This window comes from Carlito syrichta, unplaced genomic scaffold, assembly GCF_000164805.1.
Source record: "Carlito syrichta isolate Samal-C Ts95f unplaced genomic scaffold, Tarsius_syrichta-2.0.1 Scaffold288845, whole genome shotgun sequence".
In the NCBI taxonomy this organism is placed as follows: domain Eukaryota; kingdom Metazoa; phylum Chordata; class Mammalia; order Primates; family Tarsiidae; genus Carlito; species Carlito syrichta.
This window is the reverse complement of record NW_007232941.1, coordinates 117658-182521: the sequence shown is the minus strand read 5'-3', so window position 1 is coordinate 182521 and position 64864 is coordinate 117658. Positions and strand designations below refer to the sequence as shown.

Below are 64864 nucleotides of genomic sequence, written 5' to 3'. Positions count from 1 at the left end.
GACTTGCCGGTCTCTCGGTCTTTCATCAGGAGCACCTCGGCGATGTGGCCGTACTTGCCAAACGCGGCCTCGAGGGCCTTCTCGTCGGTTTCGAGGTTGAGCCCCCCGATGAAGAGCTTCCCCGGACGATCCGCTTCCACCATGTCTGCGGGTAGCTGGGTCGGTTAAGGCAGGGCGGAGGCGAAGCGGCGGCGCACGTCGTGGCCGTCGAGCCCGCTCGCTGCCGAGGGCGGCTTCTACCGGTTGGGCGGCGCGCCGTGGCCCAACCCCGCGGGCACGCCCTTCTGCGCAGGCGGAACGCTCCGGTTTGCGCCTCCTGGGACCGGTTCCCGGCGGCTGGGCGGGCTCCTACCGCTCTGATTGGTTGGCTGTACTGGGAGGGGCCGTCCAGTCTTCCGGAGGGTTGCTCGCGGTGTGAGTCCTTCCCAGCCTTTGAACCTCCGGTGGCCTGGAGCAGTGGCTCACGGGTATAATCCCAGCACTTCCGGCGGCCGAGGTGCGAGGATTGCCTCAGCTCGCGCACTCGACACGCGCCTGGGCAATTTGGCGAGACCTCGTCTCTACAATAAGTCAAAAAATTAAAAAATTAGCCGGGCGTGGTGGCTGGCGCCTGCCTGTAGTTCCAGCTACTTGGAAGACAGGTGGAAGGATGGCCTGAGCCCAGCAAGTCGAGGCTGCGGTGGCCGTGGGTGTGCCAGTGCACTGCAACCTGGGCGACAGAGTGGGGCTCCGACTCAAAAAAAACCACAAAATACCTCCCATAAACCTGACCTTAGCTTAACATCTTCAATTCACTCCTAAAAAAGCTCTGCCACTAAACGAAAAGCCGTTAGGTGAAAAAAAATTTTTTCGTTACTCATAATGAGAAGAATCATAATGCATTCCAGTCCAAATTGCCCAGACCTTTTTCAAACAGAAAAAATTAGTGTTTGAAAATGAAATAAGTAATAACAGTTTAAACAATTAAAATCCAGCCAGTTTAATACAAGATCTTTATGCACTTGCCAAAGGGGAAAGTCCTGCCAGTGGAGGCAGGGTGGTAGAGTTGGAAGGGGAGAGATTCGTTCTTTGGATGCATCTTTTTTTTTCTTCTGCATCTTTTTCTTTGAATTTTCAATTTTCAAAAGTTCATAGTTATAGTGTATTCAAACCACCCATTAAAATAAAGGTATAGGACAAAAAGTCACCTTTAGGTACAAGAGAACATTTGGACATTCCTCGAAGTAGCACCTGAGGGTGCCTAACAAACAACTCTTCACAGCTTCACCCCAGTGTGCTTTGTGGGAAAGAGGAAGCACACCTCAGCAAAGTATTCAGATTTTTGTATTTATTCAAGCAAATTACACAATTCAAATTTGTGCTTTACGATATTCACCGAATGAAAGTGTGAAAAATAAATTGATAAGTTTCTCTTTGCTTGCAATATCTAAAACCACTTTTTCTTTACTATATTGATTTAATGTGGCTTGGGGCTGTTTGCTCAAAAGTGATATAAATTTTTTAAAGGTCATTATGGTGAAAAGTGAAAGTGATATAAAATTTTTAAAGGTCATTATGGTGAAAAGTGAATGTAGTGAGAAGAGTATATGTGTGTATATATGTTTACATGTGTATTATATGTGGAAGAGTTAGTGAAAGTAAAAGCATTTCAATAATGTTTTGATATTAATTGTGACACTTAAGAATTTTTTTTTTTTTTTTTTTAGAGTCAAGGTCTCACTCTGTTGCCCAGTCTGGTGTGTAGTGGCATGTTCATGGCTCACCACAGCCCCAAACCCCTGGGCTCAGTAATCCTTCCACTTCAGCCTCCCTAGTAGCTGGTACTACAGGTGCTAGCCTTGCTACTTTTTTTTTTGTAGAGGTCTTCCTATGTTGCCCATGCTGTGTTCAAACTCCTGAGATCAAGCAATCCTCCTAAGTGTTGGGATTACAGGTGTAAGCCACTGTTGCTGGCCAGGTTTAGGATTTTTTAGCATGCGTGAATGGAAGTTAGAATTAAATACATCATATCAGTTCATGTGATGATTACAGAAACATTATCTTTATTAGTAAAACATTCTTGTATTCCTAATGTAAGCCCACCTTTTGGGATGTATTCATTTTCTAAAAAAGGATGAATTTTGTTCACGCATGCTTTATTTAGAAATTTTGCATTTTTGTGCATAAGGGGTATTGGCCTATATATTTCTTTCCCATACTGAGCTGAGAAGATTTTGTCTAAACAACCATCTGAGCTGGTGTTTTGAGTATATTTTAACTACCTAGTGATTACTTTTCTTTTAGTTTTGAATCTATCCAGATTTTTAAGCATTTCTCCTTAACTTGGTTTTTGTAACATACTTTTCTAAGTAGTTATCTATTTTGCTTAAATTTTCAAATGTATTTTATCTATGGCTGTGCCTTGATTTGTTTTCTCTCTTTTTATGACCAGTCTTGCTAGGACTTTGTTTTTTGTTTCTTTTACTACTGGTTTTGAAAAATAATCAGTTTTTAGCTTTGCTGACCCTTCATTTTGATTGCATTTGCTGCTATTGTCTTTATTTTCTTCTTTCCATATTCTTTGGATTTGCAGTTTGTACTATTCTAGTTTTTTTGGTTCTAATTTTTCTTAGCACATTGTTTTTCTTCTAATCATTTTATCTAAGATTAAAACTTACTCTCCTTGTAATGGTTAACAGTATGTCCTGGGCTGTGACAATACCAGTGTATACTCCACATGAAGCAGCTTGCACAAGGACTGGCTACATGATTATCAGGATAGTTACCCATTGAATATGCTCCTTATTGGTGGTGGTACATTGCTGTCTTCTCTTCCTCTCAGGGGTTTTACAGATACTAATAAAACACATTAAGTTAATTAACAATAAAATGGTAAAGGCAGAGGGGACAGTAAAGGGACCCATTCCATCAAGATGGAAGTTTTTAGATGGTTAAGAAATTGGATGAATAAAATGAACACTGAGGGTTGAAACAAAGGTCTTAATATAGCACTACTTTACGTTGGGTGAACCAATGGACCCCTTCCTTGGTCCCCCACCTCCATTCAAGGGACCCAAACATGTCTCATCTATTTACCCCAGTTTGGAGGAATTTTAAGCGCTAAGGTGGAGATTGCAATGAGATAAATCACTGAGGGATAGCAGAATAATCAAGATAAAGAATGACAAAAAGGTCAGAGGCCCTTGGCCATCCCTCTCTCCGGAGACTCAGAATCTTATCCACAGGAGTAAAATGATCAGGGGATGGAGAAGAGAAGTTTCTGAGACTCTTAGAAGTGGAGCTATGTGCACTGTGGTACCAAAACCTTTGGGTGAAGCCCTGATAGCTATACTTCAATTGAGAGAATATGGAATGTAAGGGTTAAGGTGAAAGATTGGAAAAAATTTGAATGTTTAAAAAGTCTATGAGAAGAGGTTGTGTCTCCTTTATCTTAATGTTTTATGTCTAACTAGGGAACAGTTCCCCTACCTAATATTATAAAACTAAAATGATCTGGTAAAGACCTAACATGGCTACAGTTAAATTGAAAGAATATAGAAAAGCAAGAAGGGTTGATAGGATTAATATAAACGTTTGGTAAAAATTGGAAAGTTTACACAGGCTTTTTGTGAAGTAATATTGTCTCTTTTACCTGAACGTGATATGGGGATGGATACGGTATCTGATTGGGGAATGTTGCCTAGTGTTGTAGCCTGACTGGGTTCTTATGTTGGCTGCCCAGAAATACTAATATGCTGACAGCAGTCGTTGCAATAGAGAAAGAGTTTAATATTGCAAAGCAGTTAATTGAGAACAGGAAATAATTCTCAAATCCACCTCTCCGAGAGCCTTAGCCTCGGGTTTTTAAAGAAATAATATGAGGGGCAGGAGGCTGAGGAATGGGAACTGCTGATTGGTTAGGGATGAAGTCATGGGGTGTCAAAACCGTCTTCATAGCAGAGTCATTTTCTGGGAGATTACAGAGTGAGTGGAATCAGCTCCTCAACATCTGTACCAGGTCTGGGGGGTAGAGGGATTCAGATTCATAAGAATACAAAGTCTGAAAAACATCTCACACACCATTTTTAGGTTTTATAATAGATGCAATCTATAAAGCTACCATTGGCTACTGACTCCTGGGCAGTAAGCTATTATAGAGGTGGTTTTAGGAGGGAAGTATGTAGGAGGTGAGGTCCCTGGAGATTACAGCTGCTTCTGCTCTTCCAACAATCAGGCATCAAGGAGAACTGTGCACTGTAGGTTCATGGTTTAAGGGAAAATATGTTTATCACCCTCATAGGCAGCTGCTCCCCTCCTGTTAGGACATGAAGATAATAAATTGCTCTCTATTGAAGTAGCTGTGTAAACAATTATGGAGGGAAGCAAACTTAGAAACAACAGATTTGTTAATTTCTAACCATAGTTGCAGCTTTGCAGAGCTCAAATCTCTTTTATAGATTTTTACCTCTTGACCCTATCTATGTTAATTTTATAAAGGTGGATTCACTAGTATTGTAAAACACAAGGCATACAAATTCCTTCAGGCAATATTAACTGGATATGCTAAATGGGAATGAATAACATTGCCCACACAGTGTAGAATAAAACCTGGAGGACTAGGATGGACAAATTCTCTATACAGTAGATCTGTGTGGATAGTAGACTGGAGCTTAGAGCAAAAGCCTGGAGGGCCCCCTGTGATCACTCCTGGGACTTGGACTAGAGAATTTCCATTTGAGGTAATCACCAACTTACTCTCAGACATTAATTGAAACTACCCCATGATTTAAGGGCATAAAATAATCTTATCATCTCACACCCATTATGATGGTAATTATCAAGAAACAACATACCAAGTGTTGGTGAGGATGTGGAGAAATTGGAACCTTTATGCACTGCTGGTGGGATTGTAAAATTGGTGCAGCCACAGTATGGAAGTTCTTCAAAAAATTAGGAATAGGATCCAACAATCCCATTTCCGCTATATAACCAAAAGAATTGGAGGCAAGACCTCAGCTATTTGTATACCCACATTCATAACAGCATTATTTATAATAGCCAAGAAGTAGAAGAAACTCAAGTGTCCATTGACAGATGAATGAATTTAAAAAGTAGCACAGTTGGCCCTCTGCATCTATGGGTTCCACATTCATGCATTCAACCACCTGAGGATCAAAAATATTCTTTAAAAAATTGCATGTACAGACTCGAGCCATAAGAAAAAAGTGCATGTGTACTGAATAAGTACAGACGTATTTTTTCTTGCCATTATTTCCTAAACAATACCTTACACAAATTATTTACATAGTATTTACATTGTATTTGGTATTATGAGTAATCTAGAGATATTTTAAAGTATAAACTGGATACTTAAAAATAGTTAAGATGGGGGACTTCATTATATTTTAACATAGTTGAAAAAAATTTAATACAGGGTTTTCCTCACAACCATCAATTCTCCAACTCTCTGGGTACCAACTGGGTTCTTACAATTCAATTATGACACTAACTACTTAATATTAGTGCAGACCTCACAGGTTAAGGACTTATTTCTACAAAGTTGCCACCTACTTCAGATATCAATTCCAAGAAGTAGGTTTCTAGATTGCCTGCACTTCTTGTCCAGTTTGGCTACAAATTGGGGGTTCCTACAACACCCTCATCAGGTTTGATAATTTACTATGATGGCTCACAGAAATCTAGAAAACAATTATGCTTCCAGTTTATAATAAAAGGATATGATAACAGGTACAGATGAACCCCAGATGAAAATATACATAGGTCGAGGTTTGGAAGGGTATAGCTTGTAGGAGCTTCTGTTGTATGGAGTTGGGGTGTGCCATCTTCCTAGCAAGTGAAGGTGTTCATCAATCCAGAAGCTCTCCAAATCCCATCCCTTAGGGATTTTTATGGAGGCTTCATGATATAGGCACAACTGATTAAATCAATCTTTAGCCCCTTTCCCTTCCCTGGAAGATGGGGAATGGGGCTGAAAGTTCTAAGCTTTTAATGATTGCTTGGGCTTTCTACTGACAAGCTTCTATCCCAAAGCTATACAGGAGCTCAACAAGGGCCATTTCATTAGAACAAAGGACACATATATCACCTTGGAAATTCTGAAAGTTTTAGGAGTTGTGTCGGCAACTGGGGCAAACACCAAATATATAATTTTTGTTATGTCAAAACAGCAATACACTACTGGGGAAATGCAGAGAGTTACTGGGAGGATTAATGAGCAAGTAACTGTTTTCCCCTAGGACTGACTATGAAATATTGTGAGGAGCCACCAGACTCTATTCTATGGATAGTGTGCCCTGTGAACAGTGTTAAAATGACTAGCACAGAATTGGTTTATGGATAGCAGTTTCTAGGTGAATGGGCAGCATCTTATTTGGAAGCCCATCTCTGTGTTTGAAGAAGGTAAAAACCGGTTTAATGGGCTAAGTTACATGCAGTGGTAGAATAATTGAACAATGATAAAATATCCTGTTTGAGCTGTTACTGCCATATGGTCAGCCAGAGACACAATGAAAAATTGGCACATTAAAAGGATCCCCATATGAAAATCACTGTGAAAATTTGGGGGGGGGCATATTAAAGTAAAACATATTGGTACCAAACAGAAGAATCCACCTGTAGGTTCAGAAGGTGACTGGAATAGACTAGTGGATATCCAGTGGATGAGTGGACATCAGGAAGCTGCTGCAGTATAGAGATGGGTTGAATCTAGATATATTCTTCTTGCACCTCTGAGGCACAAATACCACTAACTGTCTGACAATAAAAGAGAGGCTGCAGGTGTTTATATGTCAGATTCCCTGGGAGAAGGCTCTGAACATAGTTGATAAGTGGGGCTGATGCTGGCTACCAATAGGTCATGACAGGAATGGACATTGACTGGACTGGGCTTTGTTTACCCAATGATAGATGCCAATGCTCAGACTGCTGTAAAAAAATCAGAACAGAAGATATTGTACCAATTTGAATCACCAAGTTACATTTCTTCAGACCAAGAATACTTTTTACAGCTTATAATTTCAACCACAAGCAGATAAATATGCTTCTTAGACTAACAGTTTGATAGAGAATTGAACAGGCAACTGAAACATTGGTTGTCTAAAACAAGAGGATATAAAGACATGAAGGGGCTGGCTTATATGCCTTCATGAATGTTTGCTTACACTCAACTCAAGGGGAATTGAAGTAATGTCCGCACTAGATAGATTCCAGTTTTTCTGATAGCAAGGAAGGGGGTGGGAAAAGATGCTGGTATGACTATGCAATTTTCTCCACAAAGATGACTGATGACTATACTTTCTTCCCCACATCACCTCAACTTTGTTTTTCCCACTTGATAGTTACAGGACCAGGGCTATACCTACAAGTGCTGGAAGCAGGGGTGATGTGTAATCAAGAAACTGTAGGTATATTTTAAACCTTAGGTCAAACCTTAAGGGTTTTGATGGACCAGGTTGTACCTTCACCCCATCTGGCAAAACTGAGATTAACAGTACAGTTATGGTTATGGTGTCAGATGGTAAAAATATCCCACTACTTCTTTAACTATGAAACTCTGCTCTGTATGAGTGGGAGTGAACTGATGGGGAGGTACTTGCTAGATAAGCATTGTAGTATGCAATTGAGATCAGCATGGTGGTTAAAACAATTATTCCTTCCAAAGGCAGAAACATTTGTGTACAAATGGTGATAAGAAGGAATAGGGGATGAGGGTAAAGGAATGAATAAATAGATTCTATAATGAGGGAAACCCAACAGTACATGAATACTTTTAAAGAGAGTCATACCATCATACTAAGCGAACTATTACAGAAACAAAGAATTGAATATGCATGTTCTCATTCATAAGTGGACTCTGATCACTGGTCATAAGAGCACAAGATTGGAATCAGCAGACACTGGACACTGCTAAGGGAGGGAGAGAGGAGGGGGACATGATACAGAGCTTCAAAAACACTTGGAGATTCTTGAGTGATAGGACTGTCTTTTATTGCCCATAAAAGCCCCTTTTGACTATATCTGAGTTTATGCTAAGGAGGTGCATCATGGTGGGGCCCTAGATAGCTTTAGGATGGGGCCTAGTCACCAGAGAAACCAACTTTGTGATTGGAGGGTTAGAACTTTAGCTCTGCGTCCCACCCTGACTTCCAGAGAGAGGCACTAGATTGAGTTTAATCACCAATAGCCAATGATTTAGTCAGTCAGGCCTATATAATGAAACCACACAAGAAACCTAAGCAATGGGCTTCAGGAGATTTTCAGGTTGGTTAGTACAGGGATGTTCTGGGAGGGTGGTATGCCCAGAGAGAGCATGGAAACTGTACAATCTTTCCTCCCTCCTTGTCCTACAAACCTTCTTCATCTGACTGTTCATTTGTAGCATTTATAATAAACTGTAATCATAAGTATAACACTTTCTTGAGTTCTGGGAATGGTTCTAGTGAATTATTAAACCCGAGGAGAGCATGGAACTCACCAGATTTGTAGTTGGCCTCCTGGAGTAATCAAGAAGAGCTAATATATCATTTTCCAACAACAGTTCTGAATTATCTGACATTGACCATGTGTCCTACTGTTAAATTCAAACATTAAGTACCAGGAAAGTGTAGCCCCCATAGGTCAATTGTTCAGTTTTAATAAGACTGGCCTCACTTAAGATGCCAGCTACAAATGGGATCCTCTGGCTACCTAAACTCTTGTCCGAGTTAACTAGGTCAACTGCAATTAAGAGGTTATAACATATATGGTCTTCTAGTTTTAATCCTTATGGTCTGGACCACTCATTTTGAAAAATTCTTCAGTAATAATTACATTTATAATACCTAAAATTGCAAAAAGACATTAAATAGATGAATAGTATCTGTATTTGTACACAGTCCCCTATGGGACCATGACAAAGAATGAGAAAGAATGCCTACTTTAAAATTCCTTTTACAACTGGCAGCAAACTGCAGTAGATCCACATGATGAATGGAGGTGTGCATACTGATGAACAAGGAAGAGTACACCAAAGGAACAAGGACTCGGCAAAGAGGAGGTATTCCCTAAGGAGTCTCTCACTGACTTTATTGGACCCATATCCTCCAGGAGAGTGGGACAGGGAACCCTAGATGAGGATTTGGGGGTGGGGGCACAGAAGCTTCAAAATGAAGAAAAGAAATGTATCTATTATCAAACAGAAAGAGGAACACCCTCCGCCTTCAAAGAAACAAGAAACAAAGCATGGGGCTATGTCCTAACATGGAAGAGTTGGAGAATGAAAAGAATTGTCTTGCAGGTCCCTATCACAGGGTAGAAATCCCTCAGACAACTGAATGAGACTCCTTCCTACTAGTAAAGTCAGGGGAATTTCCCTGAAGCAGCACCAAGTACTTGTGGCCTGGGACCCTGACTCTGTTTCTAGTTTCTTCAGGGTTTGAGTGCTGGCCCAATGGTACAGGCACATGAAATGATCTCATGGCTCTATACTATGCCACAAGTTTCTTGACAGAGAGGAGGGAGCTTCCCAGTTAGTTACATCTTGGATACCCCCTAATTTTTTAAAAATAATTTTATTTAATCTAATTTTTTAAATTGTGGTAAAAATACACATAAACTTTACAGTCTTAGCCATTTTTAGGTATATAGCCCAGTAAAGTACATTGACATTGTTGTGCAGCCAATCTTCAGAACTCTTTATCTTGCAAAACTGAAGTTCTATACCCATTAAACAACTCCCCATTTCCTTCCTGCCTCCAACCCCTGGCAACCACCAATCTACTTTCTGTCTCTGTAAGTCTGACTGCCAGCGATTGCCGCACTTTGGCAGCCCGAGGGTCCTCCTCCGGTTCCTTGCACGCCCCAACTGAAGTGCCCCCGCACGAATCTCCTGACCCTGGCCTCCCTTCCGGGTCTTGTCCGAGGACCTGAGAGCCGATCTGTTACATCTGATTAAAGTAATAAATCTCAAAAGCCTAGAAACATGGGGCGCCCTGTGACAGCATTCTGGGACTCCGCCCGATTGCTGTCTCCAGAAGTCTCTCCGGAGAGCTGGGCGTGTCGCAGTGCGATCCCAGGTTGCGGGAGTCTGCGGGTTTCCAATGATAACAAGATCACCTATTTCAGGGTGCTAGGAGGTTGGAAAGAAATGCAGATGTTCACCCGGAAGAGTAAGCTATTTTTGCTTTCATTCACACATTCATTCATTCATTGAGTGAGAGCCCACAATGTACAAGAAGACCCTCTACTGGGGCTGTAAATATAATCGTGAATGAAAGAGCCATGGTCTCCACCCTCATAGAACTTGCACTGTGATTAGGGAGATAAATAGGAAATTAAATATAAAACAAATAATAATATAATATCTGTGATAGTGGGTTAAAAAAAAAAGAAACATGATGCTTTCTGAGGAAAGGGGAGGACTGATGATGGTATTTAAGATAGAGTGCTCAATCTCTTCCAGGAGATGGTATTTAAACTGTAAGGAATTGTCCACAGCCAGATCTGTGAGGAGTGGGAAGAGGAACTGAGTGGACAGACAGGATCGGTTATGCAAAGGTTACAGGCTGAAAAACTTGAAGTATTCAAGGAATTTAGAAGTGTGAGGGGAGAGTGACAGTTTGTAAAGACCAACCAAATTATGCAGCCTTTGAAGGAGGAGAATTTGGTCCAGCTCTAACATCATTCATTTACTCTTCAATTAATTCAACAAATATTTACTGACTATCTACTATATGGTAGGCACTATACTAGATGTTGAGTCTCACCTTTGGTCTCCACCTACTTGATGATAGCAGTGATCCTCATTGTAACAACCAAAATAACCCCATGGGTCACCAAAATATTGTTTTAGTGACCAAATCTCAAACCCTAGTTAAGATCCACTCTTCTAAGAGGAGAGCATTATTAAGAAAAAGATATAATATAAAATTAGGAAAAATAAATTACTGGGTGTTCTTTTGTTGTACTAGGCATTGTTCAGCCGCCTGGGGATTATCTAATTTTTCTAGGAATATGTATCTTTGTTTGACTCTTAATTTTCTATTGATAAGGAGACTTACAACTTGGTAAGGGATAGAGATTAATCTGTAGAAACCTCATAGCAATGCAAATAATTAATGTCAACTAGTAGTATAAATTATGTTTGAAAAGATAAACCCAAAGTCATCATTTATTGACTTGTAGAACATGAACCAGTTTTCTATCTACCTAGAAATGTTATTCAGAATGTTTAAATGCATTTTCTGAGGGATACATAAATGCTTGTTCCTCAAATGCTTTTTCAACTAGCATCTGGCTCCTTTATTAGTGAAATAATAAATCTTTGATAAATGTTCATTCAGTATTTTTATAAGAACCCAGTTTAAAAATCCTGGAGAAGTATATTTTAACTGCATCACTGGCTTCACACCAGATCAATTAAGAGTATCTGGAAGACATTTTAAACCAAAGCAAAGGGATAAAATATCTCTTTTTTCTTCGGTTGCTAAGATAAAAGCACAAGAGTTCAGAGCTGTCTGAGACAGGTTTCCCCACACTTACCCACTGCTGTAGACTCAAAAGGAAGTAAAAATTTAAAGAACTACAGGAAAAGAACAGAAAATGTCTCCATAAAAGATTTAAATAAAATGTTCTCAATAAATGATATATTAAGGAGAAAAATTAGTACAAGATTTGAACTGCATAATTTAAAAGCTTGATGTATCATATTATGGGAAAATAAGTATTTGAGCACACATAGAAAATTGATTATATATAAGCCTTGTAGGGAGTCTATTTTAGATAATTTCAAAAATACTTTCATACAATACACCTTATCTTATCACAAGTTAATAAGGTTAAAAATTCCTAACTTCAAAAAAAAAATCCCGTAACTTTAAAAATCCCTAAGTTTGTGAGGCTGATCATTAGCCCAAAGTTTATACAAAGGAAAAAAAAATTCCTGTTTGGACATTCAAAAAACACTCCTATGTGACATTTTGGTCACAGAAAAATTCCAGTGTAAATCAGACCATTTTTGGACATGAATACTAATGAGAATACTCTATATTCAAGCATGGGAATTCAGCTAAGATGTAAACAGAAGGAAATTATAGCCTCAACACTTAGAATAAAAGAGAAGACTAGAAATCATAAGGTAAAAAACTAACTTAAGAAGTTAGATTCTAACAGAACAAGTTTAAAGATAACAAATAATTTCACAAAATAAAAAAAATGTAAAAAATTGACAAAGTTTGTCTTGGTGGACCCTATTTGAATCTCTAACTATTCTATTTGACCCTTTTGCCACTCTATTTAAAACTGCAAGCTTTTCCTTCCCTAGAACTGGGTTTAGTAATGAAGAGAGTGACATGCCAGATACAAAAACTTTAAAGATATGCCAAAATTCAGTAACCAAGATAAGTAATCATCTAATGAAATATGTTTAAAATAAAAGTTAATGCAAAAATATCTATGATAACCAAAATGTCAAAATTTTACATAAAGACAGTATTTGACCCTGCACTTGTCTCATTCTAATTCTGGCTAATGAACAGCAGTGATACCAGGCATGTTTTCAAAATTTAAATGCTAATGTTTCCAACATATTGCTGTTAGTTCAAGAGAAACTTTCCTCATCATATTATGGAACTACCTGACAAAAAGAAGACTGAATTTTATTATATACCTTTTTGACATAGTTGGGGTGATTATTTAGTCTTTATGAATCATCCAACTGATGTGATAAATTAAGAGTATTCCTCTCATATTAGACCTCTCACACTTCTGTTATAAATCACATTGTTCATGTTTATGATAATTAAGTGTTGGAAATAATTTTCAAAAATATTTATATTGGGTCTTTGAATATTTAATCATACATTATATTCATCTGTACATTTCTAGGTAATGTCATCTTTGTTAGTTTCTATTAGTAAAGTTTTTACACCTGTATAAAATGAATTGAAAAAGTTGCCTTCCTCTATAATGCTCTGAAATGGTTTCAGAAACATAAGAATTTTCCTTTATCTGACAGTCTGGTAGAAATCACCTTGACAGGAAGTGTTACCTTTGTTGGAGCTTTCCTTGGGAAGCTTGGAAGTCCTGATGTCTGTGCATTATGAGATGGACACTGCGATCCAAGGCTGCCATGTGAAAGGGGTGCCACTGCTCTGCTTTCTTTCTTGTATTTGTAGACAGCCCAGGTTAACTTTCTTTAACTGTCCTCTCTAGGAATCAACCCCGGTAATGACCCGTCTCTTTGTATCACCTATGCTAAATGTCAGCAGTATCACTGTTCTGTGTAGCTATCAGCACTAGTAACACTACCTGTAAATTTTCAAAAGATTGCCATTTTCCCCCTATGACTGCCATCTATGGTCTACTCTTCTAGCCCTGCCACGTTGACCTAAGGTTTATTATTGTCGTGTGACATTGTGTCTAATTTTATGGCACACAGCTTCTAAAGCCTTTAGAATCTCTAAAGTGATAAGTATTAATGAGATTACTGAAGGCTGGAGGCTCCAGGATAGCCTCAGAATGGGGGCTGGTTGCCAGGGGAACCAATACTGTGATTAAAAATTTGGAGCTTTCAAGCATCCCCTCTCATCCACCTCCAGGGAGGCAAGGGGGCTGAAGGCTGAATTGATCTTTAATGGTCAATGATTTAACCAATCATACCTACCTAATGAAACCTCCAAGAAAACTCAGAAAGATAGAGTTCAGAAAACTTCTTGGCTGCTGAGAGCATGGTACACCTGAGATCCACAGGGACAGAGCTCTTACGAGTCTCATCATAGACATCTCTTTCATATGGCTGTTCATTTGTAACCGTGGTAATATGTTTTGTAATAAGTGGGTATATGTGTTTTCCTGGGGTGGGAATCCCAACTAGTTGGTCGGAAGTACAATTCACAACCCAGGACTTGCTGTTGGTACATGATGTGAGGGACAGTCTTGTAGGACTCAGCTCTTTACCTATGGGACCTGATGTTATCTCTAGGTAGTATCAGAATTGAATGATATTGGTGCTGGGAAATTGCTCGGTGTGATAAAAACCCACACAGTGTGGTGACCAGAAGTATGTGGATATTGACTGTGTAAGAGAAGAAGTGGTGTTTGTTTTTCCCATACAACCAGTAAGAGGCTTTCTTATCTCCCGTAGACAGGAAGAAAATAGTTAAGTTTGTAGTAGACTAAAGAAGACCACAGATTCTTGGACACTACTCCTATTGAAAACTCATTACCCTTGAATCTGGACTGACCTCGAGTGTCTTTGCCAATGAAGAATGAAGAAAGTGACTCTATACCAGTTCTGGGCTAGCTGTTAAGGGAACTTCCACTTAGCCTTTCCAATCTCTGAATTCCAACTCTGGAGGGACCATGTGGAGAGGCCCCAAGACTAGACAGGGGAAGAGCTTGGCTTAATCCAGTCCTTGCCAAGGCACCAAATATGTGAGCAAAAGTTATCTTGGGGCCTCCTGGCTGCCAACTGAATACCATCAAAGGACCCCAAGTGATACCATGTGGAGTATAGGAAATGCTCAGCTGAGCTCTTTCTGAATTCTAATCCACCAAGTCATGAGATTTAATAATATGGTTATTGTTTTAAGCCAACTAAGTTTTGGGGTGGTTTACTACACAGCAATAAATAACCATAACAGTCTCTCACATAAAATTGTATTATGTCATGTTTTGCCAAATGGAAGAACCTGTTTCTAGCTCTAACCCAAATAACCTTATATCCCCTTAAAAGAAATTAAGGCTTTTCTTCTTTGACAATAGGCTACAGAAAGTGTTCCCATAGAATGGATTCTCATTTCTATTTAAACTAGCATTTCTCAGCTATTAATGTACTTAAGAATTTACCTAGAAAATTATCAAAAATGTTTAAGGACCCTTACCTAGATACTCTGATTCAGTAAATCTGGTGTGGGGCTTAGAAATTTGGCATTTTAAAATAGACACCCAAGTGCTCTTGACACTCATGGTCCCAAGGACATACATGAAAACACATTCCAATAAAGGCTGCCAGAGATGGTGAGGGTGTGAACTAAGCCATGGCAGTAGAAATGGGGAAAAAAACAAGGCACTTTAACTTATCCTCCATGGCCCCATCCCTCCAGTCTTATATCCAAGCTTCTCTTACCTGAGTTCTTAAGCTCTGCATCCAATTGAAAACATCTTGCTACACTCTTCAGAGAGTTTTATGGTTTTTTTTTTTTCATTCTATTTTAGCCTCTCAACCTCTATGTGAAGAAGAACAGACATTTTACAGAGGGAACTAACCTGTATCTAACAAATGCAGGTGCAATATCTCTGGGCATAGAGTTTTTAAAGCTATGACCCCAAGTATTCATCACTCTGAGGTTTTTTTAAATTTAATTTTTAACTTTTAATTATTAATCCATTCATTTACTTATGGAATATCAAGTTCCTCAAATCAGAAACATCGCCACCAGGACATATCTTCATTCTGATCATTACAATCTGGCTTAATGATTAAGTGTGGATTGCTAACTCCAACAGCTTCCAGCAGCTTCTGGGATTTCTCATCAAATGCCTCTTTGCACAACCTGAGAAAACAAAAGAACATCTGTGTTCTTGCTCTCAATTTTCTATAGCCCTCCACTTTCTATGTAATGGATTTATTTCCTGAAGAAAACACAAGCCATTATGTTAAAGTAGAAAGAGAATATTGTGACATGGGTGGGGGGATGGAACTGACAGTGACAGTAAAGGAGATACAGCAATTGAAGAAAAAATGGAATATAAAAGAGAGAGAGATTAAAATTAAAAAGGATCCTCGAAGAGCCTTTTGCTATCTAAGCAAAATACTTCTACTAATGATAATGATTAAATGGCTAACATATTCAATGTTTGTTATTATGGCTAGGTACTGTTTTAAGTATGTGGCCCATATTGACTCAGATCTTCACCTATGGGTAGGTTTTACTATTTTACCCATTTTGCAGATATGGACACCAAAACAAAGACAAATTAGGGGAGTAGCCTAAACTTAAAAAGTTAGTAAATAGTAGGGCCAGAATTCAGACTCAGCTAGTCTGGTTCCAGAGTGCTCAACTCTTAATTACTATGCTGTATTTTATCTCTAAAAATTCAGTATTCTAGGAGGGAAAAAGAAGTGCCTGGAAAATACCCAAGTATGCACAACCAGGATGAGTCTGAGGCTTGCAATAAATAAGTGACCCATCAAATCCCTCATTACAGAAAACTTTCTCTCTGAAAAGTCAATGAAGATTTACCCTAGAACTTGTAGTTTACACTTTGGAGACCTCAAGACTTTACATAACTCCATAATTCCTTCACATCCAAAGGTATTCTGTGTTAGGCTCATTTTTATCAGTTGTTGGTTGCTTCTAAGAACTGAGGACAGATCTTGACAACAGAGAGAAGTCAAACCACAGTATTCCAACCTGTAGGGAATAATGTCAAAAGATAAAAATGAATTAGTCCCATGATAGAGAACAAGTCCACAAGAAATCTGTGAATTTGAAGTATAAGATAATTTCAGAAACCCCCCAAAATGAGCACAGCATAAATTCATCAAGTATTTATAATTTTCATTCTCACTGGATACATATAAGCTGAACATATCCTTTCCAAGGATATGAATTACATATGAATTACAAATCCATAACTATAGTCTATGGAATAAATAAAAGTATATGCAAGTATACTACAATTACTATGAAGCAGTTATATCTTTGAACATCACTAAAAATGTAGCAACAGAAGTAGATATTAGAAACTTGGCATTGAGTGTTTAAGAAGCAAGAAATAACTTGTAAGATTAGAATTATCTAGCACTATGCCATATATGCAAATAAAAATGCATGCACCAGTTTACTGCAGCACTATTTGCAATAGCAAAAACATAGAACCAACAATGCTGCCTATTGAAAATAGAATGGATAAAAGAAGTGGTATACATACATGATGGAATATTACGTAGCCATAACAAGGACCATATTATGAACTTCATAGTAACTTGGATGAATTTAGAGAATTCTCAGTGAACTAACACAGAAACAAAGAACTGAGTTCCACACATTCTCACTCATAAGGGGACCCTGAACAAATATCATAATACTATAAGAAAGGGATTGGCAGTAGCAGGACACTGCCAGGGAAGGGAGGGGCACACACTTAATCAAACCAGGTGAACTGGGAACCAAAGTCATACCCAAACTTTACCTATACAATGACCATTTATATCCCTAATCCTGAATTGTACCCTACATCCGTAAAATAAATAAATAATTTTTTTAAATGCATGAACCAAAAAACACTACATCTCTTACAAGAATACTCACAATTCTGTGGCATATTTCAGGCAAATTAGGCCAGTGCCTATAGCTTGGAAGGAGAATGGCTACTAGAGATAATTTAGCCAACCAACCCACCAGTCAATCAAGGGCTTCTGCACAGGTCAATGACAGTATAGTACACAAACTGAGGAAGTATGTTAAACTTCCTTTTACACTTGATTTGAACCAATTTGAATCTAATTGTCACCTCATGTCTACCTAGCTATTGAGTAACTGAGTGCCTATATAGGTGTTGCTCATACAAAACTTTTTGTTAAGTTTATGCCCACACTGAAATTCACATTAATATGAAAAGATGACTCACTAACTATGACATAAGGTACATAAGTATGACATAAAATACACCTTGGGTCAAAAAGCTTTATAAGAAATAAAAGATCATCAAGAGTTCCTAGAAAACATACTCATTTTATGTTTGCAGTCACTAATAAAGGTCTCAAAATGTAGGAAACAAAAAACTAACAGATTAAAACAACTTTAGAAATGTAATGGAGATTTTTCATCGTAACTGAATTATCTGGCACAAATATCACTAAAAATATAGATAATGTGGACAAAACTAACAATCTTAATTAACTGATCTAGAATACTGCAACAATTCTTCAAATTCTTGTCAAGCGCACCATGGAGCACATTTAAAAACTGACTTATACTGGACTACGACACAAATGTCAACAAACTTCAAAAAACTGCAATCACGTATGACATATTCTCAGATCACAATGTAGAAATTAAATATAAAAATATAACAAGAAACCCTTCTGATATTTGAAAAGAAGGCATATGTTTTAAAATAACTCATGGGCTGAAGAAAAAAATCACAAGAGAAACTTAAAAATATTTTAGACTAAAAAATAACAAAAGAACTGCAGCAAAAATTGTACAATGAAGTTAATGCAATGATTTGAAGAGAAATAAATACTTTAAATATCTCTGTTGGAGAAGAAGAAAGATAATTTGTATGACCTGAGCTGCTAACTCGAGAACTTAGGAAATGGTAAAATAAACTCAACAAAAGTGCAAGAAAAAGACATAAGATGAAAACAAATTAATGAAACAGAAGGTCTACATACAACAGGATTAATGTTGCATTCTTTGAAAAGAAAAATAATATGAAGGAAGGCTCAAATTCCTAATATCAGAAACAATAAAGAAGATATTACTGTAAATGATTCAGAAGTTAAGCAAATAAAATATTATTAGACACGACAATCAATTTTAAAATTTAGATGAAATCAAATCAATAATACTACTTACCAGGAAGTACTAAATAAAAACTGAATCAGAAGTAAAAACAAAAATTACACACTAAGGAAACTCCAGATTAGACAGTTTTATAAGAAATTTTTACAAAATTCAAGGAATAATTTCAGTCTTACAAAAATCCTCTCAGGGAACTGAAAAAGGATACTCCTGAACTCATTTCATGAAATTACTGCAATTTGGATACAAAAATGTGAAGGCAATTGCACAAGAAAGAAATTATAACCTAATCTCCATTATGAACAAATATGCCTAAATATAAATATACTAACAAAATAAATTATGCAGTGTGAATAATAGATATTATGACCAAGTTGATTTAAGCCCAAAAAGGCAAAGTTGACAGACTATATAAAAGCAATATGATTAATCATGTTTGGCAAATTTCTTTTTTTTAATATCAACTTTTTTTGTAATTAACATATAATTATCATAATAATTGTACATATTTATGGGGTACATAGTGATGTTACCATACATATAATGCATAATGATTAGATCAGGGTAATTAGCATATCCGTTATGTCAAACACTTACCATTTCTTTGTATTAGACGCATCCAATATCTTCCTTCTACTTATTTGAAACTATATAACATATTATTGTTAATTATAGCTATGTTGTAGTACTATAGAACACTAGAACATATTCCTCCTATCTAGTTGTAGTTTTGCTTCCTTTAACAAATTTCTCTATTTTCCTCTCTTACTCTTGCCTTTCTTAGACTAGTACCTTCTGTTCCAGTTTTTTCTTCTATGAGACCAATTTGTTTTTTAGCTTCCACATATCAGTGAGAACATGTGGTATTTAACTTTCTACAGTAGTCGCTCAACAAATACCTCTAAATTAATGTGTATTAAATGTTGGTTCTATTTCCTTTTTTTTCTTCTTTTTTTAATTTTAAAGATATGGGGTACAATTCAGGGTTAGATATACAAATGTTCATTATGTAGGTACCTTGTTGATGAGGTGTACCCCTCCCTCCCCTGGCAGTTTCCCTCAGCTGCCAATCCCATCCCCACCCCGCAGTTTCCAACTAATACATTTGGCAAATTTCTTAAGAAGAAGTACTTAGACATAGAATGAGACTTTATTAGATTGCATGTTCCTTAAGAACAGATAGTATTTTACAGACAGAAGATGATTAGTAAAATCTTCAATTTAATTAAAAATTAATTTAGGAACAAATGGAATATCTGAAGGATGACAGTACATGGGGGGCTCAAATCAGATATCCTTCACTTAATACATATCTGTCCAAGGTGCTAAGGAGGAAACTACTAAATGTGAAATATGGCTTCTGTACTAAGGAACATACAATACATTGATCTACATATTTGAAATTCAGATTGTTATTTCTGAGAGTAATTTACCTTTTGGCCCCATTTGTTTTTCATCCTCTTCCCATATACTCAATTTAATCCTAGCTATAGCAGCCACCAAACAGGTGTCATTTTCCTAATAGAACTAGGAACTCACCCAAGTCTCTGAATGTTACAGCTTGGATGTCTCAAAGCATCACACAGAATTTTCACTCCCTCATTCTGCAAATCATTGTTGCTGAGGTCCAGGCTCCAAAGGTTTGGATTGCTCAAAATAACAGAAGCCAGATCCAGACAGCATGCACTAGTGAGAACACAGCCCATCAATCTACAAGAAATACAGAAGTGACTCCTTTAATAGTGAGGCTTAATAAGTTTCTTCTTAGGAGAGACTGAGAGAGACATATCTCTTTCTCCCTCTCTCTTAGTGGGTGAGTCCCTTGTAGTATAGGCTTCCCCCACTAGGTAAATGTTTTAGGAACCCATCAACATCAGTGTACTAGCTAGCATTGTTCTGAGGCTGCATTTGACCATTTGACTTCAGTGATTTTTTTTTTTTTTAGGTTCTTTCAACACATTTGCCCATTTCATGACATAGGTATCTGAACCTCTTTTATGACTTGTTTCTACCTACAATGTAGGATGCACATGGAAAGAAACAAATAGGATTTCTTAATGAGAAGAAATCAGAGGGTAAAACTGTTTTCTCCCACAAACATGTTACAGGTTGTTATCTATAAAGCTTTTTTTTTTTTTTTTTTTAGGAAGCAGGATATATTGAGAGGATAGAAAAGCTCCCACATTGGGGGGTGGGAGGGGTCTGAAGGGGTTGCCCTACAAAGCTTTTAAAATCAAGATTATTCACATTTTCTTATCAATACTTAAAAAATGAATATAAGCTTTCCCAAGAAACCCATATACCTCTATGCTTTCAGTTTTTAATACATTTTTGAAATAAAAGTTTTCTAGGAATTCACTCAACCACTCAAAGTGTTATCTCCAAAGAAGAAAGAAGAAAGCACCATATAAAAATATTTCTTCCACGTCCTATGCTTGGCATTTAAGAGCATCCACAATCTTGCCTCAAGCTTTCTCTTTCCATACTTTGTCCCCACCCTATTCTCCAACCATACACATGCATTTCCTCCAAAGCATATCACATCATTTGTTATTCCCTTTCTATTCTCTCTCAGTTCCTTCTGCCTAGGATATCCCCACATAACAAAATCATACTCATTTTTCAATCCTAAAATAAATCTTTCTCCACTATGAAGTTCCACCTCTTGCTTCTTGGGATTTCTGCCATATTTTTATAATAATGTATGGAATAAATATAATTGGTTTTATATTTATTTTTCTGTCATCAGCACTTTGTGTTACTTGAGGGTGACAGCATCACTGTAGTGACCTCTAGTGTCCTTAGCATCTAGCTCATATTTGTTGTAAATCCTGGTTAAGAGAATAGGCATGGCCTACATGGAGGCTATGAAGATAACTGAGAAAGTACCAATTTTTCTATATTTTTGCAGCAAGGCTAAAGAGAGAAGATGAGCTGAGGAAAGACTTGAGCATTTCAGTCATTTAGGAATTTATATCTTTGTAGTTGAAATGAAGAAATTGGATTTAATGATAATATCCACTAGGTAAAACTTTGTCTTCCAGTTGAATGATGATCAAGAAAATTTCAGAGAATCACATAGCAACCCATATCATCTACATTTTCCTAAAGTAAGTAAAGGTGCTTATTGGACCCTATAGTTCAATCACCTTAGTGTTAACAGATGTCACAATAAATTATAAAGTTCATTTGGAAGTTTGGTTGTCATGAGTCAGTCTAGTCAAGACAAACACTTCTGGATATACCAAGGAGCTAGAGTTTATAATTAGAAAACTATGCTAGGGTTAGATCATTATGACTCATCCAAGTTACTATTCTATGGGAAGCTCTAGTGGGAAAGCGAGTCAAGATGAATAAGTGACACCTCTATCTTGCTTCACTCTAGCCACAATATTTACATAATAAACTCTTAAATATCACAGTCATAAAAAAATCAAAAATATGATTTTAAATAAGTATTTAAATGTGTTTCTGAAATACTGTTAAGTGAAGGGGAAATCTCAAAGTCATGTCTACACAACGATCAAATTACATATATATACACACACACACACCATGTACATATATGTATATCTGCTCACAAACTAAGATAGGACATAATATTAGTAAAACGGTGTTTAAAGTAGATTATATGATATTCTTTAAAATCCCCTTCCCAACTTCTTTGAATGTTGATCTAATTATAAATCTGAGTTTAAATATAAACCTAAAAGAAAAACTGGAAGAGCACAACTTCAGCCTCGTGGATATAAAGTAGAAGACACAAGTAGCTTCACTAGGACATAATCACGGAAAAAATAAAATGACTACTTTTCAGCCCGATGCCTGTTTCACCTTACATAAGGGAAGTTTATTATAATTACTATAGTAATTGTTTTTTGGGTTTTTTTTTTGTTGTTGTTTTTAATCTGGTAAATAGACTTCTCCAGCTTGTCTCGGGCAGAATGAGAGAGAAAAAATCAATTGTATATTATTTTCTCTGATAGACACTCTGTTCTCAGTCTTTCTTTCCTTATCTTCCCAGCCTACACAGACAGTGTAGTTGAAACCACCCAAAAGTAAAATTACAGAAAACCTACTCCAAGTCCTGAAGATTACAGCTTGGATGCCGAAGAACATCACACAGAAGCTTGGCTCCACCATCTTGTAGCCAGTTTGATCCTAGATCTAGATGTGTCAGGCTCTTGTTGTGTAGAAGAGAAATTGAGAGATACTCACCACTAAGTGAAGTGAAATGGCAACACCTCAGCCTACAGGAAGAACAATGTAAGGAAAGATGGAATTATTGTTCTATTGCTGAGAGATTTATATATTTGAAAGGTTTCACGCTAAGATCCCTTATTTACTTATCAACACTCCATCTCAGATGAACCTCCCTCACTGCCAGCCTGTCTCGCTTGGGAAACAGATTTACATCAAATTGAGCCATAAGCTGAATTCATGCTCTTGCTATAAATTTATCTTACTATAAATCAAATGTTAACTGCTTTACATTGCACATAAATATAGCATCCTGTTACAGAAGTAACTACATGGAATAGAGGGGCAGGCAAATAGAGTAGAGTCCAAATGATCATAATAAAGTAAGTACTCTTTGTACATAATAAAAATGGCATTTTCAATCAGTAAGGAACAAATATAGTATGCCATTTATGATTTTTGTACAACAGATCTGATATGTGGGAGAAAATAAGTTTAAGCCTTATAACAAAATTAATTTGGCATAATTTAACATGTAAATATTAAACTTAAACCACAAATAGTATGAGAAGATGGCATAAGTGTATTTTTTTTTTAAAAAGAAAGGTATTTCCAATTGTGACAAAACCTCTAGAAGTCATAAGGCAGAATTTGACTTCACAAAAATTTTAAACTTCTAGATTCTAAAAAGGACCATAAAGTTAGAAATAAAGCAACATTCTGAAAAAATTTATTTACAACATATGTAAAATAATGTATATATGATATTAATAGCCATAATATTTAACAGATATACAAAAATCATAAGAAATCTAAGTTCATGAAGAAGGAATGCCTAAATATAAAAGGCCAAAAACGTTTGAAAAGATACTAACCATCAAATTACTTTAAAAGTTATTTTTCAACTCCCAAACTAATACTGATCAAAAAAATTTGGATACCAAATGAGGGTATTAAAATGTAGGCCCCTAGACTACTACCAAGAATATAAAGAGCCTGTCTGAAAGGTAATTTAACTATACATAACAAAATAAAAACTTTGACTCATTAGTTCCATGTCTAGGAAATTATCTAACAAAAATGAACAGAACTATGACCCAGCTATCTATCTGTCTGTCTGTCTATCTGTCTGTCTATCTATCTATCTATTGATTGATTGAATGCTATATTTACATTGAGTCCAGACTATGGAATTGAATAGTTGGTAGAATTTAGTTCTGAATTTATCATTTCCTTTTGTGCCATTAAGCAAGTTGCACTATCTTTCTAAGCCTTGCTTTCCTCACTTGTACAGTGAGCCACCTGAAAATCAGGTGACCCATTTGACACCATCAGGTACTATTGTGCAGATTAAACAAATTTAGCATAAGATGCAGAACAGAGAACACACTAAATATCAATTATTAATATCATTATCATCTTCATCATTATCATTTAGGGTAACAGTAGAAAAAGGCAATGGACAGAATGTGTTCATAATATTTTCTTATTTTCAATATGTTTCAAAGAAATATATTTGGAAGGATTAAAACTAGCAGACACTTACACAAGACTCTGTAGAGTACACTGTGGATGCTGCAAGACATTGCTCAAAAGCTTTACTCCGCCATCTCCCAAGACGTTGTCAGCCAAACATAGATGTGTCAGCTTTTTATTGCTGATTAGAGCCAAAGACAGATCCTCACAACCAGCATCCGTGAGACCACAGCTTTCTAAACTGAAGGAGAAACACAGAGGGGAAGGGATCTGTCAATTCCCAAAGTTCATGCTTCTCTTCTCCTTCACAGGGAAACTAGCTGTTCCTTACAACCCCTACACCTCAACTATAGAATCAACCTCAACAAACCTACTTAAATTATGAATTCCATTGCAGCTGTGTACAGGGTATGAAATAAAACATGGAAGGGGAGAGGAGTAGCCAAGAAAAGAATGAAAATAAGAGGTCAATCAAAAGGAAGAGAAGTTTCTAAAAGTGAAGCAAAAGAGGAAGGGAAGTAGAGGACAAAAATGGGTGTCACGTGTAGAACCCTTCTAGGACTGACAAATGTGCTGTTAGTGTTAAGACCCAAGAAGTTTCCCCATCTAATCACAAGCTACACAGAACTGAGCAAAATGACTCTACAGAAAACAAAACAGCCGGGATTGCAGGCTCAGCCTGTAATCCCACGCTTTGGGAGGCCGAGGTGAGTGGATTGCCTGAGCCTGCGGGTTCAAGACCTGCCTGGGCAACTTGGCGAGACCTCACCTCTACAATAAATAAAAAATTAGCCGGGAGTGGTAGCGCGCACCTGTAGTTCCAGCTACTTGGAAGGTGGAGGCGAAAGGATCGCCGGAGCCCAGCAGGTTGAGGCTGCAGTGGCTGGGAGTGGCCACTGCACTCCAGTCTGGGTGACAGAGACTCCAACTCAAAGGAAAAAAAAAAAAAAGAAAGAAAGAACGAAAGAAAAAAAGAAAAGAAAGCAGAAATACTCACGACAGTCTTTCTAGGTAACACTTTGGATGTCCTAAGGCCTCACACAACAGCTCCACTCCATCATCCAGTAGATTATTGGTTGACAGATTCAGAGATATTAGGTTCTGGCTTCTGATGAGAGCCTTAGATATATTCAGACAACAAACTACAGTCAGGTTGCAGGATTCTAACCTGAAAAACAATACAGAAAAATGGAAATGAATACTCCTCAGAGAAGAATTACAACCAATACCCGCTTAGCTAGAGGGTAGGAGGTTTCCCAGTTTTGAGGGCCTTGCCTGTAAAATCCAGCTTTCCTATGTAGAATAAGAGTTATTTAACTAAACCATAAGACTCTGACAGAGGGTTAAGGAAAGGAAGAGAGGAAGCTTGTGTCTCCCACACTCACATCACAAATTCCCTACAAAAGTATATATATATAAATATTTTTAAAAATCGTTAAATAATAATACTTTTTAATCTGGGGGGAATTTCCTCTAGCTACAACTTAGAAGAATATTGACTGAAGGTTGACTTGTATACTTGTACACTCTGACTTCTGAAACAGAACAGAGATGGACAGGAAGTCGGGGAAAAAGCTGTTTCCTATGAACTCACTTATTCATGGGAGTCAACTTATGTTTACTGAGGAGCACATGTTTAGTCCTTAAGAGTAAAAACAGCCGGGCTCGGTGGCTCAGCCTGTAATCCTGCGCCTTGGGAGGCTGAGGTGAATAGGATTGCCTGAGCCAACTTGGCGAGACCTCATCTCTACAATAAATCAAAATCAGCCGGGCATGGTAGCGTGTGCCTGTAGTTCCAGCTACTTGGAAGGCTGAGGCAGAAGGATCGCTGGAGCCCAGCAGGTCAAGGCTGCGGTGGCCGGGAGCGGCCACTGCACTCCAGTCTGGGCGACAGAGTAAGACTCCAACTCAAAAAAAAAAAAAAAAAAAAAGAGTAAAAACAAAGAGAAAATCATAAATAAAATAAAATAGTTTTTAAAAATAAAGTACAAGAAGAATGGAAGCCAAAAAAAGTGCATGTAGAGTCCATCTAAATACTTGAGAGACTCATATTTAGACAACTTGTGCCTTCTACCTGGCTAGGAGTGAAAGTGGCTATTTGTAAAAAAAAATTAAGTAGCAGTAGCATTCCTAGCACTTGGAGTTGCTCTAAGTTCTCCTTTTAATCATGGACTAATCAACTTGAGTCCCTCAGTTTTTTGTTTTTTTTGTTATTTCATCAAAATCAGGGTATACAGAGGTTGAAACAGGAGAAGCTCCCTTCTCAGTCCAGAATAAGATCTCAATGGATTACCTAGAACACAGCCTAAGGCCTAAGACCTCAGCTTGAACTGAAAGGATGCTATGAGCTGAATTGTATCCCTCCAAATTCATATTTTGAAGTTCTAACTGCCAATGTGACTCTCTTTGGAGACAGGGCCTTTAAGGAAGTAATTAAGTAATGAGGGTTATAGGGGTAGGGCCCTAATGCAATACGACTGGTTTCCTTATAAGAAGAGACATAAAGAGTTGGCATCCACACACAGAAAAGGCCATATGAGGACACAGAGAGAAGGCAAAAGCAAACTAGTCCTGCTCTTGAACTTCTAGCCTCCAGAATTGTGAGTCATAAGTTTAAGCCACTCAGTCTGTTGTATTTTGTTATGGCAGCATAAGCAGAAGAAATCAAAAGAGTATTATTATCAGCAAGAAGTTAGGAAAACAAGGAAAATCCTAACACTGTGCTTGACAGAAAAAGGTCATAAAATTATGGGACCTGTGGATAAAATACTAAAGTTTACAGAAGGAGAACATTACACTGAAGTACAGAAAATTTGCACATGTGTGAAAAACAGGAAACTAGAAAACAGAAGAAAAATGTTTAGAAATATTTGCTTTACATTTAAAATGTGTAGAAAGATGCAGACTCTCTAAAACAAAAGTAGCACATCACAAGTAGAGATCAGATAGAGACAGAAAGGGAACAGGCTTAAGATAAAAGGGTACAATAAAATTCAAAACCAGAGAAAATAGAAATGTGCATTGGAAGCAATAAAGAGCATAAGCAAATCGATGACTATAAATGTGAGAAACTTCCCAAAAAGGAAGGAAAAAAGATTATGTGGCAAAAAATAAGTAAGAGTCATATAGGGAAAGTGCTAAGCCAATGACTATTAGATAATCTTCAAAAACAGAGGAATAGAACCAAAACAACTTTAAAAATCCAATTAAAAAGTAATTTTGGGGCTGAAAAGAAAAAAAGTTGCCAGCATATCAAAAGGTACTTTCATGCAAAAAAACAAAAACAAAAACAAAAAGTACTTACAAACTGGAGAGGTGGAAAGGGAGCTAAGGGGTTGAAGAGTCAGGCTATCCATATGCTCCTCTTTAAAATACTAAGGGCTAGAAAATAATATAGCAAAGTCAAAAAACTGAGAAAAAAGTAAAGACCTAAAACCCGGGTAAATTGTCATACATCTGTGAAAGCAATTGAAGGATGCATGGGATATAAAGAAAGCCACAGAATACATCACTCACATATATTTCATGAAAACACTGGTTTAAAATTACGCCAGTCAAAAATATAGTGTCAAAATTAAGACTTTATACACTGAGAAAGATGAACTTAAGGAAAAAAAAACCCTGACAGCATACATTGATGAAAATTAATTAACAGAATTAAGTTTGAATAATTGTTGCATTGATGTATGTTGCCATAATAAAAATTCAGAAAAGGTTTGAAAGAGTCCAAAGATTAGGAAAATACCTATTCTCTCTAATCCCAGATTACATTAACATACTGGAAATTGTATGGCAGAGGTAAGCTAAATATACTGACTTATATAAGGGTATTTTAATATCTCAATTCTTTTGAATTTCAGAATTCCAGTCATAAGTTGGGGATAATAATGAATAATCACCAATTAAATTAAACACAGGCAATATTACTTGCAAATTTCTGGGTACACAAAACAGAAATTAAAGAAAATGTATCTCATTTATGAAGGAAAATAGAAATAGTGCTGTAACTGTCAAAAATGGTTTTAATGTAGTATAAATATTTATGCTCTATAGTCCTTTTGTTCATAATCTATTTTGCTTTTATCCTTTCCATAAGTTTGAGTTTCTTGAGGTTTCTTCTTTTTTCTTATTGTTAACTAATAGAATTTCAGTTATGTGACCTCTTAACTCTTGATGAATGAAATCTCAGTCTTATAAAAATAAAATATTCACTCTTTCCCTTGCAGACACAAAGAAAAGCAGACATTATTACAAGTCAGAAAATATTTTATAAGAATGATTTTGTTTTATTTTTGTTTTATCATAATAAGGGAATCTTATAAGATACCTAGACTTTAAAAATTATTCCTATGTCTTGTAAAAATAAGCCCTAACTACTATTAAGCCTATAATTTTTATCAATTGCCTTATTTAGTAATGTGTCACTCTTTTAATGCTCAAATTGATATTATGAAATTTTATAACTATTGAAAATATTTTGTCAAATCAACTAAAGGTTATTGGCACTCTTCTTACACATATAAAGTAATAAAAAATACCTCTTGTTTATCTAGAGTTTGGAGGTTTTGTCTCATATTATATTAATATATACCATCAATCTTCAGTGATTCAATCCAAAGGGAAGCTAAAAGCTGAAGACTGTGGCTCCAAACTGACCCCTAAATATGCACCAGCAAAACAGAGGATACAGATTAGCTTATTGGTTACATGTAGGTCTTTCTTTTTTTGTTGTTGTTTTAAAAATTTTATTATTTTTTAATTTTTATTTTTTTTAAAAGCAGGATTTATTGAGAGGACAGAAAAGCTCCCAGTGCGGGGAGAGGGGGCTGAGGAGGACATGTAGGTCTTTCTAAGGAACCTGCCCAACTATTTCTAAAAACAGGCCCTTAGCTGGAAATTCCCAACACTCCTTAAAAATAAGCATTATAATTTTTTATTTTTTGTTTTCCTTATTGCTTGTCATGTGTAGCTCTGACCAGCTGTCAGTGGGTATACATCCATAAGGGGGTTCTTGATGCAGCTGACTCAGAGGAACAAACTCATGTTCCATCTACCTAGAACAAGCTCTCAGTTTGAGAGTTGATCAGGGTAGGATTTTATCTGATGAAAGACACTGGGGCTTTATGAGTTGAGCCCTAGTGAGGTAAACTCTCCTGTGCTACTAGTAGACCAGGATTAGAACACTGCAATTACCTGAGAGAGGGGCCATTCCTCAATTAGGGGGAGCTGCTGTTACCAAAGGTGAGCTCCCAGGAGCTTGAAGAAGCTATATGAATGCATTTTTCTCTTCTGAAAATGATTGCTATGTAATTCCCAGGTTGCCCAAGAACTTCATACTTTTTTTTTCCTGGGTAAGATTATTTTTTTCTGGCATGAACAAGAAACTGAGAGATAACAAGAAAGAGTTGTTGCTGAAGCTATATGGTTTCAGAAACTGTCTATTCCCTAAGAATCCAAATGAATGTACCACAGGTGACAGAAGAATAGTGTTTCCAAGAGAAAGAACCTCTGGGTTAATAGGACAGGCTTCATGGGACTATTACAAATCAACGTGAATTATCAGACAAATAATAATTTGTTTTGTAATTTGAGATTTAAAGATGGCTATATGTCTTTCTCCCTCATTTTACCACAGTGAGAAATAAAAATGCAAATATCACTTTTTAGATAATATAAGGCTCTCTATTTCTTTAACAAGAAGTCTAAATTAATGAATTCCCTATACTTTCACAATTATCCTGCAGGACACATTACTTATATTAATATTTAAAAGTATATATATATATGTATATAATTAAAATGAGTTAAACAAATGATCAGCATCTTTATAAATTGGAATCTTGTAAATCTTGAAATCAGCCAATATTGTAAATATTTTACACTACAGATTCTGGGTCAAGTTTAAGATATCATAGTGTTTTGCTATATTCTTAGTTATCAAAAGAGGTTATATTATTCTTAATGTAAACTTAAGCATTTTCTACAAACTTACTAATTGATTTTGAAACCTTGGAGTAATATTTTAAAAATTAGTTAGCAATTTATGTTGATGTAAAGATTTTCAGAGAAATCAAATTTCAAAAAGAGCAAAAATAAATTATATTCTTATCACACAATTTGTGACCCATGTGTTCTTCACACTATTAAAATTAAGATGGAAAAATCAATATTCTGTCTTATACTCCATATTATTTCTGTTACAAAAGGTTAGAGTTTAAGCCTTTAAATGATATTTCACTTAAAACTCATTTGGTATGATTGTGAAGTCGTGTTTACATATACATATCAAGGTTCATGAAAGTCAATTAATTTTTTTAAAAATTCTGTAATGGAGAAGAAAGGGCCAGTAGTTTAGTTTTAACTTGAGTCTCTGCTTGCTGGGTAATCTGCCCAGATAGCAGAGCTTCTGGCTTCAAAGAGTGTAGTCTCACCTCCCCAAAGTCTGTTCATATTTATGATAACTTTTTATATTTTTTATTTATGATGACTAATTATTCACTTCATAATTGCAAACACCTATAATGAATCAAAAGGGTTCCTCATTCCTGGAAAAGCAAAAACCTCAATTGGTCTGTATGCTATCTACCTATTATGCAATATTTTACTTTGGCAGATAATGCAACTATGGATATGGATATTTGTCATTCTCTGTCACATTCCTTTTATTCAACTATTTTAGATGCTCCCCTTCTGGAATGCTAGTCCTCTAATTAAAAAATTCTAAAGACACAGAGAGTATTTTGTCTTGGCACTATTTTGGCACTCTTCAGTTGGCTGTTCAGTGGCACTAAGAATTGCTCTCTTACTTTGCCAATGGCAGAACATGGGCAAACTGCAAAGAGATTCTGGGCACAGTTAGGAATTACTGATAATCCCCAAGGTTTCTGTTTTTGTTTATTCCTCCTACTTGCTCAGCATTTTTAAAGAACTAACCAAATATCAGGGCCATGATGTGGAAAAAGTTATCAAGAGAGTAAATCTTTCTCCCCTTCTTGAGGTAGGACCTTTTTAGTAAATATTATAGTAAAAGATTTCAAGGAAATTTAGTGATTGTGTATACCATTCCAGTATGCTCACGTATAGGGGCCGATGTGAGTCTTTTAGCAATTTAAAGTTTTAAAAAAGTTTTATTCCTAAATTTGCAAAGTTCATACAGTAATTGGAGATCATTTTGTAGGACAGACTAGCAAACACCCACTAATCAACATTTTCACTGCTCACATCATCTAAAATCAGGGGGAGTAAAACACCTAAACATAATTTTAACAAGTTCATCTGAGCATGATCTTTGCACAAACCAGGCTAAGAAGGGCATTCATAATGTCTACAGCTCTTACAATGTGAGATTGAAGGCAAACAGAAAACTGGAACTTTCCCCACATGAGATGTTAATAGGAGGCTTACAAAAACACCGATTACTCCCCAGTGACCACCCACACTGGGAGAACATCCAGTCTAATGTAGAGTTAGATTTTTACAAAGCTCTGATAATTTTGGCCAACTCATTTTATTCTCTAGTGCAAAGAACTCTACTACTTGACCCAGGTGGATGTTTTCTTACTTGAAAATCTGGTAACTTGGTCAATACAAAGGTTTATTAGTGGAAGACATTATTCAAGTCTTAACTAAAAGGGATCATGTCAAGTCCTGCTGATCTATCAAGTGCCAAGCATTTTTAAAAATCTTAGATCCACAGCTCCCAATATAAGAAAACATATTTTCCTCCATTTAACATTTTTGCTACTAATACATTTTATTTTTAGATGTAGAAACCAATGACATACTTCTCGCCTGGGTTCCAGACCAGAGGTACAGGTTACAGAAAATTCCTCATAATATCTTTTTTTTTTTTTTGAGTTTCACTCTGTCACCCAGGCTGGAGTGCAGTGGCATGCTCACAACCACCCCAGCATCGACCTGATGGGCTCAGGTGATCCTTTCGCCTCAGTCTTCCAAGTAGCCATGCCCAGCTAATTTTTTGATATATTGTAGAGATGAGGTCTCACCAAGATGCCCAGGCTGGTCTCGAACCCCTGGGTTCAGGCAATCCTCCCGCCCCAGCCTCCCAAAGTGCTGGGATTACAGGCTTGAGCCACTGTGCCCAGTAAAACTACTATATACCTGCTAAAATCTACTCCAGTCTGGGCTGTTGAACCCATCATTTTATTATACAGCATACTGATACAATGGAATACTAATCAGTAATAAAAAAGAAACTACTGAAATATGCAGCAACATGGATATATTTTAGAAAACATTTTTTTCTGAGGAAAAGAAGATGGACACACACAAAAATACATATTGTATGAAACAATCTAAATTTCATATGTTTAATATGTTCAAGAGTTATCCAACAACTTTCCAGACATGCTGTAAGTAAATTCCATCTTGTAAAAACTGGTAAGAGCTTTTAAAAATTCAAGAAGGTCTAATTTTAGATTTCAATTATTTTTCCTACATCTGGATTATAATTTGCTTCCCAGGAATATAGACCTACCTTGGTCCTTTATGCATCAAGTTTTAGTCCTGACTACCTTGAACTGAGACCTCAGGGATAACAAAAATTTTTAAGGTAAAGCTTACTGTAGTGATTTTGGTTTTATTTTTGTTTTGTTAAAAACTGGTTTGACTTCCTTTCATTGAAAAATAAGATCTTTCTTAAAACCTTTCACATAATGTGGAGACCAAGTATGATTGCTAATTCTCTCACAGCATTCATAGAGAAATAAAATCAGCCTATGGGCCACCACTAAGATCAACAATGTGTGACAGCAAGCAAAAACACCATAAGTTCACAGTTACCACACTGTTCTCCACCTGCTCAGCACTGCCACCGGTTTCTATTAGTATATTCTTTTCTACGAAAAGTTCAAAGATATAATAAATCTATTCCAGCACTTAAATATGAAAATGTTAAATGTTTATAAATTCTGGGTCTGCTCTCCTACTCCCCCCTCCACCAGATTTAGGAGATGGAGACACAGAACTATACAATGAGAAATCTTCAGAGGGATGATAACACTCAGTGCTACCAGAAGGAAATCAGTGATTTTATTGATCTCTTCTGCTCTATATCATAAAAGTAGATTTAAGCTGGCCCTTTGAACAGCAAGTCTAGATTGTAAGAGTCTATTTGGACAAAGTCTCAATTATAATAAAAAACTCGGTCAGGCTCAGTGGCTCAGCCTGTAATCCCAGAACTTTGGGAGCCCATGGTTCAAGATCAGAATTAAAAATAGCTGGGTATGGTAGCACACGCCTGTAGTTCCGGCTACTTGGAAAACTGAGGCGGACAGATCACCAGAGCCCAGCAGGTGGATGCTGGGGTGGCCGTGAGTGTGCCACTGCACTCCATCCTGGGTGAAAGAGTGAGACTCCAACTCAAAAAACAAAACAACCCTCCCCCCAAACAACAACAACAAAACCTCAAGACTTACCTCAGTTTCTGTAGTTTACACTCTGGGCGTTTCAAGGTTTCACATAATGACTCCACGCCATTATCCCCGATATCACTTCCTTTCAGGTCAAGATGTATCAGATTCTGGTTGTGAATCAAAGACTGAGAGATATCCTGACAACCATCAGGGAAAGTGACACATCTCAACCTTCAGAAGAAAAAGATGCAGGATGGATTACAAAATTATCTCTGTCCCTGGTTATAGCATCCCCTCTTTTTTCAAATCTAACTGTTGGATATTATATGAATACTCTTTTATCTCTTTTTTTTTTTTTTTGAGTTGGAGTCTCACTCTGTCACCCAGACTGGAGTGCAGTGGCCACTCCTGGCCACCGTAGCCTCGACCTGCTGGAAGGCGAGCCTTCCACCTCAGCCTTCCGAGTAGCCGGAATTACAGGCATGTGCTACCATGCCCAGCTGATTTTTTGATTTTTATTGTAGAGATGAGGTCTTGCCAAGTTGCCCAAGCGGGTCTCGAACCTGTAGGCTCAGGCAATCCACTCACCTCAGCCTCCCAAAGCACGGGATTACAGGCGGAACCAATGAGCCCGGCTATGAATACTCTTTTATCTTACTATCATCCCTTACTCTAGGTTTCTCATGTTCCAGGCTAGACTATAAATCCAAGTTTCAGAATTTTGCTTAAAAAACAATTGAGTTACAACTTCCATTTTCATTTATATCCTGACAACCAACACTCCCAACTTGTTTTGACCTTAAGGGAAAAGAAGGTGATAACATCAGGAAAGGCAGAGGAGGAGCCTTTTAACTCTTAATCCTAGGAATGATTACCCAACACTGGTAGAACTATTCTAAGTACTGCAATGACAACATTATCCACAATATTTAAATCCTTTAAATAATTCAAAATGTGTTCACTATCAACCATTTTATGTGTATCAACACATTGTTGCAAAATATGCCTTGTCATCTTGTGGGTTTTGTTAGTATACAGAAGCAGCTCAAAACAAAGTTTTCTGTCTATTTTCTACTAACTCAATGTTAGATACTTCTGATTTTTCTATAATGCTCCTACTATACCTTAATGCCTAATATGTGCACACTGCACACTAACTGTTCAAGCCTTCATTTGTAATACCACCTCTACTCCCTTCTGCCCACTATCCATCTTCCACCTTATCCCCCACACCAGCCAAACACACACAAGAACATAAAGCTCTTACCCATTAGAACACTAATCATTCTCATCTAGTAAAAGTGCCTGAGGCAATCAGTAAATATAAACTGAAAACATATTCTCACTTGTTGGGGAAAAGCGACTAGAGTAATTAAAGCCACACTCAGGTGGCAAAGATTTATTACAGCCATTATGATGTCATCCCCCAAGGGATCCTCATATTCTAAAAGAGGAAGCCATTTAACCCCAAAGAATGCACTGGCTATTATGAAGATTTGGACTGGTGGCATTCAGTGAATGGACAATATGAGGGAGACATTTAGGGATGAAAGAAAAGGACTTCCATGAGACCCTTAATCATAACACATATCCAATTGCCTTACCACCTCTGTATGTAATACCAGACCTTATCTAGCTGCCTGAAATCTAAGATCAGAACTCATAAAAATACAGATTCTCAGGGAAATATTTGGTGAGAAGCCTGTTCCTCTAAAAAGAGCATCTATTTTCTGTGCTAATAGGAACAAAGATCTATTATTTGTTCAGCATTCAATACATACTACATACAAATGGACCTTGGGCACAATAATGGGCTCAAAATACAAGAAGAAAGTATGATAAGTTTTAGAGTTAACAGACAAGAGGGTAAGAGATATGTGAACAAAAAAAATTTTTGAAGTGATAGAGTATCCAGAATCAAATTAAGATAAGTTAAAATTTGAAAAAGATTGACAACAGCAAATGTTGACAAGAATGTGGAGCAGATGGAACTTTCATATATTGCTGGTGGGACTATAAAATGGTTCAACCACTGGGTGAAGGGTTTGGCAATTTCTTAAAAAGTAAAACATATGGGATCTGCCAATTAGATTCGCGAACTCATCCTAGAAAAAGTAATACATACCTCATTACTAAATATCACTATGGTCACTTTTTTTTTTTTTTTGAGTTGGAGTCTCACTCTGTCACCCAGGCTGGAGTGCAGTGGCTGCTCCTGGCCACCGCAGCCTCGACCTGCTGGGCTCCGGTGATCCTTCCGCCTCAGCCTTCTGAGTAGCCGGAATTACAGGCATGCGCTACCATGCCCGACTGATTTTGTGATTTATTGTAGAGTTGAGGTCTCGCTGCCCAGGCGGGTCTCGAACCCGCGGGCTCAGGCAATCCACTCACTTCAGCCTCCCAAAGGCGCGGGATTACAGGCTGAGCCACCGAGCCCGGCTCACTATGGTCACTTTTGAAGTACTCCCCTTGGGAAGCTATGCACTGATGCTAGCACCAAGTCCACCCGTCAAAGCAATTTTGGGACTGCTTTTCTGGAATGGCCATCACAGCTGTCATGAGGTCTGTCAGAGGTCTGATAATTAAGTTCGCGAAATTGCCACTGTGCACTTACATTGGCATCACTGTCCAAATAACAGTATTGAAACACCCTCCCTACTCAGCTGATCTGGCCCCCAGTGACTTTTTTCTTTACCCAAAGATAAAGGAAATATTAAAAGGAAGGCATTTAATGACATTAAGGACTTCAAGGGTAATACAATGACAGCTCTGATGGCCATTTCAGAAAATTTCCACTAGCATCAGTGCATAGCTTCCTAAACTTAGAAGGTGGCCATAGTGATATTCAACAATGAAGTATGTAGCACATTTTCTAGGATGAGTTCACAAACTTCATTGTCAGACCTTGTACATCTATGAATCAGCAATTCCATTCCCAGGTACTAGCCCAAGAGATGAAAACATATGTCATAAAAAGATTTGCAAAGAATAATCATGGCAGCCTTATTTATAATAGGTAAAAATAGGAAACCCTCCAGTGGTCTATTAATAAGAGAATGGATTTAAAAATTATAGCATATTCATATAATTGAATACTAATCAACAATAAAAAAGTAACTACTGAAATGTGCAACAACATGGATACATTTTAGAAAACATTTTGTTGAGGAAAAGAAGATAGACACAAAAAATACATACTGTATGAATCAATCTAAATTTCTAAGAAGAGACAAAGCTGAGCTGTGCTGACATTAAAAGATGATTGCCTCTGGGATTGGATAGGGTGAGAGGGTTGAACAGAAAATGGCACAATAAAACTTTCTGAGGTGATGGAAATATTTTCTAATTTGTTTTGTGTGTTGGTTATGTAGATGTTTAAACATTTAAACCTGTGAATTTTGTTGAATGTAAATTATTCTTCAATAGAAAAAAATTTAAAAAGAAAAAAGTAGTAAGGTCTAGAACATGTCTTTGAAAATGCTTTGTTGACTTGCTTAGAACATCTTAGCTCTGTGTTCTTCGTCTAGAAAATTTCTAGTCAAGCCTGATAAGCCCATATCAACATCCACCACACTCTGGAATCTCAGTGGGACCAAGTTAATCATGCTCCTATGTCCCAGAAGGTTTCCTTTGTTCATGTTTTTTGAGTATTTTACACAACAGATTTTAAGTGTTTGCTGGGTTTCCCTTATAAGTAGGAGGGAAGCCCTGTTCCTTTTTTTCCACATCCTCACCAGCATCTACTGTTGTTTGTTTTATTAATGATGGCCATTCTTACAAGGGTTAGGTGGTATCTCAGTGTGGTTTTAATTTGCTGTTCTCTGATGATGAGTTAGGCTGTGCACTTTTTCATGTGTCTGTTGGCTGCCCATATATCTTCTTTTGAGAAGTGTCTATTCATGTCTTTTGCCCACTTTTTAAGATGAATTTGGAGTCATACTCAGTGATTTATTACAGAAACAAAGAACAGAGTTCCATATTTTCTCACTCATAAGTGGACCTTGAACAATTATAATGCTATAAGAAAGCAATTAGCAGCAGTGGGAAACTGTTGGGGGTGGGGGGAGTGGGATCGGCAGCTGTGGGAAACTGCTAGGGGAAGGAGGGGCATACCTCATCAACAAGGATATCTGCATGATCAATGTTTGTATACCTAAATCCAAAATGTACCCCACATCTTTATAATAAAAATTAAAATTAAAAAAATAAGTAGGAGTGAAAGGTGGGAGAAGAAAGAAATTGGAAAAATGCCATTAAATTTTCTCATGCCAGACTTACAGTAGTTTTTGCAGTTTACAGTTTGGATGTCTTAGTTCTTGATGAAAGATTTTCATCGCTGATTTATCAAGGTTGCTTTGGTACAGGTCCAGTTCTCTCAAGTGTTCATTTGTATGAAGCACAGAACAGAGATCTTGCCAGTAATGAATAATGTGATCACCATCCCTGTGCCTAAATAATTGAAAAAGCAGTGAATCTATTTCAGTAGGTGACTCTCGGAATATGGTACTTGGGTAAAAGTCAGTGCACTTTGGAAATAGCAAGACCATCCAGTGCAGCTCTGCTATGAGCACAGTCTACCAGAAAATCTTCCTCCAGGCAACCCAGAAGCTTTATTTGCCCAATAGCTCTTTTACCTCCTATCCATTCCCTCGAAATATACAAGATAAAACTAGAAAGACTTCATTCTAAGGGAGAGACTCAGGAAGGACAAGAGAGAAGTTTTCAATTGAAGAATCTACATCAAGAAGAAAAATATGACCTCAGAGAATAAGATAATAGTAGTGGGTAGACATTAGGTGTAGTGTGGCAGAGATGAAGAAACACAGGTATGACCCCACATCTACCACTTACTAGCAATATTATTTTAAGCAAGTCACACAGATTCTATGAGAGCTCCTAAATTTTCTTCATCCATAAAATGGAAATATCATCTCCCTTCACAAAGTTGTGAGGATTTAATATTCAATTTTAGTGGGGATACAAATGCACTTTGTAAACTTTAAAATATTATGTGACTTAATTATTAGGCATATTATCAATAGACTCATTATAAATAAAGGATAATAAGGCATAAAACTGAGGACATCCTAGTGATTTATAAGTGTAAACTTTTCAACAGCATAGCTCTTAGTCCCAACTCAGCTCTGTTACTCACTAAACTAAGTTATTTTGACAAATTTATAATCAGTGTAAGCCATCACTTCATCTTGAAAAACAAAGATCATTAAATCTTCTATTCTTAGGATTACTGTGAAGGTTCAGTAAGGCAATTTTATATTTAGGCAATAGGATAGGTGAGCTAGGTCAGTAGAGTACAGAGGAATACTGCAGACAATGACCAATGTACACCAGTTCAGCAAGAATTTTCTGGTCCCTTATTCTTCTAAAGGGCAATATTTTTAGGAATTAAATATACTTAATATAATGGATGCAAGTTTATGCCATACCACATTCCTCCTTAAAGACTGAAGCCCTCATTCCCCTGAGTGTTGGGAGTGTCTGACAGCTGAGAGCCCTCAGCCCTGTCCCTCTCCTGGACTTGTCTTCAGGTCAAAAAAAGCCATCTCACGCAAGTTTTTCCCCATTCGTCATCACAAGTCACAACTGGTCAACAAGGGCTTGAAATGCCTGGCCTCCCTGCCTCAAGACAACTCTGAAGGGTTATCCCAGTTCTGGTATCTCAGCTAAGCAAATCCTCCCTCTGACAAAATCCACTCCCTTTTTTCTTCAATGCGGCACTCCAGGGGACTGCCCTAAGACACTTACCAAGTTTCAGCTGGAGGGTTTGTGTTTAACATCTTCTTCTCAAATACCATAGTTATAGACAATTTGATGGTCTGCAAACACTGGCAGTGTTTAAGGCAGAATGAAGATACAAGCAAATGAAGTTTCCCGCAAATATTAATGACAATCTTGGAGAAATATCTCATTGTCTGGCTTATAAATGCTTCATCTTGAGTCTCATACAGACAGTGAAACAACTCCAGAAATCCTAGCTGCGATGGAGAATATTCACTGTTTCCTAATACTTCCATCTGCTGAAGTAACTTTGATTTTATCTCCAGTGACATTTTACAGTTAAAAGTTTTCTCTAGTTGTTTTACTCGATCTTCATTCAAAAGACCAAACAAAAAGCACTTCATCTGTGTCAACTGGGGGTTTTTATAGCTTGTGCTTTCTATTAACAGCTTCAAGTCTTCAAAAGGCTGGAAGGAAACGTCCCTGGCTTCCCAACTACCTTTCAACAAATAATAAACAGCTGCAAAAAACTCCTGGACATGTAGATGTGTGAATACATAGCAGTTTTCATACTCTGTGTCCTTTTGAAGAATATTCATGTCCAGAAAAATTGAGACATCATATTTAGTTAACCCATGTCTTCTGAGATTTTCCCTGTAAAAGACATATGTCATAGTCCATATTCCTTTGGCAGCCAAGTGGCACAGGCTCCTTAGTTGGTTTTGGTTGGGTAGTCTAGGAGAGCGTTCTGGTGCGAACAAGCTGGAGATATAGCAGGTAAACAGAGCCGTGGTCGTTTGACAGGTCAATGTGACATCACCACCCTTCTCCATTTGCTGCTTCAGACAAGTACAAAAGACCCAGCATACAAGGCGGACTTGGCACATGCTAAAAAGTACCTCATTGTTTCTTAGTGAACTGAATACTTTCATGGCCCACTTCTTGTCTTCAAAAAACCTGTAAATATACTCCTCTCTTGCATTCACAGACATTCCTAATAGTTCTACATAACGATAACTCTTCAACAAAGGCTTTAGTCTCTTAGAAGCTGTGTGCCTCGCTGTCACCAATAAGAATGACTCAGGGAGCATCACTTTCCTCAGCAAACTACTCATGAGGAAGGACACTGGGTGTTCCTGGGTCCAGTCTTCACACAGTGCAAACTCAGGTTCCTCAAAGGCAAAGCTCAGTTCATCAAAACTATCAATAATAAAGAGAAGACCACTTGGCTGGGACATGATCCCCTCAATGGGGCTTTCTGTGCTGGGCCAGTCCTTTGATATCAACTGCACAAAAGTGCTCTCTCTCAGTTGGTTAATTTCTCTCCCATTCAGATAAAAAATATAGGTAAATCTCTGCTGGTAGAGATTACCCTCTGCCCAATCTAACATTGCCTTTCTCATCAAGGTTGTTTTCCCAACTCCAGCAGCTCCCTGAAGCACCACTATCTGTGGCTGCTCACCAGTTTTGACATCCACATCAAACAAATGTTCCAACAGTTTTCTATTTTCCTGAGAAAGTTCATGATGGAAATCTTCAGGCTCCCCAAGCAAAGAGTTCTTATCCCTTCCATTGCAAAATTTTTCCTTTATTCGAATTCTGTATTCTATTCCATCACCTAAGTCAGTTAGGATGGAACATGAAATGAAACATAAACAAAGACACATGATCAAAACAAATTATATGAATTACAATGTTAAGAATACTGGATTTGAAGTTAGAAACAAGAAATAATATAGGCTGAAATCAAAGCTTATTTAGATTAAAATGAAAGAATGTAAATCAGACAAAAATATTCCTGAGGATTTAAAAAAATGCATTAGAAGCTGTTTAATACCAGAATTGACAATACATAAAAGTGAGTTTGTGATAGAAAATAAAAATTAGATTCACTTTAGAAATATTTTTTCTTCTTCGTAATTTTCCTCTACAGAGAAAAAAGATGATAGACATGGAGAACAGAGATATCATCCAGATTTTTAAAAATACAAACAAAACCCCACAAAGACACCAATTAATCCCTCCTTGAGGTCAAAGGAGACCCCAAGACAGACCTGAACATATAGATCAAAACAATCCACTTTACACAAGAAAAAGTTAATAAATATGAACATGGAGGCATAGCCTAAGGAATATTTTGAAGAAAAGAAAAAAATTCCTAAGTGTCAAAGTAGAATGAAAATACAGTTCATCTTTACCTGATAGATCAAAATAATTCATGTTATACAAGTAAAAGTTAATAGAAACGAACATGGAAGAATAGCCTAAAGGATAATTTGAAGAAAAGAAAAAAATTCATAAGGGTCCAAGTAGGATGAAAATACAGTTCCTCTTTACTTGATTAAATCTGATTCCTCCTTTAGATCTTTATTAAATGACACAATCTCAAGGAAGCCTTATCTGAACGCCCTTGCTAGAATAGTTCTCCCTTTCATATATTCTCAAAGCACAGTATGTTTTTCATTCACAGCACATGTCACAAGCTATAATTACTTTAACTATTTACTTCTAAAAGAAATGACACACTTTGGCTACAGGCTATATCTGTAGTTAATCATTGCATGGCCAGTATCAAACGTCTCCTTGCATATATGAAGTGCCAAATATATGTGTTGAATAAAAGAAATGCAATAATACAATCACATAACTAAGGACCATGCAACTTTTAATTAAGATATGATACAACTATATGTACTAATGCCCCCCAAAACAGTCTTATAATACAACCCCTCTAAAAAATAAAAATAAAAAAACAAGTTTCAGGAAAATATGTACAATATTGAAAAAAAGTGAACAAATTTTTTGTACTTTGAAATACATAGAATATGTACCGAAATATTAATACTAGTTATTTATAAATAGGATTGGGGATGGGGAGCGCAGAGAGTGAGAAATTCACTATATGTACTTTTATATTTGATATTTTAAAAATTTTGTTTTGGTTATATGAAGTTTAAAAACAAAGACATAACCAAACACATATTGCCCAAAAATTCTGAAAAACAAAAGTAACGAATGGCCAGGCAGGAATAGGGAAGTACTATTTACCAAATACTAAAACCTATCATTAGATTACAGTAATTCAGCTGGGCTCGGTGGCTCAGCCTGTAATCACGTGCTTTGGGAGGCCGAGGTGAGTGGATTGCCTGAGCCCCTGGGTTCGAGACCCACCTGGGCAACTTGGCAAGACCTCATCTCTACAATAAATCAAAACTTAGCCGGGCGTGGTAGCGCACGCCTGTAGTTCCAGCTACTTGGAAGGCTGAGGCGGAAGGATCGCCAGAGCCCAGCAGGTCGAGGCTGCAGTGGCCGGGAGTGGCTACTGCACTCCAGTCTGGGCAACAGAGTGAGACTCCAACGCAAAAAAAAAAAAAAAAGATTACAGTAATTCAAAGAGTGTGGTATTGAACATACAGAGAATGGAGGGTCAATAAATTTGCTGTACTTATTTTCTATTTTGTACTTACAGCATCCTCCAAAGTTTCTATAATAGGTACAGATTACTTTTATCACAAATTGCTGGACAATAATTTGGAGACTTTTAATTAGCTATCTGCATGCAAACATCTCCACATAAGAGGGAAATATCCATTTGGTTTGCAATAATAATAAAATGAAAATTAATGGCCACTGGTTTTTCCTTGTACTACAAAGATAAAGTTTCTTATATTGAATTAGAAACTACAGTCAGAGTGGAAAGTTATATTCAAGGTCATTTAATACAACAAGCAATTTTTATTTTTCAGGGCTTGGAATAAAGTAATTTCTCAATTATTTGTTGAGTTAAATAATGGGGCCTGTTAGGAAGCAGGACAGCTGGGTTAAGAATAAAGGTTTCTTATCTGCCCTGGTTTTTTTTCTACCATAATTCCATTTATATAAACTGGAATTCAACTATGTAGAATTCAAAATACAGTGGGGAAAATGGAAGTGGTACTAAACTAAGACGGAGAAGAACTGGTTCTAGAAATGAAATTTTATCCACTCCTGGAATTTAATTACAGCACCATCTCTAAAGGAAGAGAGTAGATGTGATAAACTAAATGATTCCTGCCAGCTCAGAAACTCTTTAGTCTATAAAACATAAACATGAATATATCTTTGTCATTTGTGCATCAGACTGTCAACTTTCCTGCAGGCATTCTCAATACTGCTCTCTTGAGGTCCTGTATTAACATGGCTCTGATTCTGACATTGGCCAGAGAGCCAGTTTTGCTGCTTCTTTTTGTATGACGTTCCAGGAACAGATGGGGTTTTAGAAGAGGTTATTAGGAGTTTAACAATAGTCTGGGAGAGAAACTCTCATGCTGCCTCCCGAAAGTTCAAATGCCTCCCGAATCTGAGAAAAGGGTTACCTACTTACCCAGCACTGCCTTCCGATCGCATGTCTCTCCAGACTTAGTGTCCTCTGGTCCCACACTCTGGGCTGACCCTGTAACAGGTTTCAACAGGACCATGAGATTTAAAAGGCGAGAAGAGTTCTGCTGATGGCCAATATAGGGGGTAGCATTTATCTCAGTGGTCCAATTCTACGACCAACAGGGTTTAAGAAAAAAAAAAAAAAAGCCGCCAGAGCCTCAGACGCCATCAGCTTAGCTGGGAGAAGAAGTGGTGTGGTACAAACACTGATGTAGGAGACATTTTGCTATCCCCTACTCTATAACCCCAAAGCAAGCTGTGTAGTGCAAGGCCCTGTTTCCTTGTCTATACTGACTTCACAGGGTTATGGTATGGCACAAAGGAGATCATGGATATATACACTGTAGCTGTAAAGCCTTCTATATGAGGAACTTTAGATGTCTATAACATTTTATACCTAAGAATGATTAAAAATACTGGCATGGCAGATGTCCTTTAATACTTTTTAGCCCACTCCTCATATTGCAGTAAATATGTTAAATCATATTTGAGATTACTCAAAATTTAGCCTAATTTATGACTTGTAGTTTAGGTAACAACTCCTATCACTAATTCCTTTGATCATTTTGGTTGGTACAAGACAGATGAATTGTCCCCAATTAAGGAGCTAGGCTGAGTAACAGTAACAGTACTCCATACCTTCCTGCCTCTTTAGTGTTTCTCAAATGATGCAACAAGCTCCCCATGTACAAGGCCACCATGTCACTTATATCCCATAGGACGGTTTAATCCCTAAATCCCTTTTATGGAATCCAATGGGCTACAGGAAATACTTCCTTCTCCCTACCCCCAAATCTGTCCTTAGTATCACTTACAGTTGATCTCTGCTTTTGCTCTCTCACACAGACTCTTCAGGTTCATCTTGCCAAAAATTTTAAGAGCCACATTCCAGGCTTCCTGTCCTGGATAATATTTCTTCATTAAGTTAGCCAGATCCTCCCGCCTGGCCTTCTTCACTTCAGTCCAGGGTATCAGGCAGTGACCAGGTTCCATGGTCTCCTTTAGAAATGACTTGAATTTATTTAACTCCTCTTTGTTTAGCTCCTCCAAATACAAGAGCAGCCCAAAATCAGAGAAAAAGGAATACGACAATGATGAATCTGTCATCTTATCCATGGATCTGTTTTCAGGCCTCAGTGAAGAAAATAACCAAAAGTATATAAAACAATGAAATATATGGAAAAGGTTAAAAAGATTAAATACCTATACAAATGCAGTGTAGTTCAACAAACATTTGTTGAATCCCACTATATTAGGCTTAGTACTGACTTAGTATTCTATGTAATACATTTTCTTTCATAAAGCATTCCTCTAATACAAACAACGGTAAAGTATGTTTCTTCCGCCATCCCAGGATTTATTTCCAGCTCCACCACTTAGGGACTATAAAAATGAAGAAAGGCAATTCTTTTCTATGGACCTCAGTTTACTCTTCTGCTAAGTGGGGATATCAAAGTCAACTTCAGAGGACTGTAGCAAGGATCAAATGAAGTAGCATTCATATACATCACACGGCACAGTACAGGTTCCTCCTAAGTATCGGTAACTTTCCTTTCCTTTCCCTTCTCCCCCCACCAATACCTAATATATATCTCAGCCTATGAAACATTGCTATTGCACTCCTGCCAACACATGATTACTTTGGAACCACATGCAAGTGCAATATACCACCTTCTACCTCTTTTTGTCATGTCATCTCTGGTCATAAATTTGTACATGGTCTCTAGGGGGCTGTTCCTAGTTCACAGGCACCTTTCATATCCACTCTCCAACACTACAGTTACTCTGGGTGAGTTCAATGTTAAAGTTCACAAAACATCATTTTTTCACATCCTTGATATCAACTCCCAAGACCTAATGCTCTCAATTCCAGGCTTTGTCAATATCAGCGACTCAAACTCTTTAGTTTCAAATTCACATAACCTATTTTCTACTAATATCTTCCAGTTAAATGAGCAGTCTTATGCCCTCATTCTCATTTGTCAGTTCTTCAACACCACCAAATCCTTTTATGTCCTGCATTTTCTCCTTTTTTCCCCTTACAGCCATCTTAAAGGTCTTCTTCAATTTCTTATTCAAGATAGGTACTCCAGTTTACCACTTAAACTACATTCTTCCCAGCACCTTCAAATACAGCATCTAATCTTTGCTAATTTTCCTGAAGAGACAGAGCTGGTAGGGGCTACATTTGGAACTCAACTCAAATATTTCTCTAAAACTCCTGCCCTTTCCATTCTTTCATAATGCCTCCTCCTTTCTTGCTAATAGGATGGAACAACTCCTACCACTTAATTCCTTTGATCATTTTGATTGGTACAAGATGGATAAATAGTCCCCAATTCATCCATTGGAAAAGAAAGATGGATCGAGGGATAATAATGTACAGAAGAGGAAGTTTACTGCTTGAACAGGTGAATTATCTGAAAAACTATATAGTAAATCTGAACATTATCCTACAATAATTAGTGAGCTATCAGTTGTTTTAGGGTTGTTTGTTTTTTTAACTAACTAAATATTCTAGATTACAGATAAATCTGACAAAAAAAAGTTCTAGAGAAATTTTTTGTTGTTTGTTTGTTTTTGAGAAAGCAGGATTTATTGAGCGAACATAAAAGCTCCCACAGTGGGAGGGGACCCAAAAGGGTTTTCCTTTTTTTTTTTTTTTTAAATAAAAGCAAAAAGGGATAAGTTTGAGGAAACTTCAAAGGGAACACTGAAGTTTCTCCATGACATTCAGAATATGGTAAATGAGGGAAAGCAAGGCAAAGTGGGTCTATAGGATTGATCACTTGGTAATTATTCATGTTTCTGTTTAATGCACTCTTGTACCTAAGTTATAGGTCACACCAAAATATGGTTTTAAAAAGGTTCATATCCCCAGAAGGCATGATATGAATAGATGAGGACAGCACTAAACCAAATTTTTTGTAAATAGCCTATTCATAAAAGGGGAGAAAAAAGCACACATGGCTAATGAGTTTTTCAGAAAATGTTCCAACTTAAGCAAATGTCAAAACTAATGTAAACCAGGAGATATCCCTTCTCAATGATCAAAATGGCAAAAATAAGCTTTAAAAAACAAAGCTCCATGAAAAGAAGAAAGTGAAGTAGATATTATTAGTATAAATGTTAACTGCTACACTTGAAAAGTTGCATGTCCTCACTTATAAGTGAAAACTAAACACTGGGCACACACAAGCATAAAAATGGGAACAACACACACTAGGGACAATTAAAGTGGGGAAAGAGAGGAATGAGGTTGAAAAATCACCCATTGAGTACCATGACCACCAGCTGGGGAGCAGGTTCAATAGAAGCCCAAGCCTCACCATCATGCACTAAACCCACATAACACACACATGTATCCCTTGAATCTAAAATTTTTAAAAATATGCAAACTAAAATACCAAAAATGACATTAAGAAATTATTGTAGCTGTAACCTCAAGATGGTGTTTAAGTTTCTGTAACTCATTGGGAAATTGGGTCTTCATTCTGAAGGCTCCTGTGTATACATGTTAAATACAATGTTTACCTTTTCTCCCCCTGACCACCCCCGCCCCCCAAAAAGGAAGTTGCATGTCCTCAACTACTGAGAACTTTAAAGACATTCATTACTTTCCAAGCAGTACCTTCTTCTCTGGGAAATTATCCAATGAAAACAATCCCAAATACAGCATGTTAGTTTTGTGCATAAAGGTGTTTATTTAAAATAGTAAATAACTGTCAAGAAATTAATAACCTATTGTTATCAATAAATATGATCAATAAAATAAATGCATAAAATATAGCATACATTTGATTGATTAGTAATTAGTATAACCTCATCATGCAGCAATATGCACTATGTGCAAGATTAAAAAAGATGGCAGGAATATGAGGATTACAACTAAGAAATCAAAAGAAAATCTCTGCATAAAAAATAGATGGATGGGAAGCCAAACTGTTACCCCAGGTGACTGCCAAGTCAGAGTTGCACCCAAAAGTCAGCAGCATTCCCCTTCTGGGGGTCCTGGTCCCTTTCCTAATATACCCAGTAGCATCAGAAATGAGAATATTAACTATTATTGTGTTTTGAATTTATGACAATTTGTGACAATTTTCTTTAATCAGAATAGACTCTTCAAATAAGTGGAAAAACAAAAAGGTAAAGAGGCAATCAATATCCATTTGTCAAATTGCAATGAGATAAAGAAATGAATGCCTCCCAACTGTTCTTAAATTTGGCAGGTTGGCGATCACTAATAAACTGCATAGAGCAATTTTAAGTCACTGCTGGAAGTAGAGGGAGCGCGAGTGAAAGAGCCTCATACTGTAGGTGAGAGGATGCCGGCACAGGGACTAAGCATCCGTAATTATTTCTAGAACTTCCTCTAGAAATAATGCTTTCCTCTAAAAAAGAGGAAGAGAGACATACACTAGGAGCGCGGAGAAAGGGACTGTAAAGTTTTTAGGAGGTTTGTTTCATTTTCGGTTAGAAAAGAGGCTCAGAGGAGGCCCAGAGTGGAGGAGTGAGGGCAGAGCACAGGTGACAGGAATATCCTCAGACAGAAGGAGATACACCTGCTCTCTAGCAGAGCCTCGGGAGCTGCCTGCGTTCACCAGGACTGGTGAAAGTGGGGCTATGCCTACCACCATAACTCAAAAGAATTAAGAAGAGGCACTGCAAGGAGTGCAGATTTGGTCACACCAAATCTCCACTCAAAGAGTGCTAGCTTCCCACGTGCAAACTCCAGTTTTGGTCTCCCACTCTCACCCCAGGTGACAGCAGAGTCGCCTCCCGGGCCTGGTCTTTACCCTTGTTGCGCAGCCGAAAAATCAGCAGCATTCCCCACTCCGGGGGTCCTGGTCCCTTTCCTTGTTTTCCACACAGACGGTGGATGCAAGAACTCCTCCGGAATCCAACTTCCTATTTTAGAGCGGACAAAACACACATCTAGAGAAATGAAAGGTCACTCCATACCTTGGGTCTCAATGCACGTCGGTAATGAAAGTTAAATCCCAGTGCTGAAATCCAGGAATCAACGAGAAAAAAGAAAATGTGAAAAGAAAGGATCAACAGGTATTTGCTGCTTTGTGAGGAAGGGGAACACACTATTTGACCCTTAAGGCCTCATCTCCTTCCCGCAAACTAAGACGGCTGCGTGGGCAGGGCTAAAGTCCTGGCCTGGGCTTCCGCCCCATACCCACCTCCCTCCCCCAGGCTGGGCCCAGGGAGTCTCTTTTCCCATTGGATAACGAGGCAAAGGGCCCATTCTCCTTCTCTGTCTACACCTCAGATTGGCTCTGCCACGCACTTTCCCCAGGAGAAGATACATTGTTCAATATAGGATCCTATGTGCTCAGTACACCTGCAGTACACTACCTTCCTTCTTCTTTTCCTGATGACCAGTAACGTGTGGGAAAGAAGGCTGGGGAAATGGACCCTAACTTCAGATGACCTTTCCCAGACTGGCTGAACTCCAATAAACAGTGTCCCTTATTCATTAATCCAATAATCCATATAATTATTGAACATCTACTTCATGCCTGGCAGTTTTCTGGGCTTTCTCAAAGCAGTGAACAAAATATTCAGTCTTGATCCCCTACCCCTGTGAAGCTTACATTCTATTGAAGTATATCAGGTGGTGATCATGGCTGTGGAGAAAAACAGAGTGGGGTAAGGGACTTAGTGCTGGGGGTGGGAGGTAGAAAATGGGTCCTATTTCTCTGTGGGTGGAAAAGAAAGACACTGCTAAGGTGACATTTGCAGAAAGTGAGAGTGTGAGTCACGCGGATATTTGGGAGATGGATTATTCCAGGAGGAGGCAATAGGAAGAGCAGAAGCCCTCAGGAAAAAGCCTGCTTGACAAATTTGAAAATTATTTGAATTAAATCAGCCATGGTGGTCACCTTGACCATGTGTTGATTTATGGATACTGAGATTTCATGCAAATTTCACATGACTAGAACTGCTCTTAGGTGAATTCACGGCCTTGGCCCCGAAGACAGACTTAGGACCTAATACATCTAGTAGCTGCAGGAATGAGAGTTGTCTGACTTTCAGATGAGACGCCTCTGTATCAGATGGATAAATGAGTGCTTTTTTAGGATGGATTTTTTTTTTTAAAGGATCATCCATTTGAAAAACATTTTTGTATTCACATAGCAACCAGGTCTGGGAGATTCTAAGAGTTAACCATCATCTCATGTAAGGTTGTATTTCTTCAGCTGGAATCATCACGGAGAGAGCTTTAAGCTTTATTGGCAAGGCAGGAGCCAGTATTCATTGGTATTGAGGAAATGTATACACTCTAGGCAGCTAATAATAAGGGCACAGGCATGCTAGTTAGCAAAGCAAGAGGGGTCCAACAGTCCTAATCACAATCAGAATTCAGAGACCTAGATTATAAAGATTCACAGAAACTACCTAACAAGGATAACCAACCGTGTGTGGTGAGAGAAAAGGTAAATGCCTTTCTTTGGTTCAGTTCCAACCTACTTTATTAATTGGTATAATAGCCTTCGAGTAATGTATTGAATATTGTGTTCATAAGTACATACATCTTAAGAGAAACTATGAATTTTGGAAGTTTGGGTTTGGAAACCATTTCTAACATGCCCATAAAACCATGAAATATATTTATTCCATAAAAAAAAAGAAAAACTGAGGAAATAGTTAAATAAATTAAAGAAAGTTGTGGAAGCTTGAAGTTTCTGAAACTGTACCTTAATAAAATGTGTTAGACATTTTACATGTTTATTGAATTTACATGTACCTGACCATAATGCTTAAGTGTTAAAATATTATAATTTTTAGTGCAATCTTTTTTTTTCTTCTCTCACTGAAAGCAACCCCTTTGAGAAAGAACTTTGTTTTCCCCTTATTGCTTTATTATTAAAGAAAATTCTGTTTGGCCTTTTCTCTATTACTTGTGGTAAAATATAACTTTTTAGGCCTTATTTTTCTTAAAATGCTAAATAATAAAAATGAAAACATAAGTCTTCTTAATTGACAACTGCTAGCAAAAAGGCATCTAAGAAAATGTTTAAAGATATCTCCTCGTGCCCCTGAAGCTGGAAGAAGAGACACCATACTTCATAAAAACTAATCTAGGGTGCCAAGTTAAAAACAGTAACAAAAAATCTCCTTATGTCGCCATCCCATAAATATGAACTGCATAAATTTTCATTCTGATATTATCTGTTCTGTTTATATAAATTTATAACTGGAAGTTTTATTTGTTCAGAGGACTCATAAAATGCTTGGACTTTTGAAACTATCTCAATGCCTTGTGAATGTTATCTTTAAAATCTAAAATATCTGCAATTCTGAGTAATTATAGTACTTGTTCATTTGTTACCCTGATAGTATTTTAAATGACATCTCTGTGTTACTAAAAGGTAACTTCCCTTATCTCTCACAAACAAAGATGTAATTCAAGAGAGGTAGAAGGCAGGGCTCAGTGGTTCAGCCTGTAATCCCAGCACTTTGGGAGGCCAAGGTGAGTGGATTGCCTGAGCTCGCGGGTTTAAGACCAGCCCAGGTAACTTGGTGAGACCTCATCTCTACATATAAAACTAATATTTAAAATTACTATAAACAAATAATTTATTAATCATTAATAAATAAAATAAAATAAAAATAAAAATTAGCCAGGCGTGATAGTGTATACCTGTAGTTCTGGCTACTTGGAAGACTGAGGCGGAAGGATCACTGGAGCCCAGCAGATTGATGCTGGGATGGCTGTGAGTGTGCTACTGCACTCTATCCTGGGCAATGGAGTGAGACTCAAACTCAAAAAAAAAAAAAGAGGTAGAAATCCTTTTTACCAGAGACTGTCTTATAGGTCTCCAATTTAATCTGTACTCACATCCATCCTTCCCAATAAACAATCCACATTAAATCTGTCAACTCTCTGGTGTGTATCTTTGCACATTATTTCTCCATTATGTATAATTAAACTCGCAGGCACATACACAAACATTGTGTTACAAAATCTGAATTATAGTATTCCAATTTTTGCATCTTTCTCACCCAATAAACAATTTTGCTTATTTCTTTGTTGACTATGCTGTCTTCCTATGCCACTCCACTTCACCAAGAGAATGGCTCCATAATAAGATTTTTATTTCTTTAATTCAGTTTTTTTATTCCCCATACCTAGAGCAGTGAATGAATCAGTCAATAGCACCTTATGAATGTAAGAAGGGACTGCAGTGAAAACAAGCATGACAAGTTGATGGAACAACAATTAGGCGAGAATGGCTAATATGGGATGAGGAAGCAGACTAACGGAATATCAAATCCAAGAGGTAGGGGAGAAAATGAGAAAGTTAAGGAGAGATGGATTATGTATGACGGCATAGGTCTCTGTAATACTTTAACTTTCACTTTGAGTGAGCTAACAAGACAACTAGGGTTTTGTGCAAAGTAAATAATAACAATCACATTTTAAAAGAATCATCTTGAATGTTGATGAAGTACACTGGAATAGGGCAGTGGCAGAAGCAAGAAGACTAGTTAAGAAACTATTGTAATAATCCAGGTGAGAGAAAATTATAGCTAGGGCTAGGCTGGTAGCAGTGGTGGTGGTGAATTGGTCATAATCTGGATATTTAAGATAGATCTGCAAGGATTTGCTGACAGAACAGATATGGAATATAAGAAAAAAGAAAAGAGTCAAAGATATATCCAAGCTATTGGCTTGGAAAATTGAAAGAATTAGATGGAGAAGATTGTGAAAAACGCGATTTTTGAGGAGTCTTGGAAACACATTTTTGTACATGTTGAATTTAGGATGCCTATTAAACATCCAAGTGGAGATGTCAAGGAAGGAGTTTAGAGTTAGAATTCAAAGTTATATAAACTTGGAAGTCACTAGCCTAAAGGTGGAATTTAGAGCCATGAGAGATCATTCAAGGTTTGAAAGTTGGTGAAAACGAGAACATCCGAAGACTGATCTCTGAGGAGTCACTCTACTGCCTAGCAGTCACAAAGAAAGAGTGAGACTGGGAGGGGGCACTGAAAGTGTTTTCAAAAGAGCCTGAAAAAGAAAATTCAGAGAGGAAAACCTGGATACTGTGGTGTCTAAATCCAAGGGAAGAAAGTGTTTTAAGGTAGAAAGAGATTAATTGTGCCAAATGCTTGCAATCAACTGTGTTGAATTCTGTTGATTGGACAAGATGAGATTGAAAGCTGATCATTGAATTGAGCAACATGAATATCCCTAGTGATTTTGAAAAGAGCAGTTTCAGTGGAATAGTGGGGTTAAAACCAAACTGAACTAGGTTCAAGGAAGATTGGAAGGATAAAAAATTTAATACAATAGACTGCTTTCCAAGAAGTTTGGCTCAAAAGGAAGTAGAGAAATGGCAGTGGCTAACTGGGGAAGTGGGCCTGCTATAGGCTGAATGTTATGTCCCCACAAATTCATATGTTAAAACCAAATTCCCTCTGTGATGGTATTGAGATGTGGAGCCTTTGGGAAGTGATTAGGTCATATGGGCAGTCTCCATGAATGGGATTAGTGGCCTTTTAAAAGAGGCCCTGAATTGGACCCCACATCTTCAAAATTAAAAAATTTTAAAAAGATAATAGGAATTAATAGTTATTACATACCTACCAAGTGCAAGGTAATGGCTTTATATGTTTTTTCAAATATAATTCAATTGTTATATATCTATCAGATATTAACTTCCCATTTTATTTAAGAGGAAACTGAGATTCAGAAAGATTATTATTATTCAAATTTATGTAACTAGCAAATGATAAAGCTGGAATTTGATAAATCTTTAAGTACTGTTAATATTTAAGCATTAAAAATTAAATAAATATATGTTTGTATATAAATATATATATAGCTACCTGGTTCCTTCTGCTATGTGAAGATTCATGAGAAGATGCCTGTCAGTGAGCCAGAGTGGGCTCTCACCAGACATGAAATCTACTGATGTCTTGATCTTGGGCTTCAACCTCCAGAACTGTAAGCAATAAGTTTCTATTGTAAACCGCCCAGTTTATGGTATTTTGTTACAGCAGCGCAAGCTCTCTAATAAAGGATCCTAGAGACTTTTGTTGTTTTGTTTTGCTAATTTTTTAAAGAAATGACAGTATACTTGATTGTTGATGGGAAAGACCTAGTAAAGAGGGGGGGAAAATTGATATAGCAGGAGAGGGGAGTTACTGGAGTTAGGTCCACGTATGGCCAAGAATGAGTGAAATCTAATGTCTAAATGGATAGTCTCCTTAGCTAGAAGCACAAACTTTTTAACACTAGTAAGAGAGAGACCAAATGGGCACTGATATAGGTAGGTGTGTGAATACATTGTGGGGGGTTGGGTGAAGTGTGGAAGTTCTCTCTGATTGCTTGTTTTCTCAGGGAAATTAACAACACATTCATGGCTGAGGATGAGGATTGCGGAGGTCACAATAAGTTTTGCAAATGTTCTATGGACACAAGATATATTATCTGTTCTAGGGATATAAGGTTTCTATATGTAGCTGTTAAATCAAGATATTATTAATTATAATAGTCAATATCTGTATGGCCTTATTTTAGTCTCCTATATCTAATTCTGAGACACACATATTGAACTTTGCCATATGACTGTATTTTTATCAAGTTATTAAATTTTTAAAGTTTTGCTCTGTATTTAGCAGGTTGGATACCATTATACTACTTCATAATGTGTTCCTTTTATCAAAATATACAGTTAATCTCTTTTTTTGCTTCTTAAGTTAACCTTCAATTAGTTGAAATTTCTGCTCTTTTGTTTGCCTAGTATTTTTTTTTTTAACCAAACACAAGTGTTTCTTGCAAACAGTGTATGGCTAGATTTTGTTACTTGACCTAGTCTGATGGTTCCTGCCGCTTTCCATAAGAAAACTAAGTCCATTCAAATTTAGCATAGCTGATACTTTATTGTATTCTTTATATATATTACCTTGGGTTTATTATATATTTTATGTTATGGCACCTTCTGTGTCTTTTTCCATAATTTTTTGTGGAGTATCTCTGTTTTTGGTTTATTTATTTGTTTAGAACACTTTTTTGAATTGCTTCCTTAGATAGGGGAGATCTGAGTGATACAGACTTTGAATTCTTGAGAATCCTCAAGTTTATTTCTTTCACCAGAATAGGTGATTATATTTGCCTGATGGATTGTAGACCCTTTATTTTACTAGTCTATATTGCTATTGAACAGTTTTCTTGCTTCCAGCATTACAAATGAGAGGTCCAATGTCATTTTCCCTTTTTGCCTGAAGGCTTACTACTTTTTTCTTTATCCTCACATTATAAGAATTGTACTTTTTGGCCAGGTGCAGTGACTCAAGTCTATAATCCCAGCACTTTGTGAGGCCAAGGTGAGGAGATTGCCTCACGGGTTCGAGACCAGCCTGGGCAACTTGGCGAGACCTCTTCTCTACAATAAATCAAAAAATTATCTGGGCGTGGTAGCGTGCACCTGTAATTCCAGCTACTCGGAAGGCTGAGGCAGAAGGATCGCCTGAGCCCAGCAGGTCGATGTTGGGGTGACTGTGAGCATGCCACTGCACTCGAGCCTGGGTGACGGAGTGGGACTCCAACTCAGAAAAAAAATTATACTTTTTTATGTGAAGTATGAGTCTTTACTCATCATCCAGATTAAAATGTACTTAGTTCTTTGGGTCTGCAGATTCAGACCTTCCTAAAAATTTTCAAACCAGAGAAATTTTCTATTATTTTGTTTTTCATTTGTTTTCCCACTTTTGTTTATCTACTTGTTTTCCTCCTTCTGGAACTTTTGTGTCTGCATGTTAGGTCTTATATATCTATCCACTAAGCCTATTATCTTTTTTTCCCCATATTTCCCATTTTTATCTTTTTTTCCCTTGTGCTTTCAGGTATTTCTTTAACTAAATCATATAGGCTATATTTTGGCTCAAAAGTGATCCTTTTTAAAAAATCAATTGCTAAAATGCTTAATTAGGAAGATACAAAGAATTAATTTAATTTGAAAAGCCATATGTATGATATACCTGATGCTCTTTTTTATTCATAGTGCCCTCTGCCCTTTATCAAGTATATTTCTTCAGATGCACATTATATTTGTTTCTCTAACAACTAGATCCTCTTAGTTTTAAATTTTTATTTATTAATTTTGGTCAATTCATTGAGGCTCTGGTCTGGTTAATGAATTATTTTAAATGGCAGCAGTCCCACAGATGGAGGACGACAGGTCTCTACCACTGTGGGCCATTGAATAGAAGCACGAAGCCTGCCATTTCCCTATGAAGTCACCAGAATGAAACTTTTTTGCTTTTTAGTCTCCTTATAATCTCTTAGACTCAGCACAGTCAGGAACAGTCAGTTTACTTGTTCAACTTCTTCTTGGTCTCTTGGGAGTCAAGAACCCCAATAAATAAATTTATACAGGTCTCCTGGGGGTTCACAGATCTGAGTTCCAGGCTCTTTTCAAGAAATACCATGTTCAGGTTCTCATGCTGAGGCTCTGATGCTGTTTTCCATATTTTTATCCAACCTATAAGGAAGGGGATAGAGAGGTCCAATATCAGGTCTCTAAGCTAGAGCTCTAGCCCCAGAGTTTCTTTCTATAAGCCCCTGTTCTTTGGTTTAGAAAAACCAGACAGCTATAAGCAGGGACTAGAGAAGCTCATTTAGGCAGCCATTTCCAAGAGTCTTCCCCTCTTTATATATATCTTTACATATATATAAACAGGGAGTTTATATATATGTCCACATATATCTTTAACAGGGAGCTTCCGCCCTTTTCTGTGATGGACCTTGTGAAATGAGAGACTCACTCACTTTCTTTAAGATGAAAAAGTTCTGATTTTTCCTGTATTTACCAACATTGGCATGGAAAATACATTATCAGTGTTTCTGGGGCAAAAGGTCCTAAAGATGACTGTTCTTAATTAATTAGCAAACTATCAGTTGCTTGAAACACAATCCTAGGTTCTACTTCCCTTTCAAAATGAAGTAAAAAACAAAGTCCAGGAGACTCAGTTCTACCTCTTATATCCTGATTCAAAATAACTTAGTCTCAAAGTACACTATTTTAAAACGTGAGAAAACAAATTAAATAACATTAATAGCTAACCTTACATATTTTATGTGCCTGAAATGTTGAAAAGTAAATTTTATGTATTATCCAAATTATTCCTTAGCAATCATGACAAATATTCTATGCGTTGGAATCAGCGTCAGAACAGCCCACCTTCAGTGTTTGTTCTTACTGGCCAATACCTGTGCATTCAGGACCTTAACTATCAATTATAACTATTTAAATATATTGAAATCTTCATCTTACAGACGAGAAGACTGAGAGTGAGAGGTTAAATAACTTGCCCAATGTCACCTAGTGGACAGCAATGACAGGTTCTGTCAGATAACAAAGCCCAAGTTTTTAAATGCTATGCTATATTGTCTCTGAATGTTCCAGCCTAGGAGAGTTCGTACACAATGCTTTTCAAACCACCACAGCTAGAAGAAATGCAGGTGCTCATTATACGGTGGGCCCAGGCAGATAGGTCCTGGGCCACCTACTGCTACTAAACTTTAAGCTGTAAATATTAACTTAACGTTTAGAGTACTTCCTATGTGTTAGGGACTTGTTTAAGCATTCTAATCACACTGACTCATTTAAGGCTAACAACAAGCCTGTGAAATGGTTACTATTATTATGTCTATTAATATTATTTCTGTTAAGCTGACACTTAAAGGTTAAATAATTCAGGTATTTCTTTAAACCATAGGCTACATTTTTACTTAGAAGTGAAACATTTTCACCCTCCAATTCAATTGTTAAAATATCTAATTAAGCTGGGCTCGGTGGCTCAGCCTGTAATCCCGCGCCTTTGCGAGGCTGAGGTGAGTGGATTGCCTGAGCCCGCGGGTTCGAGACCCGCCTGGGCAGTGAGACCTCATCTCTACAATAAATCAAAAAATCAGCCGGGCGTGGTCGTGCATGCCTATAATTCTGGCTACTTGGAAGGCTGAGGCGGAAGGATCGCCGGAGCCCAGCAGGTCGAGGCTGCGGTGGCCGGGAGCGGCCACTGCACTCCAGTCTGGGTGACAGAGTGAGACTCCAACTCAAAAGAAAAAAAAGTCTAATTAGAAAGACATATAGAATTTATTTATTTATTTATTGAGTCAGAGTCTCACTATGTTGCCCATGATGGAGTGCAGTGGCAATGGTCAGGACAATCACAGCTCATGGCAGCCTCGACCTCCCGGCCTCAGGCGATTCTTCCACCTTAGCATCCTTAGCAGTTGGGACTACAGGAGTGCACCACCACACCCGGCTAATTTATTTATTTATTTTTGGTAAAGAAGAGGTTTCACTATGTTGCCCAGGCTGGTCTTAAACTCCTGGGCTCAAGCAATATGCCTGCCTCGGCCTCCCAAAGTGCTGGAAATACAGGCGTGAGCTACTGTCTGGTCCGAATTTAATTTAATTCCAAAAAGTTTTGTGTATGTTATGCTTGATGTCTTTGTTATTCATATTGCCCTCTGCCCTTCAGCAGGTATCTTTCTTCAGATGCACATTCTATTTGTTTTTCTGACAACTAGATCCTCTTAGGATCCAGGTCACAGCATTAATAAGTGGTGTTGCCAGATTAGAATCCAAAGAGTCCCTTGCTTTCAACGCCTACTCTAGCAAAGTTCCTTGCCTAACAAAATGTTTGAATACTACCGATCCAGCCCAAGTCTGAGGAAGAGGCTTAAAGAAGCGAAAACAATTTCCTAATATAACACACAATAACAATAATAAAATAACAATAACAAGATAATAATTTAGAGTATATTATATATAATAAACACTATTATAATATAAACAATAATAAACAATAGAAGAGTAGGCGCTTGGAACTATTTCTGTGGTCCCGGGACACTGAGGAGGGTCTTTCTTCCTACGGCTTCACCTTGCCTATCTCTTCTCTGCCCGTTCTCCCGAGTAGCCTGGAACGTGGCAGGGAGGAGGGAGGGAGGTAAGACCAACTGAACCCCAAACGAAGCGGTTCCAAGCAACAATAAAACGGAATTTGAAAAGCCCACTCTATGTCAGGGCTTCTCGAACCTGGAATTCAGGGCGATGCTAGCTAGAGTCAGGGCGGCTGGGATGCCCATTCCGCCGAGGGCGCTGGGCAGCGGGCACAACCACGCTTCGCCCACCAAGGGAGACCAGACAGCGAGGTTTCCTCAGATTTCTGTTGGGGGGCTTCGCACGCTCAGGCTATGAAGGTTTCAGAAATTCCGAAGCCAGTCGCTCCATTTCCCGGAAACGACAGATACGCCTCCCTTTTCCGGGGGACTAAAAGCACCCAGAGTCGTCCCTTTGGGTTGATGTCGGGGTTTCCCGGCCACATCCTTGGCAAGAAGCTCGGTGACGCACCGCCCTTCCATGCAGGAGTGCCAGCGGCTAGGGCAAGGATGGGCCTTGATCTTTCTGGCCAATCAGGAGTCACGTTCTCCTGCGCGCTCTCTTCCCGCCCCGCCCACTCCCGTATCCATGGAAACACTGTGAGTGTCTACTCCAAGGTTCGGGACTTCCGTTTTGGTCGAGCCGGGCTGCGGCCATTGTTTGTGTGGACTGAGTGCTTCGGCCAGTCCCGTTACCCCCTCAGGGGATCAGTCAGTGAAGTGGAGTCTCGGGAGACCCGATCCAGAAGCAGACAAGGGCAGGAAGAGCTGTGGTTGAAAAAAAGAGTGGCAGCAATCGAAGGTCAGGGACTGAGAAGCAACTCCGGGTTAGAAATTCCGGAGACACCTGTGTAGGTGGGTCCTTCCCAAGTTAAGACCGAATAAGGGGAAGGAGGGAGGCGGGCAGAAGTGGCCTGGGTCCTGGGGTCGCGGTGCTCGGCGTTGGAAGGTGTTGGGGCGGAGTCCTGGCGGGGGTCAGGTCAGCTGCAGAGGGCGCGCGCGTCTTCGCTGCAGGGCAGAGGCGTGCAGATAGCTCTGTGGCCCTGAGACCGAGACATCCCGCTCCCTGAGAACCGTCGTCTTGTTCTCCGGTGCTTACGCTGGGGCTGACTGTCGCGCATTCGGGAGAGCACATCTGTCCTGCTCTTGGGGGCACGCGAGAATCCTTTTTCTATAGAGAAATAGGGCTCAATGAATTACTTATAATTTTCCCCAGGAACCTACCTGTGATCAGCAAGGAAGGGCAGGGGTGGCAAAGGCTCATGCTTCTGCTTTACAGGTAAGGAAACCGAGGCCATGGAAGATCTAGAAGCTTGGTGCTCTTTAAAGTTCTACAAGTGGTTGATGGCAGGGTTGAGACTGTAATCAGAACCTGGGACCCCTGGATCTGAGATACTTCTCCAAAATTCCAGGTACATTTCTGATAGTAAATCTGGTATTTCTGTTGTAAAAAGGGAGTGCAATGCAATTATTTTTCTGTTTAAGTTGATTGAATAAGAAAAATACTTTAAGAATAGATACGGTTTAAATGTGCTGCTTTTATTTCTATTCTTTTATTTATTTATTTTTTTGTCAGAGTCTCACTCCATCGCCCAGGCTGGAGTGCAGTGGCACACTCACGCCCACCCCAGTGTCAACACCCTGGATTCCGGCGATCCATCTGTCTCAGTCTTCCAAGTAGCTGGAACTACAGGCACGCACTACCTTGCCCAGCTAATTTTTATTTTATTGTAGAGACAAGGTCTCGCCAAGTTGCCTGGGCTGATCTCGAACTGGCAGGCTCAGGCAAGCCACTTGCCTCGGCCTCCCAAAGTGCTGGAATTACAGGCTGAGCTTATTGGTTTTTTTAATACAAATTAAATAAGATAAAACCTTGAGGTTCAGATAAAATGATTATATAGAGAGCATCTGCATCTCTGGAAGGACTAAACAATGAAATAAAATTCTGTGTTTTCAAGTCCAAACTAGAATTGTATCTTTTGAAGTTTCTGTAGGGTCAGAAAGAAGTTCCAAGGTGCTAGTGTCCATGGCTCTCCTTTCTGATTGTTGAAAGGGAGCACGGATATTCTTGGGTCCTTTTTGACCTCTTTCTTGGAGATTTGGGGTGGGGGTGGGGAGTTATACACAGTTAGTATATGGGGATTTTAGTGAGTTTGGGAGTTTAAAGCCTGTTTTCATTCTCCTTTCTCAGCTCAGCTGTCTCAGCATTCCACCCTTTTCCAGAAGAGGAGGACAAAGGAGGAAGGAATGCACATTGGTTTCCTCGTGGTCTAATCCCAGGTGAATATGACTGCCTTTTCTCATTTATACAATGCTTCTGAATTCTCCATGGGTAGTGGCAGTGGTGGAAGTGACAATTAGGATGGGTGGATCACTGCATAAAAAATGTTCTTCCCTTGCCTGAGAAGCTTTCAAGACTCCTATGCAGATACTCCTGCCCCCACCCAGTGTTTTTTCCCTACATTTACGCATCCATTCAATCATCCATGTAGGTATACTATATAATTCATAGTATTATATTCTTGGTGTTCTGAGCTAGAGAAATGTAGAATTTGTTAACACTCAGGAATAAACTGTATGAGGTTAATAATTTCTTGTTATCCATGATAAACAGTGCTAAAATGAGTGGCACTTAAAAACACAGCAATAGGAACTCAGATTTGAACAATCCTTATGAATTGGAAGACATCATTCCAGACAGGGAAACCATCATTTAGTCTCAAATAGAATTTGAGGGAACAAATAAGGAAACTAGGGTTGTTACAGCAGAGTGTAAGTATGAGTGTATAAAGTGAACCTACTTTGTGGAGGGCTATTAATGTAATTTGTTATTTATTCTTGTGTACCACTTAGAGTCCTCTTCACATCAACCACAGGCAGTCATTACTGACCTTTGGGTATATATACTTACAGTCTTTTATCTAATACTTAAATGTACTTACATACTCATTAATCCATGTAAACACTAATATGTATACTTACATGTTTATACACATATTTATACATTTACACGTAAGATATATATTTTTATATGTGCACAGAGATTAATACTTACAAAAAATTTTGAATCATGCCAAATAGGCTCCATGAGTGCAAGGAATGTTCCCAGTATATAGAACTGCATCTTTCATATAGTAAGTATTCAGTAAATATTTGTTGAATGTATGAATAGCTGTTATATGTGTAATTTTTTCACTTAACATATGATGAACATTTTCCAAGTATTTTTGGTAGCATGAGTTTTAATGACTATATAATGTTCTATTCTAGGTATATACTGTGCTTAATAAAATTTTCTTTTTGAGGAATATTTAAGTATTTCCTAATATTTTGTTACTATAAACATCTTCTAATAAATATAGTTATATATGATTTATTATATGTCTTTTTATTTTCTTAGGATATTCTCTGAGAAATATGAAAACAGAATCACAGTTTTAGTTTTTAAAAACTTAAGTTCACTTTTAGAAATATCAATTAACTTAAACTCCTACAACCATTTGATGAAAGATCCTATCTCACTAAACCTTTACTAGCATTGAATATTACTATTATTTACATATGTTTATTGGCAATTTACATTTCTTCTTTGATGAATTACCTCTTGACATACATTACCTTTTTTCCTGCTGACTTTTTTGTTGACATTTAATGTAGGTGCTCTTGTATGTAAAAAGTGTAAATAATATGTTACAATATGCTATATGCTGTAAATATTTCTCCTAGTTTATCATTTGCCTTTTACTTTTAAGAACTTCTTTGTTCATATTAAGTTTAAAATTTGTATAAAATGAAATCTTATTGGTTTTATTTATATTGTTTTGTGCTTTGAAATCTTTTATTCACCCCAACATCTAATATGTAATTGCTTTCGTTTTCCTCAATTAGTTTTTATAGTCTTAAGTATGTTAAAAGTTTAACTCTTAGGTCTAGTGGCTTATGCCTGTAGTTTCAGCACTTTGAGAGGCAGAGGCAAGAAGATTGCTTGAACCCAGGAGTTCAAGACCTGTAAGCAACATAGAAAGAACTCATTTCTACAAAAAAACAACAAACAAACAGCTGGGTGTCATGGTGTGTACCTGTTATTCTAGGTACATGGGAAACTGAAGTGGGAGGATAGATCGCTTGAGCCCAGGAGTTTGAGGCTTTGGTGAGCCCTTAACCTCCCATTTACTCTAGCCTGGGTGACAGAGACCCTGACTCGGAAAAAAAAAAAAAAAAATACATTTAACTCTTAAATCTATCAGGAGTTGATTTTGATGTGACAAATGACAAAAATTAAATATTCTTTTTAAATTAATTTTTTATTTTAAAGATGCAATTGGGATACAACTCAGGATTAGGTATACAAATGTTCATGATGCAGGTACCCTTGTTGATGAGGTGTGCCTCCCCCCTCCCCTGGCAGATTCCCACTATATTCTTTTTCTTACCACTTTCTTAATTTTTCTATTAACATTTATCTTCTCCATTGATTGTGTTGCTGCTTTTTCATATACAAAATTACTAAATTCTTTACATAAATGTATATGTATGCACTTACGTAAGATTACTTTTGGGACTGTCCTGCTTCCTGGACTCTTTTCTCAATTCTTATACTGACATCAGAGTTTTTTTGTTGTTGTTCTTTTATATGTAGTGCATTTAATATGTTATGAAGAGGAATGAAGACTTCCTTATTCACTCAATGAGTATAAAGACAAGAAAGGATGATAGCTCCTATATTGGAAATATTCTATAGAATCACATTACAATGATTTCCATTTTGGAAAAAAAGTAAAGGTCACATAGAATGAGTTTTACAGATTGAGTATATTAACCTTTTAGTATATTTTATCAGTATATCATATTGGTCACAAGTTAGGCTCTGGATTCACTACCCAAGCTTGTTTCATCTGTCTACTACTTCTCAGTACTGTGAACCGGGTTGAGTTACTTAACTAGTTTGTCATCTTTTAAGTGGAGAATTAACACCTGCTGTGTAGGGCTGTTAAGGTTAAATAAGGTCATCCATATAACTTAGCATAGTGGTTGACATAGAGAACTTACTAACAGTTGATTGCATTATGTATTATTTAAAATATAATACATATCTGATATAACTCTTTTTAGTTACTAAGACATAAAAATTTAGGCAGAGAATCAAGCTTAATTTTTTTCTACATCATCAGTTTTTCCATATCATCAGTTGTTTCAACATCACTAACAAAATAAGCCATCTTTCCCCCACAAATTTGTACCTTTATCATAGTAAAACTCATTTTTCTACTTGTGTCTCTGGATTCCTAGCCTTTTCCATTGATCTTCTCTATCGCTATGTCAAACCCATGTTATTATAATCACAGAAGCCTTACTAAATTTTATATGCGATTGGATTAGTCTCTCCTCATTATTCCTCTTTCAAAATTGCCTTTTTCTTGCAAAATCACTTGAAAATCAGTTTGTCAGATCTCTTCCACCCTCACATCAAAATCTTGTTAGTATCTTGGTTTCTCTTGGAAATAGAAATAAGTTTAATTAGAAAAAAATTATATTTATTTTTTTCTACCTAAAATTGAGCAGGGCCTTCCTATTTTTTTCAATTCTATTTTTATCACCCCATTCTAAAACTATCTTTATATAGCTTCTAAGTATTTTTGGTATATTTTTAGGAGTTTTTATGTTCATTGCTATTATAAATGCCATCTAAAATAATTTGTAATGATTAATATTTATATAGCTAAACTTTTCTACATTTAATTAGATTTTATGCAATTTAAACTTTTTTGTGATGTATTACATATATGTAAAGTATATATGTATAGTGTACAATGCAGTAATAACATAGGCACCCACCATCTAGACCTGCATATACTTTTTTATTTTTAAAGACCAACATATACTTTTAAAAGCCCCCGATGACTCCACAGTTTCATTCCCACCCACCTTCTAGAGAGAGAGCCTCTATCTTAAATGTAATTATTGTTCATTAGCTTTTTTCCCCTATAATTTTAACTGTTTTCATCTGTATCTCTAAATAAATTGGTTAATTTTGCATATTTTGAACACTATATAAATGGAACCGCTGTTTATATTCTTCTGCAAATGGCTTCTTTTGCATAATTTTAGATTTTTACAGTGCATCCATGTTTTGTTTTGTTTTTTTGAGTTGTGGAGTCTCACTCTGTCACCCAGACTGCAGTGCAGTGGCCGCTCCCAGCCACCGCAGCCTCGACCTGCTGGGCTCCGGCTATCCTTCT

At 37.5% G+C, this 64864-nt stretch overlaps 2 protein-coding genes across 2 annotated transcripts in view; both read right to left on the bottom strand.

The window, feature by feature from the left end:
• RBMXL2 (RNA binding motif protein, X-linked like 2) overlaps positions 1 to 143 on the bottom strand; it is a 1140-nt gene extending 997 nt beyond the window's left edge. The window contains exon 1 of the mRNA XM_008053905.1: positions 4 to 143. Within this exon, the coding sequence (XP_008052096.1) occupies positions 4 to 143 (140 nt within the window). The remainder of the gene's footprint in view (positions 1 to 3) is intronic.
• A 15009-nt stretch (positions 144 to 15152) lies between these two features.
• NLRP14 (NLR family pyrin domain containing 14) lies at positions 15153 to 44845 on the bottom strand. Its single transcript, XM_008053903.1, has 11 exons — positions 44533 to 44845; positions 43662 to 43730; positions 39326 to 40916; positions 37838 to 38002; positions 33623 to 33790; positions 25183 to 25353; positions 24256 to 24426; positions 22589 to 22759; positions 20049 to 20219; positions 16221 to 16391; positions 15153 to 15530 (listed from the first exon to the last, which is right to left on the bottom strand). Exons 1-11 carry the CDS (start codon positions 44831 to 44833, stop codon positions 15398 to 15400), a joined length of 3282 nt encoding a protein of 1093 aa, XP_008052094.1. The 5' UTR covers positions 44834 to 44845; the 3' UTR covers positions 15153 to 15397.
• Between the last annotated feature and the right edge of the window lie 20019 nt (positions 44846 to 64864).

Excerpts from the sequence above, each read along its gene's own strand:
- NLRP14 (XM_008053903.1), bottom strand. The coding sequence starts at position 44,833 with ATGGATAAGATGACAGATTCATCATTGTCGTATTCCTTTTTCTCTGAT. Across the intron at positions 38,003-39,325 it reads AACCCTCCAGCTGAAACTTG|GGATGGTGATCACATTATTC; the intron begins GTAAGTGTCTTA and ends ATTTAGGCACAG. Across the intron at positions 20,220-22,588 it reads TGTAATCTTCAGGACTTGGA|ATTGATGGGCTGTGTTCTCA; the intron begins GTAGGTTTTCTG and ends TATTTCTTGTAG.